The sequence below is a fragment of the Scyliorhinus canicula genome, chromosome 19 (genome assembly GCF_902713615.1).
Source record: "Scyliorhinus canicula chromosome 19, sScyCan1.1, whole genome shotgun sequence".
Taxonomy (NCBI): Eukaryota; Metazoa; Chordata; class Chondrichthyes; order Carcharhiniformes; family Scyliorhinidae; genus Scyliorhinus; species Scyliorhinus canicula.
In genome coordinates this window covers 57,187,835-57,249,431 of record NC_052164.1, presented here as the reverse complement: position 1 = coordinate 57,249,431, position 61,597 = coordinate 57,187,835, and the positions used below count along the sequence as shown (strand labels likewise).

General features: G+C 47.9%; 1 protein-coding gene across 1 annotated transcript; it reads left to right on the top strand.

Annotated features, from left to right (window-relative positions):
* Positions 1–6,067: 6,067 nt before the first annotated feature.
* On the top strand, positions 6,068–56,735 carry LOC119954151 (suppressor of tumorigenicity 14 protein homolog). The gene is made up of 11 exons (XM_038779104.1): positions 6,068–6,158; positions 16,353–16,453; positions 29,723–29,853; positions 31,003–31,107; positions 32,834–32,941; positions 33,306–33,419; positions 34,842–34,967; positions 45,158–45,341; positions 51,123–51,394; positions 52,100–52,236; positions 55,229–56,735. Exons 1-11 carry the CDS (start codon positions 6,072–6,074, stop codon positions 55,388–55,390), a joined length of 1,527 nt encoding a protein of 508 aa, XP_038635032.1. The 5' UTR covers positions 6,068–6,071; the 3' UTR covers positions 55,391–56,735.
* The last annotated feature ends 4,862 nt before the right edge of the window (positions 56,736–61,597 follow it).

Sequence of the window (61,597 nt, the reverse complement as noted above, 5' to 3'; positions counted from 1 at the left end):
CTCCTCCTCTCCTCTCCTCCTCCTCCTCCTCCTCCTCCTCCTCCTCCTCCTCTGTGCTGGAACCACTGCCACTAGTTTCTCCCTCCGCCTCCTGCAGCAGGTCATCTCCCCTCTGCATCGCGATGTTGTGCAGCGCACAGCAGACCACAACAATGCGAGCGACCCTTTCGGCCTGGTACTGCAGGGCCCCTCCGGAGCGGTCCAGGCACCTGAATCTCATCTTCAGGAGGCCAAGGCAGCGCTCCACCACACCCCTGGTTGCTGCATGGGCCTCGTTGTATCGTGTTTCCGCATTGGTCTGAGGCCTCCGTATAGGCGTCATCAGCCAAGACCTCAGCGGATAACCCCTGTCGCCTAGCAACCAGCCCCTCAGCCGGGGGGGGATGTCCCTCAAACATCGCAGGGATGAACGACTGCGCCAGTATGTAGGAGTCATGCACACTCCCTGGGAACCTTGCAGAGACGTTCATGATCCTCATGTGGGGGTCGCATACCACCTGGATATTCATGGAGTATGTCCCCCTTCTGTTTGTGAACACATCCCTGTCCCCTGCAGGCGGGCGCATGGGGACGTGAACACAATCGATTGCCCCCTGCACCCTCGGTATCCCGGCCATGCTGGCAAATCCACGAGCTCGTGAGTTTTGACTTGCTTGGACCTCAGGAAAGGTGATGTAGCGGTCCGCGATGGCATAAAGGGCGTCGGTCACATCCCGGATACACCTGTGGACCGATAACTGGGAGATCCCGGAGAGGTCCCCGCTCGGAGACTGGAAGGAGCCGGTAGCATAGAAGTTAAGAGCGACCGTCACCTTGATGGCAACCGGGATCGCGTGTCCTCCCCCCCGTTCCACGTGGGGCGAGGTGCGACAGGAGTTGGCAGATATGTATCACCGTCTGCCTACTCAGCCGGAGTCTCCTCCTGCAGATGATGTCCGTCATTGTTAGGAAAGAGACCCGGACACGGTACACCCTCGGCTTTGGTCGTCGTCTCTGGCGCCGTGGCTGCACCCTCACTCTCTCCTCTTCCTCTTCCTCTTCCTCCTCCTCCTCCTCCTCCCCATGCTGCTTGACGACTGGCAACTCCTCGGCCCTTCCCTCTGCTGCTGCAGCTGGCCCTGCATCCACTGCGGGTTGTGGTTGTGGATGCTGCTCCATCTCCAAATGCAGTGCAGCGGCCCCAACCACTGCGCAGAACATAGGCGTTCTGTTCACATACATTGTGCTAACCTACAGAAGGGTGGTGGGAGGCAGAGAAACGGGACATGTTAGACGGAGGTTAGTCGACAACTCGGCAGCCGCCAGCCACGGGATACCTGTGTGTCCCGGTGGCCTGATCGCGCTGCTGACACGCGGGCAGCCTAACCCCTGGTCACTTTCTGCATCCAACGGCCAGTAAACTATGTCCTCCTCACGGGTGCGTCAGTGGCCTGTGGCCGTAAGCCACAGGGCAACCAGCGGCCGTGTCCTCGTGACCGGCACACCATGGCATGGTGGCAGACATTTTGTTACGGGGTTGGACGGCTCACTCGCTCACTCTCTCCCTACCCCCCCCCCCACTCCCACTCCCCCCCCCGTCTCCCCCACTGCCCCCTCCGTCTCCCCCACTCCCTCCCCCGTCTCCCCCACTCCCCCCCCCACTCCCCCCTCCGTCTCCCCCACTGCCCCCTCCGTTTCCCCCACTGCCCCCTCCGTTTCCCCCACTGCCCCCTCCGTCTCTCCCACTGCCCCCCCCCCCGTCCCCCCCACTGCCCCCCTCCCCCGTCCCCCCCCCCCCCCACTGCCCCCTCCGTCTCCCCCACTGACCCCGCTCTGGACCCCCCCTCCCGTTCTCAGGGATGCCTTCTCCGTTGTGGCCAGACTCGAGCGGTGCGCTGAGCGGTGCGCTGAGCGGTGCGCTCACCTCCTCCAAGCTGTCGTCAGCCAGCACGACTGGTTGACGAACTTAAATAGCAGGTGTGTTTCACGCCATGCAAACAGGGCGCGATGATGTCGGGACTTCGGCCCATCCGGGACGGTGAATAGCAGGGGGGGCTATTAGTGGCGAATCTGGTCGTGTCGGGGGCGTGAAGGAGGCATTTGTCGGGAATGGCGACTCCGAGATTTTGCGGGGTTCGGAGAATAGCGGGAGGGCGTCGGAACAGCGTCGCCGTAAAAATTTACGACCCCTGCTATTCTCCGCACCGTCGTGAGTGCGGAGAATCGCGCCCTTAATGTTCCAAAGTACTGAATCACATATTTCAATGGCCTCTGATCCTTGATGCCAAATGTTGTTAGAGAGGTCTGTTGATGACCAGTGTTGGTTTGGAGATGAGTGATTGATTGTGAATGGCTTCATCTGTGTGGTCATTCATGAAGGCTGGTTTAGTTCAGTTGGCTGGACAGCTGGTTCGTGATGCAGAGCAAAGCCAGTAGCTTGGGTTCAATTCCCGTGCCAACTGACATTATTCATGAAGGCTCTACTTTCTCAATCTTGCCCCTCACAAAGGGGAAAACAGCCTATGGTCATCTAGGACGCGGCGAATTTACTTTACTTTTACATTCATAAGAACATAAGAACTAGGAGTAGGCCATCTGGCCCCTCGAGCCTGTTCCGCCATTCAATTAGATCATGGCTGATCTTTTGTGGACTCAGCTCCACTTTCCGGCCCGAACACCATAACCCTTAATCCCTTTATTCTTCAAAAAACTATCTATCTTTACCTTAAAAACATTTAATGAAGGAGCTTCAACTGCTTCACTGGACAAGGAATTCCATAGATTCACAACCCTTTGGGTGAAGAAGTTCCTCCTAAACTCAGTCCTAAATCTACTTCCCCTTATTTTGAGGCTATGTCCCCTAGTTCTGCTTTCACCCGCCAGTGGAAACAACCTGCCCGCATCTATCCTATCTATTCCCTTCATAATTTAAAATGTTTCTATAAGATCCCCCCTCATCCTTCTAAACTCCAAAGAGTACAGTCCGAGTACAGTCCCAGTCTACTCAACCTCTCCTCATAATCCAACCCCTTCAGCTCTGGGATTAACCTAGTGAATCTCCTCTGCACACCCTCCAGTGCCAGTATGTCCTTTCTCAAGTAAGGAGACCAAAACTGAACACAATACTCCAGGTGTGGCCTCACTAACACCTTATGCAATTGCAACATAACCTCCCTAGTCTTAAACTCCATCCCTCTAGCAATGAAGGACAAAATTCCATTTGCCTTCTTAATCACCTGTTGCACTTGTAAACCAACCTTCTGTGACTCCTGCACTAGCACACCCGTCTCTCTGAACAGCGGCATGCTTTAATATTTTATCGTTTAAATAATAATCCCGTTTGCTGTTATTTCTACCAAAATGGATAACCTCACATTTGTCAACATTGTATTCCATCTGCCAGACCCTAGCCCATTCACTTAACCTATCCAAATCCCTCTGCAGACTTCCAGTATCCTCTGCACTTTTCGCTTTATCACTCATCTTAGTGTCATCTGCAAACGTGGACACATTGCCCTTGGTCCCCAACTCCAAATCATCTATGTAAATTGTGAACAATTGTGGGCCAACACGGATCCCTGAGGGACACCACTATCTACTGATTGCCAACCAGACAAACCATTAATCCCCACTCTTTGCTTTCTATTAATTAACCAATCTTCTATCCATGTTACTACTTTACCCTTAATGCCATGCATCTTTATCTTATGCAGCAACCTTTTGTGTGGCACCTTGTCAAAGGCTTTCTGGAAATCTAGATATACCACATCCATTGGCTCCCCGTTATCTACTGCACTGGTAATGTCCTCAGAAAATTCCACTAAATTAGTTAGGCACGACCTGCCCTTTATGAACCCATGCTGCGACTGCCCAATGGGACAATTTCTATCCAGATGCCTCGCTATTTCTTTCTTGATGATAGATTCCAGCATCTTCCCTACTACCGAAGTTAAGCTCACTGGCCTATAATTTCCCGCTCTCTGCCTACCTCCTTTTTTAAACAGTGGTGTCACGTTTGCTAATTTCCAATCCACCGGGACCACCCCAGAGTCTAGTGAATTTTGGTAAATCATCATTAGTGCATCTGCAATTTCCCTACCCATCTCTTTTAGCACTCTGGGATGCATTCCATCAGGGCCAGGAGACTTGTCTACCTTTAGCCCCATTAGCTTGCCCATCACTACCTCCTTAGTGATAACAATCCTCTCAAGGTCCTCACCTGTCATAGCCTCATTTCTATTAGTCGCTGGCATGTTATTTGTGTCTTCCACTGTGAAGACCGACCTAAAAAACCTGTTCAGTTCCTCAGTCATTTCCTCATCTCCCATTATTAAAACTCCCTTCTCATCCTCTAAAGGACCAATATTTACCTTAGCCACTCTTTTTTGTTTTATATATTTGTAAAAACTTTTACTGTCTGTTTTTATATTCTGAGCAAGTTTACTCTCATACTCTATCTTACTCTTCTTTATAACTTTTTAGTAGCTTTCTGTTGCCCACTAAAGATTTCCCAGTCCTCTAGTCTCCCACCAATCTTTGCCACTTTATATGCTTTTTCCTTCAATTTGATACTCTCCCTTATTTCCTTAGATATCCACGGTCGATGTTCCTTCTTTCTACTGTCCTTCCTTTTTGTTGGTATAAACCTTTGCTGAGCACTGTGAAAAATTGCTTGAAAGGTTCTCCACTGTTCCTCAACTGTTCCACCATAAAGTCTTTGCTCCCAGTCTACCTTAGCTAGTTCTTCTCTCATCCCATTGTAATCTCCTTTGTTTAAACACAAAACACTAGTATTTGATTTTACTTTCTCACCCTCCATCTGTATTTTAAATTCCACCATATTGTGATCGCTCCTTCCGAGAGGATCCCTAACTATGAGATCATGAATCAATCCTGTCTCATTACACAGGACAAGATCTAGGACCGCTTGTTCCCTCGTAGGTTCCATTACATACTGTTCTAGGAAACTATCGCGGATACATTCTATAAACAAGGTTGCCTTGACCGAACTGGTTAAACCAATCGACATGTAGATTAAAATCACCCATGATAACTGCTGTACCATTTCTACACGCATCAGTTATTTCTTTGTTTATTGCCTGCCCCACCATAATGTTACTATTTGGTGGCCGATAGACTACTCCTATCAGTGACTTTTTCGCCTTACTATTCCTGATTTCCACCCAAATGGATTCAACCTTATCCTCCATAGCACTGATGTCATCCCTTACTATTGCCCGGATGGCATCCTTAAATAACAGAGCAACACCACTTCCCTCACCATCTACTCTGTCCTTCCGAATAGTTTGATATCCTCGGATATTTAACTCCCAGTCGTGACCATCCTTTAACTATGTTTCACTAATGGCCACTAAATCATAGTCATTCACGATGATTTGTGCCATCAACTCATTTACTTTATTCCGAATACTACGAGCATTCAGGTAAAGTACACTTATATTGTGTTTTTTTTACCTCTGTTTTGAATCTTAACATCTCCAGTTTTATTCCTTTTAGTATTACTGGGCCTATTCACTGAGCTCCCCTCAGTCACTGTACCTTGTACTGTCACCCTTTTTGATTTTTGACTATGTCTTCTCTGCCTTGCACTTTTCCCATTACTTCCTTTTGCTTCTATCCCTGTTTTACTACCTTCCAACTTCCTGCATCGGTTCCCATCCCCCTGCCACATTAGTTTAAACCCTCCCCGTGAAGTACTTTCTGGTGAAACTGGCAGGACGTTATTCTTCATTTCCAGTTTCATCCTGCAATTGCGAACATAATCATAGGGTCCCCTTCTCAAAGTGAAGTCCCATCCTTTGAGATGCTGATTCTGGGTTCTGCGGTTGTTTAATTTGTTGTTTTTGATGTGGTATTTTATTAGAAACCAAATGCTGGTTAGTGTCATGTCTCATTTATTTAGAACTGTGATCATTCTCCCTCCTGCTGGATTTTGCAAGAATTATTGGGGCCAGCCCTTCCTTGCAAAGCCCCTTTTGCTTATTCAGTCCCAGGGTATCTGTGTTTTAACAAATGGATAACCGTACCTCATTAACAAGAAAGGTGATTTTTTTTTTCTGATAGAATGCGGCATGGTTCTAAATCAACCTGGGAATTTCTCTTCCCCATACTATCCTGCCTATTATCCACCTCGATCACATTGTACCTGGACCTTGAAGGTAAGAATTATTTATTTACCTTATTTACCTAAAATGTAAAACATTTATTTACCTTGTAACTCTTTCTTATAACCACGTATTCCTGAGTAATAATTATAATAATAATCGCTTATTGTCACAAGTACGCTTCAATGAAGTTACTGTGAAAAGCCCCTAGTCGCCACATTCCAGCACCTGTTCGGGGAGGCCATTACGGGAATTGAACCCGCGCTGCTGGCATTGTTCTGTGCATTTGTCAACCTTGCCGGTCTGTACCAGTGACTCGAATTGGCTGAACATTGGCACCTGTGATGATGGTGACCTCTGCAGGAGACCGAGATGGATCATCCACTCAGCACATTTGGCTGACGATTATGGGCTCCTCCATCATTTGACGATGGGAATATTTGTGGAACCTCTTACTCCAGTGAGTTATTTAATTGTCCACCACCATTCACGACTGGATGTGGTACGTCTTACAGGGCTTATATGTGACCCGTTGGTTGTGGAATCGCTTGGCTCTGTCGATCAAAAGCTGCTTGTGTTGTTTGGCATGCAGGTAGTCTTGCGTCGTATCTTCACCAGGTTGATGCTTCGTTTTTCGGTATGCCTAGTGGTGTTCCTGGCATGTCCTCCTGCACTCTTCATTAAGCCAGGGCTGAGGAACCCAAACTAGTTTGGTGGTAATAGTAGAGTGGGGGATATGCCAAGCCATGCGATTACAGATTGTGGCTGAGGACAATTCTGCTGCTGCCAATGGCCCAAAGTTCCTCAAGGATGCCCAGTCATGCTTTGCTAGATCTGTCTGAAACTATCCTGTTTAGCACGGTGGTAGTGCCACACAATGGCATCCTTAATGTGGACGAGACTTCATCTCCACAAGGATCATGTGGTGGTTACTCCTACCGATACTGTCATGGACAGATGTACCTGCGGCAGGCAGGTTGATGAAGATGAGGTCTGGTATGTTTTTCCCTCTTGCTGGTTCCCTCACGACCTGTCACAGTCCCCGTCTAGATGTTATGTTCTTTAAAGCGTGGTCGGTAATGGGTCAACGAGCCACTCTTGGTGATGGACAATGACGTCGCCCACCCAGAGTATATTCTGTACCCTTGTCACCCTCAGTGCTTCCTGCAAGTGGTGTTCAACATGCTGGAATACTGGTTCATCAGCTGGGGATGGACGACCCATGGTAATCATCAGAAGGTTTCCTTGCCCATGTTTGACCAGAAGCCATGAGACTTCATGGGGATCGGAAATGATGTTGAGGACTCCCGGGGCAACTCCATCCTGACTGTTTACCACTGTGCTGCTATCTCCACTGGATCTGTCCTGCGAACCCATGTTACCAGAGGATTACCCTGGATCTCTGGATCACTGGTCCAGTGACAATACCACTACACCATCGCCTCTCCAGAAATGAAAAGATGTCATGCACACAAGAAAAAGGGGTGATAATGGTGTCAGTAGGGGCTGTAGAAGTGCTAATAGTAGAATAAAGGTAAAATAGCAGAATTTGTTGGTATTCTGGTTCCATTCTTATCTATGTAACTGTAACTAGAGAATCACTTAAAAAAGCTTCTCTTCCCATTCCTGCACAGTTACCTCTGGTATACCACGATAATCTTTTCTTGGTTCTCTCCTATTTCTCATCTGCAGCCTGCCCTTCAGCAATATCATCTGTAGACACATGTATGGTGACGACACCCAGCTCTACCACATCATCACTTCTCTCGACTACTCTACTGTTACCAAATTGTCAGTCTGCTTAGTCTACATCCAGTACTGGATGAGGAGAAATTTCCTCTAATTTAATATTGGGAAGGCTGAAGCGATTGTTTTCAATCCCTGTGCCAAACTCCACTCCCTAGCTGGCTCCAAACTCCATTCCTTCTCCCTGGCAACAGTCTGAGTTAGTTTGTAACTCTAGTCTAACGTTTCATCCTGAGATGAGCTTCTGACCTTACACTTGCATTGTCACTAAGACAACCTATTTCCACTTCTATAACATCACTCGACCTCAATCCTGTATCAGCACATCTGCTGCCGAAATTCTCATCCCTCATCATCCCTCATTACCTCCAATTTGATTATTCAATATACTCCTGGCTGCACTCCCATATTCTTGCCTCTGAAAACTTGAGGTCAACCAAACTCTGCTGCCATTCTTCATTTAGTAGCAAGTCTTATTCACCTATCATAGAAATATAGAAAATAGGAGCAGCCCAATCGGCCCTTTGAGCTTGCTCTGCATTCAATCCTCAACACCATACTCCCGTGCTCTCCCAATACCTTCTGACATATTTGGAGTCTAGAAATCCATTAATTTTCTTCTTAAATATATTTAGCCTCCTGTGGGAGAGAATTCCACAGGTTCAACACCCTCTGAGTGAAGCGGTTTTGCCTCATTTTCATCTTAAATGGTCTACCCGATAATCTTAGCACTCTTTCCCCTTGGTTTCTCAGGCTATTAACATCCTGTTACCCTGGGTTTCTGTGGCTATGACTCATCTTTCATTCTCACTCCACAGTATAAATATTTCCCACCTTCTCTGTCTTTTAGCTTTGACAAAGGGTCATCTGGACTCAAAACATAATGTCTTTTCTCCCTCCAGATGCTGCCAGAGCAGCGAGATTTTCCAGCATTTTCTCTGTTTCCAGATTCCAGCATCTGCAGTAATTTGCTTTTACCCAATAATCTTTTCTAATGCATCCAGCTTGTCCAGTTTAGATATTTCATTGCTATCCACCATCATCCTTCTCCATGAATAGTCTTTGTCCACCCAATCTCTCCATGTACAACAATCTGCCATCTCAGGAATCAGCATAGTGAACCTTTGCTGCACTCCCTCTATGACAAGTATTTCGTTTTTTTAAATTAGGAGATCAAAACTGTACACAATACTCCCAGTCTGGTCTCACCAAGGCCTGTACAGATGCAGTAAGACACCCTTTCTCCTTTCCTCAGATCATCTTGCAATGAAGGCCAACATACCATTGGCATTCTAAGTGTTTGCTGTACCTGCATGCCTGCTTTGTGACTGGTGTACAAGGGCCCTTTGTACATCAACATTTCCCAATCATTAGTTAAATAATACTCTGCCATTCTGCTTCTCTTTCTGAAGTGGATAACTTCACATTTATCCACATTAAACTGCATCTGTCATTTGTATTTGCTCACTCACTCAACTTGCCTAAATCACCTTGATGTCTCTTAACAACCTCCTCACCACTCACCTTCCCACCAAACTTTGTGCAATCAGCAAACTTGGAAATATTACATTTGGTTCCCTCATCCAAATCATTGATGTATAGTGTGAATAGCCTGGACCCAAATACTGACCCTGTAGGACCTCACTAGTCACTGTCTGCCACTCTGAAACAGTCCCATTTATTCCTACTCTGTTTCCTGTCCGCTAACCAATTCTCAATCCTTGCCAGTGTATTAACCCCAATCCCATGCACTTTAATTTTGCACATTAACCTCTTATGTGGGACTTAATCAAAAGTTTTCTGAAAATCCAAATATACCACATCCACTGGTTCACCCTTATCTATTCTACTAGTTACGTCATCCTCAGAAAAATCATGATTTACCTTTCAAAAATCCATGATGACTTTTGTCTAATTAATTTAATATTTTTGGAGTGTCCTATTATCACGTCCTTTATGATGGATGCTAGCACTTTCCCTGCTGCAAATGTTGGTCTAATTGGTCTGCAATTCTCTACTTTTTTTAATAGTGGGGTGACATGTGAACCGTTCCAGTCTGCCGGAACTGTTCCAAAATTCTGTAGATTCTGGAAGGTGACAATGAATGCATCCACTATTTCCATAGCCGCCTACTTTAGTACCATGGGATGTAGATTTCAGGCTCTGAGGATTTATTGGCTTTTAGTTCCATCATTTTCTCCACTTTTTAGTAATATTGATTTCCTTCTTAATACTTTTAAAACATGCCTCTTTGACCAAGCTTTTTGATCATCGGACTAAATATCTCCCTTTGTGGCTGTGTTGTACTTCTTTTATAATAAGGTACAAAGTCCTCCAAGTCTGTACCGGACATGATAACAACCTTTGCCAAAACCCTCAGCCCTTCCAAGTGCTGTATCCCTCTATACCCACCCTATCCATGTAATTGTCAAGATGCATTTTGAAGGCCATTAATGTATCAGCTTCCACAACCTCCCCTGGCAATGTGTTCCAGGCACTCGCCACCCTCTATGTTTAAAAAAAAACAATCTGCCTTGCATATCTCCTCTAAACTTTGTCCCATGGATCTTAAACCTATGCCCCCTGGTGACTGACCCCTGCACCCAGCTGCTCTATCCATGCCCCTGATAATCTTGTAGACCTCTTATCAGGTAGCCCCTTGACCTCTGTTGTTCTAATGAAAACATTCAATCTATTTAACCTCTCCACATAGCTAACACCCTCCAGACCAGGCAACATCCTGGTAAACCTCCTCTGCACCCTCTCCAAAGCCTCCACATCCTTCTGGTAGTGTGGCAACCAGAAATGTGCGCAATATTCCAAGTGCAGCCTTGCCAAATTCTGTACAAATGCAGCATGACTTGCCAGTTTTTGTACTCTATGCCCCATCCAATGAAGACCAGCATTCCATCTGCTTTCTTGACTACCTTGTCCACTTGTGTTGCCACTTTCAAAGATCTGTTGACCTGCACGCCCAGATCTCTGACTTTCTATATTTCTAAGAGTTTTGCCATTTACTGTATACTTCCGCTCTGTTAGACCTACCAAAATGTATTACCTCACATTTGTCTGGATTAAACTCCATTTGCCATTTGTCTGCCCAAGTCTCCAACCTATCTATGTCCTGCTGTATCCTCTGACAATCCTTGGTGTCATCCGTGAACTTACTAATCGGACCAGTTACATTTTCCTCCAAATTGTTTTATGTACACTACAAACAACAGAGGCCCCAGCACAGATCCCTATGGAACGTAGGATAAAAACAAATTACTGCAGATGCTGGAATCTGAAACGAAAGTGAAAATGCTGGAAAATTTCAGCAGGTCTGGCAGCATCTGTAGGGAGAGAAAAGAGCTAATGGGTGAGATTCTCCGCAAATGCAGAGAATCGTAAAGGCTGCCGTGGGACAGGCCGTGACCCACGGCAGCCTTCACGCCCACTTCCGGGGCCGATTCTCCCCCCCCGGGCGGGGCTAGGAGCGCGGCCCCGTGCATCACGGCGGCGCGGCCTTGACAACGGTCGTCAAGGCCACACGTCAAGCGTCACGCCGGCTGACACGGCCGATGCACAGTTGCCGTCTTTTCCCTCGGTCGCCTCGCAAGACGTGGCAGCTTGATCTTGCGGGGCGACGAAGGGAAAAGAGCGCGTCCGTTACGGACACACAGCCCGCGATCGGTGGGCACCGTGGTACTGCCGTGCCAATCGGGCCCCCAGATGCCCCAAACGGGCATCTAGCGCCCGTTTCACAACGGCAGTGAGCAGGTGTGTTTTCTGCCGTGTTGAAACGGGCGTGAAGGCCCGGCCGCTCGGCCCATCGGCCTCGGGGAATCGCCGCTCGCCGTTTTTTACGCTCGCCGTGACGTGGGTCGGGTGGGGGGTGGGGGGGGGGGGAAGAATAGCGGGAGGGCGTGAAAAATGTCGGGAGGCCCTCCCGCTATTCTACCACCCGGCGTGGGGGGCGGAGAATCGCGCCCAATGTTTCGAGTCCAATGACTCAGCTTTGACAAAGCGTCATCGGACTTTAAACGTTGGCCGTTTTCTCTCCCCACTGATGCTGCCGGACCCGCTGAGATTTTCCAGCGTTTTCTCTTTCGTCCCTATGGAACATCGCTAATCATAACCTTCAGAAAAACACCCTTCTACTACTGCCCTCTGCCTCTGTGACCAGGTCAGTGCTGTATCCATCTTACCACCTCACCTCTGATTCAGTGTGTCTTCATCTTTTATACTGGTCTGCCATGTGGCACCTTGTCAAAGGCATTACAGAAGTCCATATAAACAACATCCACCACTCTCCCCTGCCTCAATCCGTATCGTCAATAATTCCCTGGACTCGGCCTGCCTCCGAAGCTTATCTGCTAACATTCAACTTGCCTTCTCTCCGTATTCGTACTGCAACCACCCCTTGCCCTGTGCAGCTGACCTACTACTCTCCCCCGCGTCAATCTATCAAATTGCCCCTGCAACATTTTCCTCCTCGCCAATCCCTCCGTGGTAGGCGCCCTCAAGTACTCCCTATTTACCTCCACTGTCTCATTCAATAACTGCTTGTTGTACTCCCTCTTTTTGCTATTTGCATGTGCCTTGAACGAGATAATCTCCACTTGGACCACAGCTTTTAGTGCTTCCCAAAATGTGGCTGCCAACACCCCCATGTTTTGGTTCAGTTCTACATAATACTTGATCACCGCCCGCACTTTATCACAAAACTCTCTATCTGTCAATAACCCCGAATCGAGCCTCCACCCAGCCTCCGCTGCACTCCCAATCGAAGCCGAATCTCCAGCCAGTGGTGCACGTGGTCCAAGATAACTATCCCCACGTACTCTGCCCCCTCCACCCCAATCAAAACCTCCCAGTTCACCACGAAAATGTTTGATTCTTGAATACACCCTAGAAACATGTAAGAAAAGGAGTACTCCCTTCCCCCTGGGTTCTTAAAGCGCCCCGGGTCCACCAATCCCTTTTTTTCCATAAACCCTCCCAGCTTCTTTGCCATTTGTATCCTACCCTTTGATCTGGAGCTCGATTGACCTGGGGCTTGATCTGTCTGCTCTCGGCTCTCGAACACAATTGAACTCTCCTCCCATGATCAACTGGTGCGTGTCCAGAATTGCTGGCAGCAGCCCCCTCGTAAAACCTACATCATCCCCGTTCGGTGCATACACATTCACCAGTGCCACTGGCGTCCCTTCCAATATCCCGCTCACCACAGCATATCTCCCACCCGGATTCCTCACTTCCTTCATGCTCACAAACATTGCTTACCATAATGCAATGCGACTTTGAATCAAACCCCAAGTGAAATACCTGACCCGCTCCTCCCTTTCTCACCCTGACCCGGTCCTTTCACACGAAGGTGCGTCTTCTGCAGAAAGACCGTCTCCGCCTTTAAATTCCTGAGGTGCGCAAAAACCCAAGATCTTTTGACCGGTCCATTGAGCCCTCACATGTTCCACTTTATCAGCCTTTCTGTGGGGGGTTGGGGGGGGGGGGGGGCTTGTGCCTCCATTCCCCTCTACCATCTGCCATCCTCCCATTTTGGCTCTACCCCCCTGTTCCTGGCCCTTCCAAGATGGGCCCTTTTTCTGCCTCTGACCATGCTTCACCTCCAACCCTGCCACGTCACATCCCACTCTTTCGCTCCCCGCTTCCCTCCCCCAGGGCCACCTCTCTTGGTCTTCTCCCCACCTTATTTCCGTTAACCAGCAATACCTGCCAGCGTAGCAACTCCTGCCCAAAGGCTCCTCCTACTAACCCCCCCCAACCCGTTTCCCACCCTTACATCTTTGTTCTATGAAAAAAGCTCCCTGCAGACCTCCACCTCCCCCACCCAAACAAAGACACATCTCAAACTACAGGCCACCTCCCCCAAAGACAAACAAAAAGAAAAACACAGTCACATGCAGCGGGGGGGAGGGGGGGGGGGGGCGCACACACACACACACACGAGTCATCCCCTTACAAACCTTTCACCCCTGTTACCCAATGTCGACCCAACAACATAAAGAAACCCTTCACATTGGAGGAAAAGAAATCCCCCCCCCCCCCGTCCTAACCCGTATGCTTCATTACTCCAGAGTGGCAGCACCTCCATCTCACAAAAATGTATATTTCCCCCCCAGTTCTTTGATAAACTCATTGGCCACTTCTGGGGTCTCAAAATCGTAATCCCGGCCTCCATAATTAACCCATAGTTTCGCTGGGCACAGCACCCCAAACCTGATCTGCTGTTGATATGCCTTGATCCTGTTGAACCTCTGACGCCGATTTTCCAGTTTTGCTCCAATTTCCTGGTATTTTCAGACCTTGTTCTCCCATCATTCGCAGTTCCCTGACCTCCGCAGAATCTTTCTCCATGAACTTGTGGAATCTTATGATCACCATTCGCGGTGGCTCCCCAGCTCATGGCTTCTGCCTAAGTGACCTGTGCACTCTGCCGCCTCTGGGACCTTGTCCAGCACCCCCTCCATGACCAGCCCGCCAGCATCCTCAAATCTTACCTCGTGGCACTCCTTCAGGCAAGCCGATGATGTGCAGCTTCTGCCTTCTTGATCTGTTTCCCTGCTCCTCCACCTTTGCTCTCAATGTTTTGCAAAAGTCTCTTAAGAGCTCCACCTCCACCTCCAGTGCCACCACTCTTATCGCTGTGTTTCAACATCATCCTCTCCATCTCTCTGATCTGCGACCCCTGTGTCTCCAGATGTTGTTTCCACCCTCTCCATCGAGCCCTTCAGGGGTGCCACAGCCTCTTTGATGGCCTTTGATCTAACCTCGTGCATCTGTTTCCTCTGCTGGTGGAACTCTTTCCGGGTGAAGGCCATCAACTATTCCATCTGGGACTTTCCAACTTGCATTGACCCTTCCCCCTCTGCCATCTTTCCAGTAGCTACTGTGACACAGGTCTCTTCCAACTCCTTGGCCGGATCTTTCACCTTCTGGTGGGTCTGGTAACCAGCAGACATGCCACTCCCGGAGGGAACTTCTCCTCCGACCTTCAACTGCACTTTTCTGTCGAAGTTACATCCGATTTCGGTTAAAAAGAGCTCTTTCCTACTCCTTCAAGCAGGAGCCGCTCTGTGTGCGGCTGCCACTGGAAGTCGGGCTCGCACTTTTCCTGGGTGTGAACCTGGTCACATCATTGGAGGGGGCAGGGAATATCAGATTGCAAAATCTCGCTGGTACAAATCCTGTTTTCAGCCTCATGAGATTTAGTGGCCATTACAGGATTTTCTAGCATGGCTGTTAAATTGTGGCCTTTGCCATGGCCCCTTTAGTTTTGTCATCCTTGTTGGAGGTGCTACATAAATTGAGGTTGTTGTTGTAAAAAATCTCCCCCCCCCCCCCCCCCCCCCCCCCCCCACTAACATTAAACTGACAGGCCTGAAGTTACTGAGCTTATCCCTTTGCTTTTTTAAAAAATAAAGCGTGTGCAACCTTTAATTCACCTTTTCTGGCTCCAGTCCCATGTTATTTTTATTCTTTAACGAGTTATGGGCATTGCTGGCATTTGTTGTTCACAGATAATTGTCCTTGAGAAGGTATTGGTGATGCACCTTCCTAAACTACTGCATTTCACCTCTACTTCTACAGTGCTGTTAGGGAGGGAGTTCCGGTATTTTGACCCATCGATGTTGAAGGAGCAGCATTGAAGTTCTAGGTCAGGATTGTGAGTGGCTCGGAAGGGAACTTACAGGTGGTGGTGTTCCCATGCATCTGCGGTCCTTCACCTTCTCAGTGGTAGAGGTCGGGTGTTTGAAAGGTGCTCACTGAGGAGTCTTGCAGAGTTGCTGCAATGCATCTTGTAGATGGTACACACTGTTAAGGGAGTGGATGGGGTGCCAATCAAACATGTTTCTTTCTCCTTCGATGGTTGTTGAGGTTCGTGAATATTGTTGGTGCTGCACTCATCCAGGCAATTGGAGAATGTTGCCCTGACTTGTGCCTTGTAGAAGCAAAACAGGAGTCAGGAGGAGAGTTACTCACTGCAGAATAATAATCTTTATTGGTGTCACAAGTAGGCTTACATTAATACGATAATGAAGTTGCTGCGAAAATCCCCTACACTCCAGCGCCTGTTTGGGTACACAGAGGGAGAATTCAGAATGTTCAATTCGCCTAACAAGCACGTCTTTCGGAACTTGTGGGAGGAAACTGGAGCGCCCGGAGGAAACCCACGCAGACACTGAAGGACGTGCAGACTCCGCACAGACAATGACCCAAGCCGGGAATCGAATTGAAGCAACAGTGCTAACCATTGTGCTACTGTGCCGCCCAGCCTCTGACTTATTCTTGGTTGGTCCAGTTCAGTTTCTGGTCAGTGGAACCACCAGGGTGTTGATAGTTGGGGACGAGGCAATGGTAATTCCATTGAATATCTTGGAGAGATGGTTAGACTTGCATCTTCTCTAGGGTTGTGTGAAATGATGTTGGCTAATTCTGGAGTTATCTGTACACTCTCCTTTGGGAAGACATATTAAGTGTGGATCCTTTTCTCCTCAGGTGCCTGCCCCTTTCCAAGTAAAAGTGGTGTTCAGAGTCTTCCTTCTTCAAGACCCGCAAAACAGAGTCTGCAAGGACTATGTGGAAGTAAATAATAAGATGTGAGTTGTTCAAACTGAGCACATTTCTGATTTTCAATTCTCTATGGAAGATATGGGCGTGTGGAGCAGATGACTTGGTACTGAGGAAATGAGGGTAGGGGTGTGGGGAGTACAAAACTGGGCATGAGGAAAGATGGGTTGCTGTTAAGGTGAAGCAGGAGAACTGGTTGCTGTTCCTGCACCTTCAATTGCTGGATGGGGAGAAAAGCGTTGTCTTTTTACACTTGCAAGCTTGTTACTTAGAGACATACATATGCATCTCCACATCTGATCATATCCACAGTCTTCCAGATGGCACAGGTGACTGCTCACTTAATAGCCACCACTGGAATAAAATTCAACACCTAGTAATTAAAATATAATTAACAGTTAGTTGCTAAGTGAGGGGTTGGGGAAGTGTCGAGTTGTATGGGAGGGGCGGAATGTAGAGGATGCTATGAGTGAGGCTGAGCTAACCTTGTTTAGGGGTCTTGGTAGTTTCTTCTATCAATGGTTCTAACAGATGCACCATGACTCAGGCTGTTTCCCATAATACCGCTCTCTGATGCCAAAGGACTGAAACCTTTGTGTATATGCAGTTACTTCTGTCTGCAGTTCAGCAAAAAACACATGCGTTCAGAGCTAACTACCTCAGCTTTCAGTTGCAAGGAACAATTGAAGGTAGATGATGTGATCAGGAAGGTGTGTGCCAGCAGTATCCAAGGTAAAGAGATTGGAGGTGGGGATGGTAGGGGACAGTGTCCACAGTTGCATAGATGGTCTTTGGTAGATCAGTTCACTGCTGCCATCCAAATTATATGGGATCAGATACCAGAGATTAATATATTTTATTCAATACCAACGAAGTACAAGCAAGTTATTTGAATTTGACAGTCAGGAAAGAATGATCAAAATGGTTGGGTAACTTTGATGAAACACAGCTTCCTGATATTCCCAATTTACACCCAGCCACAACCAGGTAAATCCCAGGACCCTTCTCCTGAGTCTTCAGGTATTGGAACAAGTCAGGAAATACATGGACCAAGTGTTATTGAAAGACACATATCATTGATACGATGTGATTTGATCCCTGGTCAGGATCTGGTCCAGCTTCCTTTGAGGCACTGCAAAGAGTTAGCACCTGCCACGCCAGCTGTCAATGTTTTTTTGAAATAATATTTTATTGAGATATTTGAATTTTTTAAAATAACAGTAACATAAACAATGACATCAACATGGTAAAATAAACATCCCCCCCCCCCCCCCCAGCCCAATCTTCACACACTTCAACCATACAACAGCAATCTGCCCCCCCCCCCCCCCCCCCCCCCCCCCCGGGAATACTGCATCTGCTGACATTTTAATTTTCCCCGATAAAGTGGACGAACGGCTGCCACCTCCAGTGAACCCTAACATTGACCCTCTTAAGGCGGACTTTATTTTCTCGAGATGAAGAAACCCAGCCATGTCACTAACCCAGGTCTCTACATTCGAGGGCTTCGATCCCTCCACATTAACAAGATCCGTCTCCGGGCTACCAGGGAGGCAAAGGCCAAGTCGTCGGCCTCTTTCACCCCTGAACTCCCGGATCTTCCGACACTCCAAAGATCGCTACCTCTGGACTCAGCACCACCCGTGTTTTTAGCACCGTGGACATTGCCTGAGCAAAATCCTGCCAAAACCCCCTCTAGTAATGAAGAGGGATAGGTGTGTGCAACAAGGCAAGGTTTATAATTGGGGGAAGGGTAAATACGATGCTGTCAGACAAGAACTGAAGTGCATAAACTGGGAACATAGGCTGTCAGGGAAGGACACAATTGAAAGGTGGAACTTGTTCAAGGAACAGAACAGATTGGGCAGCACAATTGCTTCACAGCTCCAGGGTCCCAGGTTCGATTCCGGCTTGGGTCACTGTCTGTGTGGAGTCTGCACGTTCTCCCCGTATGTGCGTGGGTTTCCTCCGGATGCTCCGGTTTCCTCCCACATTCCAAAGATCTGCAGGTTAGGTGGACTGGCCATGATAAATTGCCCTTACTGTCCAAAATTGCCCTCAGTGTTGGATGGGGTTACTGGGTTAAGGGGATAGGGTGAAAGTGTGGGATTGGGTAGGGTGCTCTTTCCAAGAGCCGGAGCAGACTTGGTGGGCCGAATGGCCTCCTTCTGCACTGTAAAATCTATGATACTACATGTCCTTGATATGTATGTCCCTGTCAGGCAGAGAAGAGATGGTCGAGTGAGGGAACCATGGTTGACAAGAGAGGTTGAATGTCTTGTTAAGAGGGAGAAGGATACTTATGTAAGGCTGAGGAAACAAGGTTCAGACAGGGTGTTGGGGGGGATACAAGATAGCCGGGAGGGAACTGGAGAAAGGGATTAGGAGAGCTAAGACAGGGCATGAAAAATCTTTGGCAGGTAGGATCAAGGAAAACCTCAGGCCTTTTACACATATGTGAGAAATATGAGAAGGACTAGAGCGAGGGTGGGTCCGATCAAGGACAGTAGTGGGAGATTGTGTATTGAGTCTGAAGAGATAGGAGGTCTTGAACGAGTACTTTTCTTTAGTATTTATGAATGAGAGGGGCCATATTGTTGGAGAGGACAGTGTGAAACAGACTGGTAAGCTCGAGGAGATACTTGTTAGGAAGGAAGATGTGTTGGGCATTTTGAAAAACTTGAGGATAGACAAGTCCCCCAGGCCTGACAGGATAGAACATAGAACATAGAACGATACAGCGCAGTACAGGCCCTTCGGCCCTCGATGTTGCACCGACATGGAGAAAAAAAAACTAAAGGCCATCTAACCTACACTATGCCCTTATCATCCATATGCTTATCCAATAAATTTTTAAATGCCCTCAATGTTGGCGAGTTCACTACTGTTGCAGGTAGGGCATTCCACGGCCTCACCACTCTTTGCGTAAAAAACCCACCTCTGACCTCTGTCCTATATCTATTACCCCTCAATTTAAGGCTATGTCCCCTCGTGCTAGCCACCTCCATCCGCGGGAGAAGGCTCTCGCTGTCCACCCTATCTAACCCTCTGATCATTTTGTATGCCTCTATTAAGTCACCTCTTAACCTTCTTCTCTCTAACGAAAACAACCTCAAGTCCATCAGCCTTTCCTCATAAGATTTTCCCTCCATACCAGGCAACATCCTGGTAAATCTCCTCTGCACCCTTTCCAAAGCTTCCAAGGATTCTATGGGAAGCAAGAGATGAAATTACAGAGCCGTTGGCAATGATCTTTTCGTCCTCACTGTCAACAGGGGTGGTACCAGGGGATTGAAGAGTGGCGAATGTCATGTCCCTGTTCAAAAAAGGGAATAGGGATAACCCTGGGAATTGCAGGCCAGTTAGTCTTTCTTCGGTGGTTGGCAAAGTAATGGAAAGGGTACTGAGGGATAGGATTTCTGAGCATCTGGAAAGACACTGCTTGATTAGGGATAGTCAGCACGGATTTGTGAGGGGTAGGTCTTGCCTCACAAGTCTTATTGAATTCTTTGAGGAGGTGACCAAGCACGTGGATGATGGTAAAGCAGTGGATGTAGTGTACATGGATTTTAGTAAGGCATTTGATAAGGTTCCCCATGGTAGGCTTATGCAGAAAGTAAGGAGGCATGGGATAGTGGGAAATTTGGCCAGTTGGATAACAAACTGGCTAACCGATAGAAGTCAGAGAGTGGTGGTGGATAGCAAATATTCAGCCTGGAGCCCAGTTACCAGTGGTGTACCGCAGGGATCAGTTCTGGGTCCTCTGCTGTTTGTGATTTTCATTAATGACTTGGATGAGGGAGTTGAAGGGTGGGTCAGTAAATTTGCAGATGATACGAAGATTCGTGGAGTTGTGGATAGTGAGGAGGGCTGTTGTCGGCTGCAAGGATACATAGATGGGATGCAGAGCTGGGCTGAGAAGTGGCAGATGGAGTTTAACCCTGAAAAGTGTGAGGTTGTCCATTTTGGAAGGACAAATATGAATGCGGAATACAGGGTTAACGGTAGGATTCTTGGCAATGTGGAGGAGCAGAGAGATCTTGGGGTCTATGTTCATAGATCTTTGAAAATTGCCACTCAAGTGGATAGAGCTGTGCAGAAGGCCTATGGTGTGCTAGCGTTTATTAGCAGAGGGATTGAATTTAAGAGCCGTGAGGTGATGATGCAGCTGTACAAAACCTTGGTAAGGCCACATTTGGAGTACTGTGTGCAGTTCTGGTCGCCTCATTTTAGGAAGGATGTGGAAGTTTTGGAAAAGGTGCAAAGGGGATTTGCCAGGATGTTGCCTGGAATGGAGAGTAGGTCTTACAAGGAAAGGTTGAGAGTGCTCTGCCTTTTGTCATTAGAACGGAGAAGGATGAGGGGCGACTTGATGGAGGTTTATGAGATGATCAAGGGAATAGATAGAGTAGACAGTCAGAGACTTTTTCTTCGGGTGGAACAAACCATTACAAGGGGACATAAATTTAAGGTGAATGGTCGAAGATATAGGGGGTTGTCAGAGATAGGTTCTTTACCCAGAGAGTAGTGGGGGCATGGAATGCACTGTCTGTGGAAGTAGTTGAGTCAGAAACATTAGGGACCTTCAAGCGGCTATTGGATAGGTACATGGATTACGATAGAATGCTGGGGTGTAGATTGATTTGTTCTTAATCTGGGACAAAAGTTCGGCATAACATCGTGGGCCAAAGGGCCTGTTCTGTGCTGCTGTATTTTCTATGTTCTAAGCTTCGGGCATGCCCAAAACATGTGGACGTGATTTGCTGGGCTTTCCGCGCACCTCGCACACCTATCCTCTACTCCGAAGAACTTACTCATCCTAGCCGCTGTCATGTATGCCCGGTGGGCTACCTTAAATTGTATCAGGCTAAGCCTGGCACATGATGAGGAGGTATTCACCCTGCTTAGGGCATCCACCTATAGACCCGCCTCTATCTCTCCTCCTAGCTCATCCTCCCACTTGCCCTAAAGCTCCTCCACTGGGGTTTCCTCCGCCTCCGAAAGCTCCTGGTAAATATCTGATACTTTCCCCTCTCCCACCCAGGTACTGGAAACTGCTCTATCCTGTATCCCCCGTGGCGGCAGCAGCGGAAAGGCCGGCACCTGTTTTCTCAGGAAGTCTCGCACCTGCAAATACCGAAAACCATTCCCTGCTGGCAATTCACATTTATCCTCCAAAGCTTTCAAGCGGGGAAAGCTCCCGCCTATAAATAGATCCCCCATCCTTCTAATTCCTGCCCTCTGCCAACTCCGGAACCCGCCATCTAGCCTACCCGGTACAAACCTGTGGTTATTATAAATCGGGGTCCAAATCAATGCTCCCTCCACTCTCTTACGTCTCGTCCATTGCCCCCAGATTCTCAGAGCCTCCACCACCACTGGACTTGTGGAGTATCGGGCTGGCGAGAACGGAAGAGGTGCCGTTACCAGTACTCCCAAACTGGTGTCTTTGCATGACGCCGATCCATCCGCTCCCATGTTGACCCCTCCCTCACTACCCACTTCCTAATCATAGCTATGTTAGCCGCCCAGTAGTAATTGCAGAAGTTCGGCAACGCCAACCCACCCTCCCCCCCCGATTGCGCTCCAACAACACTTTCTTCACTTACGGGGTTTTACCCGCCCACACAGCCCGAAATAATCTTATTCACCCGCTTGAAAAAGGCCTTCGGGATGAAAATGGGGAGGCACTTAAAGACAAACAGAAATCTGGGGAGGACCGTCATTTTAACGGTCTGTACGCTCCCCGCCAGTGATAGCGGGAGCATGTCCCATCTTTTAAAGTCCCCTTCCATATATGTTTAACTTGTGCAGTGCCTCCCATTCCCAGGCCACCTGGATTCCCAGATATCGAAAGCTCTTCCCTACCATTCTAAGCGGCAGCTCTCCCAGTCTCTTCTGTCCTCTTGCCTGGATCGCAAATATCTCGCTTTTCCCCATGTTCAATTTATACCCCGGAAAATTGCCAAATTCCCCCAAGATTCGCATTACTTCCCCCATCCCGTCCAGCGGTTCCAAAATGTACACGAGCAGGTCATCTGCGTAGAGCGAGACCCGGTGCTCCACAACCCCTCGAACCAGCCCTTTCCAGTTCCTAGAGACTCTTAAAGTCATGGCCAATGGCTCTATGGCCAGAGCAAACAGTAACAGGGAGAGGGGGCACCCTTGCCTCGTCCCTCGATGTAGTTTAAAATACCCCGACCTCAGCCAGTTCGTATGCACACTCGCTACTGGTGCCTGATAGAGCAACCGTACCCAGTCAATGAAGCCCTTACCAACTCCAAACCTTCCCAGCGCCTCCCACAGGTAATTCCATTCCACCCGATCAAAAGCCTTCTCCTCCTCCTCCTTCTGAGGGCATCATAATAACATTGAGAAGCCTTCTAACATTGGCCTTGAGTTGCCTGCTCTTAAATCCTGTCTGGTCTTCTCCTATCACCCTGGGACACAGTCCTCTATCCTTGTGGCCAGTATCTTAGCCAGCAGTTTGGCAGCCACATTCAGTAGAGAAATGGGCCTGTATGACTCGCATTGCTCCGGATCCTTCTCCCGTTTCAGGATCAATGAAATCGTTGGGGGGAGGACTCCCTTCACTCTTGCTTCGTTAAATGTCCTCGCCAGCAGTGGGCTCAATATCTGAAAACGTCGTATAGAATTCCACCGGGTTGCCTTCAGGCCCCGGGGCCTTGCCCGACTGCATGCCCTCCAGTCTCTTGATTATTTCCTCAATCTCAATTGGGGCTCCCAGACCTTCCACCAGGTCCTCCTCCAGCCTCGGGAACCTCAACTGATCCAAAAACTGCCTCATCCCCTCCACCCCAGCCGGGGAGTTCCGACTCGGTATTCACCAAGGAGAGGGACATGATGGATGTTGAGGCTAGGGATGGATGTTTAAATACTCTAGGTCATGTCGTCATAAGGAAGGGGGAGGTTTTGGGTATTCTAAAAGGCATTAAGGTGGACAAGTCCCCAGGATCGGATGGGATCTATCCCAGGTTACTGAGGCAAGCGAGGGACGAAATAGCTGATATCTTTACAGCATCCTTGAGCACGGGTGAGGTCCCGGAGGACTGGAGAATTGCTAATGTTGTCCCTTTGTTTAAGAAGGGTAGCAGGGATAATCCAGGGAATTATAGACCTGTGAGCTTGACGTGATAGGCAGCATGGTTTTGTGCAGGGAAGGTCATGTCTTACAAACCTAATAGAATTCTTTGAGGAAGTGACAAAGTTAGTTGATGAGGGAAGGGCTGTAGATGTCATATACATGGACTTCAGTAAAGTATTTGATAAAGTTTCCCATGGCAGGTTGATGGAAAAAGTGAAGTCGTATGGGGTTCAGGGTGTACTAGCTAGATGGATAAAGAACTGGTTGGGCAACAGGAGACAGAGAATAGTGGTGGAAGGGAGTGTCTCAAAATGGAGAAAGGTGACTAGTGGTGTTCCACAGGGATCCGTGCTCGGACCACTGTTGTTTGTGATATACATAAATGATCTGGACGAAAGTATAAGTGGTCTGATGAGCAAGTTTGCAGATGATACTAAGATTGGTGGAGTTGCAGATAGCGAGGCGGACTGTCGGAGAATACAGCAAAATATAGATAGATTGGAGAGTTGGGCAGAGAAATGGCAGATGGAGTTCAATCCAGGCAAATGCGAGGTGATGCATTTTGGAAGATCTAACTCAAGAGCAGACTATATGGTCAATGGAAGAGTCCTGGGGAAAATTGATCTACAGAGAGATCTGGGAGTTCAGGTCCATTGTACCCTGAAGGTGGCAACGCAGGTCGATAGAGTGGTCAAGAAGGCATACAGCATGCTTGCCTTCATCGGACGGGGTATTGAGTACAAGAGTCGGCAGGTCATGTTACAGTTGTATCGGACTTTGGTTAGGCCACATTTGGAATACTGCGTGCAGTTCTGGTCGCCACATTACCAGAAAGATGTGGATGCTTTAGAGAGGGTGCAGAGGAGGTTCACCAGGATGTTACTTGGTATGGAGGGTGCTAGCTATGAAGAAAGGTCGAGTAGATTAGGATTGTTTTCATTGTAAAAACGGAGGTTGAGGGGAGACCTGATTGAGGTCTACAAAATTGAGAGGTATGGACAGGGTGGATAGCAACAAGCTTTTTCCAAGAGTGGGGGTGTCAATTACAAGGGGTCACGATTTCAAGGTGAGAGGGGAAAAGTTTAAGGGAGATTGTGCGTGGAACGTTTTTTACGCAGAGGGTGGTGGGCGCCTGGAATGCTTTGCCAGAGGAGGTGGTAGAGGCGGGTACAATAGCACCATTTAAGATGCATCTGGACAGATATATGAACGGGTGGGGAACAGAGCGAAGTAGACCTTGGTAAATAGGCAACAGGTTTAGATAAAGGATCTGGATCGGCGCAGGCTGGGAGGGCCGAAGGGCCTGTTCCTGTGCTGTAATTTTCTTTGTTGTTCTTGTTGTTAATTTACAATAGAAGTCCTTAAACACCTCGTTTACCCCCGCTGGGTCCAGGACAGTATTACTGTCTCTGCTCTTTAGTTTACCTATCTCCCTAGCTGCCTCTCTTTTCCTGAACTGGGGCGCCAACATTCTGCTTGCCTTTTCCTCGTACTCCTAGATCACCCCCCTTGCCTTCCTCAACTGTTCCACTGCTTTCCCTGTGGTCAACAGCCCAAACTCCGCCTATAGCCTCCACCGCTCCCTCAGTCGCCCCGCGTCCGGAGCCTCCGAGTATCCCCTGTCCACCTGGAGTATCTCCTCAACTAACCTGTCCCTTTCAGCCCATTCCACCTTTTCTCTGTGGGCCTGTATCGCGATTAATTCCCCTCTGACTACTGTCTTCAAAACTTCCCAGACCGCCGCTGCAGAGACCTCCCCACTATCATTTGTTTCCAGGTAGTTCTGGATGGACTTGTTAACCCGCCCACAGATTGCTTCGTCCGCTAGCAACCAAACATCCAGTCTCCACAGCGGGCGTTGCCCTCTCTCCACACTAACCCATAGATCCACCCAGTGCGGGGCATGATCCGACACTGCGATTGCCGAGTACTCAGTATCCACCACCTTCGGTATTAACGCTCTGCTCAGAACAAAAAAGTCGATGCGAGAGTATACCTTGTAGAGATGTGAAAAAAAGAAAAACTCCTTCGTCCTCGGCCATGCAAACCTCCATGGGTCTACTCTCCCCATCTGTCCCATAAACCCCTTCAATTCCTTTGCCACAGCCGGCCTCTTCCCTGTCCTGGATTTTGACTGGTCCAATTCCGGATCAATTACTATATTGAAGTCCTCTCCCATGATCAGGTTATGTGATGCTTAAGTCTGGGATCTTGCCTAACACCAGCCTCATAAATTCCACGTCGTCCCAATTTGGAGCATACAAGTACCACTTGCACCACCTCCAGCTTCCCACTCACCATTATGTACCTACTCCCCTTGTCTGACACGATTCTCCCTGGCTTGAATGCCACTCGTTTGCTGATCAAGACCGCTACCCCCCTGGTCTTTGAGTCCAGTCCTGAGTGGAACACTTGGCTAACCCATCCCTTCCTCAATCTCGTCTGGTCTGTGACCTTTAGATGTGTCTCTTGTAGCATTGCCACGTCCGCCTTCAGCCACCTCAAATGCACGGACACGCGAGCCCTCTTGACCGGCCTAGTCAGTCCTCTCACATTCCATGTGATCAGCTTGGACGGGGGGTTTCCAACCCCCCCCCCCCCCCCCCCCCCCCCCCCTCTACTAGCCATCACCCTTTTTAGGCCACCCTCGAGCTTGCGCCCTCCGCTTCCTCGAGTCCCCACTCGGGCTGTCACCGTTCCCGACCTCCCGTTTGTCCCCTAGTTCCTCCCCTGTCAGCAAAGCAGCTTCCCCCCCCTCCACTCCCTCTCCCCATAGCAACAATATTCAAAACCCAATCCCCCAAGTCAAGCTCCAGCTTAACACCTGCTCACCCCCCACTGCGCTTCCGAGAGTCAGCTGACCTGTGCTGACTTGGTAGCTCCCGCCCCGGCACAAAGCAGTCTGTCTCCCTGTTGTTCTCTCCCCTCTCCCCCCACATGAATAAACATTTTAAAAGCATCACATTCCCCAGTAAACAGACATCAGAAAAAACAGTGAAGAAACAGTCACTTTAGAAAAATAGCCGAACCAAATTCAAAGCCCATCCCCCCTTCTAACCAGCACTCTGCAAGACAAAGCAACCTTTAACCATCCACACAGCCCATTATTTTACATAGCACTACTTAAATTTATACAATAAAGCACCACAAATCGCCGTCGCAGTGTCTTTTAATTCGCCTCCAGGTTCCTTTCTTTAATAAAGCTCCATACTTCGTCTGGTGTTTCAAAGTAGAAGTCTCGTTCCTCATGTGTGACCCACAGACGGGCTGGATACAGCATTCCGATCTTCACCGCCTTCTTAAAGAGGGTCGTTTTTGCCCGATTGAACTCAGCTCGACTCTTGGCCAAATCCGCTCCCAGGTCCTGATAGATGAGGAACTCACAGTTTTCCCACTTGCTGCTCCGTTCTTTCTTGGCCCACCAAGAAAATGTGTTCCTTGTCCATGAAACGGTGAATACGTACAACCATGGCCCTCGGCGGCTCATTCGCTCTGGGTTTCCTCACGAGGGCTCTGTGCGTTCTGTCCAATTCCAGGCCCCGAGGGACTGCCCCAGCCCCCATCAACTTCTCCAACATGTCCGTCACAAGCCCTCGCATCCGATCCCTCGCTGCCTTCAGGGAGGTCAACAATTCTGAGATTCTGCCTCCTGGGCCTATTCTCCAGGTCCTCCAGCTTCTCCTGCATTCTTTTCTGGTGGTCGTTCATCATCCCCACTTTGTTTTCCAGCACGGTTATATACTCCATGTGCTCGGACTTTTGTTCCACCTCCTGGACCGCTCTCCTGTGGGTTTCCTGATTCTGAACCACTTGATCAATCGAAGCCTTAATTGGGTCCAGCGTGTCCTTTTTCAGCTTGGCGAAGCAATCCTCGAAAAACTTCACCAGCTGCTCCGTCGACCACTGTGCCATCTCCCCGTGGCCCTGCTGCTCTGCCATGCTGCTCTGTGTTACCAGCTCTACTTGCGTCTCCCTTATAGAACTTTGTTGTCTCACACGGCCACTTCTGGTCCAATTCTGCATACACCGGAGGGCGATTTCTCCTTACTGTCTCGCTCTTCACTGATTTTTCCCATAAAATCTGGAAAACACAGGGGAAAAAAGTCCAAAAGTCCGTAACAGGCAGGAGCTATCAAATGTGTGACCTACTCCTAGGCGGAAGTCACCAGCTGCCAATGTTATTCGACAGGCTCGCTGCTCTCTGGGTAGAAAAAGCCATTCAGCCAACATGCTGTTCGTTCCTACTCTCACACAGTTTAAACTCATGTACCCTAGTGCTTCCCACACTCTTAAACTGGAATAATTTATTAATAGGACACTAACCAACCATTTGAATAACCTACTTAAAATCATGTTCAAATCTGCGCATCTCTGACCGAAACAGATAAGAACATAAGAACTAGGAGCAGGAGTAGGCTATTTGGCCCCTCGAGCCTGCTCCGCCATTCAGTGAGATCATGGCTCATCTTTTGTGGACTCAAGTCCTTCATCTGATCTTTTTTTGAAAAATACTATATTGAGGCATTTATATATTAACACGACAAATATAATCACAAATTAAACTTTTGCTGCTATATATTTTGGAGGAATTTGGCCGGTTCTCGGGGTATAAATTGAACATGGGGAAAACAAGGTCTTTCCGATCCAGGCGAGGGGTAGGAGCAGATGCTGAGTGAGTTGCCGTTTAGGGTAATGGGAGGGAATTTTCGGTAATTGGACATCCAGGTGGCGCTGGGGTGTTAGCAGTTGCACAAACTGAATTTGCCTCGGTTGGTGGACCAGATGAAAGGGGACTTTAGGAGGTGGGATGTACTGCCAGTGTCATTGGCGGGACGGGTGCAATCGGTGAAAATGACAGCCTTTCCTGTTTGTGTTCCAGAATCTCCCGATTTTTATTCCTAAAGCTTTTTAAAAAATTTATAAGGAACTGATGGACTGGGAGGGAGCCCCGATAGGGGGAGTGAAGCGAAAGTGGGAGAAAAGGTTGGGTAGGAAGCTGGAGGCTGGGTTGTGGGAAGATGCCCTGAGGAGAGTGAATGCATTGTTGTCATGCGCTAGGCCTAGCCTTATCCAGTTGAAGGTGGTCCACAGGGCACATATGACTGTGGTCAGCTTGACCAGGTTTTTTGAAGAGGGGGAGGATAGGTGTGTGTGGTGATCGGTTGGGCCAGTGAATCATGTCCATATGTTTTTGGCATGTCTGAAGCTTGGAGAATTCTGGCAGGTGTTTGCCAACTTTCTGTCGTAGGTCCTGAAGGTGAAGGTGGCCCCAAGTCACCAAGGTGGTGATCTTTGGTGTGTCAGAAGACCCGGGAGTCCAGGGAGTGAGAGAGGCTGATGGCTTGGCCTTTGCCTGCCTGGTAGCCCCGAGACGGATATTGTTAGAATGGAGGGACTCTGGGGGGGGCCCCGAAACCTGGGGTGTGGGTGAGTGACCTGGCAGAGTTTCTCAGGCTAGAAAAAAAAAACTTTGCCTTGAGATGGTCTGGGGAGGTGTTTGCCCGGAGGTGGCAGACTTTGAGAAAAGTTAAGATGTCAGTGGGGTGGGTTTAACATAGGAAGGCAGGGGTGTGGGGGACTGGTTGATGGGTTATTTTGTTGAGTTGGCCCTGTTGGCTTAATTTGATTTGTGATTGTGTTTGTTGTGTTAAGATACAATGCCTTAAAATATTTGTCAAAAAAAATAAATGCATCTTCCGTAGTCAACAAGTCCTGAGATGAGACTTGAACTCAAGAGCTTCAGGGTCAGAGGTAGGAATGGACTTTTTATACCTGGAAAAGGTCAGGTACACCATGAGGAGGTCGGTGGAGGAGTTCCACCTGAGGTGGTAACCATTTATTTCAAAGAGTTAATTACCACCAGCTGTTGGGGGGGATGGGGGTGAGGTCAGGTTTATTTGTGGGATAAGTGGGGGATATGTGGGGTGGGTTTGACTGTACCCTCTTGTATGTTTGTCTATATTACTGTATCTCTGATCCCTTGTAGGATGACGATTGTTAAATGTCAAAGGCGGGAATGCTACCCACTGAATCACAAGACCTCTCATTTGGTCACCTGCCATCCTGACCGGATGTCAAATTTTGTTTAAAAATAGTTACCTCAGAAGCACATAGGAAAATAACCCAATCATCAAGGTGCAATGCAAATACAAATTGTTGTTCGATTACACGCTAACCTACCTGTGTGTTTCAGGATCTGTGGGAATAGGCCAATGCTGGTTCAGCTTAGTGGTGGAAATGAGATGACGATCAAGTTCCATTCTGACACAGCAGAATCCGATCGGGGATTTTTTGCTACTTTTGAAGCTTATGATGCAAGTAAACGTAAGTTGCAGAGGGGTGACTAAGGAAGGGAAACGGAGAGAACTGGGGGGTGATATGGAATTGATATTGGTATAGCAGCCTGTACTCACGTTTGTGTGTGTTGTGTGTCTCTGTCTGTCTCTATGTCTGCATCTGTATGTCTGTGTGTGTCTGTATGTTTGCGTGTCTGTTGTGTGCTGCACCTTGCACACATCTCAGTCTCTCTTTTGCGCATACAAAATCCCTGTCTCCCCTGCATGTGTGTTTCCTGTGTTTACGTGCAGGGCGACACAAGTGTCTTGCGGGTGCCAAGAAACCTGTGTGTCTGTTCCTCCCCTGCATTCTGCCTGTCTCACATTCTCCCTCACATGCCAGATGACCCCCTTCCATGTGGGCCCCCACATTTGTCCGTTTAGCGCACTAGGGGCATCTTGCACATCTCACTTGCGCATGGCCATCTGCATTTTTCCCTTTTATCTGTGGATCCCCGACTTGTGCATCTCTCCCTCACCTGTGCACAAGAAGCCCCTCTGTCTCCCTCGCCTCTCCTTTCTTTGACTCTAGTAAGTTACAACACGATTATTTTTAATTTTGAGGATTGGCATCTTTGATCTTGATTTTACAAAAAATAAATTTAGAGTACCAATTAATTTCTTTTCCAATTAAGGGGCAATTTAGCGTGCCCAAGTCATCTGCCCTGTACATCTTTGGGTTGTGGGGTGATACCCATGCAGATACTGGGAGAATGTGCAAATTCCACATGAGACAGTGACCCGGGGCCAGGATCAAACCCAGGTCCTCAGCGCCCTAGGCAGTATTGCTAACTACTATGCCACTGTGCTGCCCTCTTCGATCTTGATGCTGTATTCAACCCAAGCATTTCCTCCCTCTTATTTTACGGATATCTATCACTCCCTAAGTGGTGACCGTGTCTTCAGATGCTGAGGTCCCAATCTCTGGAATTCCCGCTTTATACCTCTCAGCCTCTCAACCAGACTTTCCCCTTCAAGACATTCCTTAAAACTTGGGTTTTGGTTATTTAATAATATTTTGTCAGATGGTGCTCTTGTGAAGTGTTTCGGACATTTCACTATATTTTTAAAAAACAGGATAAATGCAGGCTGTTATTGAAATGTGAGAGCTGATGGGATCATGTCTATGTTTCACCAGCTTGTCCCGATGAGTTTGCCTGCGTCATTGGCCATTGTATTGGGAAGGACCTGGTGTGTGACGGTTGGAATGACTGTGGAGACAACAGTGATGAAATAAACTGCGGTGAGTGTCCACAGCACCTGGGTGTCCATATGGAGTGGCTATGGGGTGCTGTGTAAATATAGGTGTTGGGGTAGAGATGGTGTGATGTCATTATGAAAAATATTCTGCCTGTGGCTGGAGGAAAACACTGGGACCGATTCAGCACCTTCCAAAATGTGTGTGCAGACAGAGAAGAGTGAACCAGAAACCATCACTTGTAAAATCTATAAAAACAGAAATTTGGGATGGGATTTGATGTATCCAATGATCCAATCCAGGTTGAAATGGAGGATGAGCTGAGAAATGTTAACGTGTAAAATGCTGCTTGTATTTCAGAGTTTAGTGACTAGACAGTGAAATGATGAAAACGGAGTTTAGGGTAAATGCAGATCCCCACTACAGGCAGAGAAGATTGCTTCATTCAATGACAGGAAAGGATAGTGAATTTCTTAAACATCTGTGGTCCTCCCTCTCTGTGCTTACCCCACATTGTTCTCACCCCGCCACTCCGCTCCCACCCTGCCCCTCTGCTCAGCAATGGACTTCTTTAGCAGAACATTGTGGGACCGTTTGTACCAAGAGCCAGTAATTTAACTTCACAGATTTTATATTTTTTTAATGGATTCCAGTTTTAATTCAAATAGACTGATATGAGTGCCCTTGTACTTACTGTGTGATGGTGTGGTTGTAGCATCATTTTGATCGTCTGCACTCTCCCCGTCAGGGTGAGTGGGAGTGTGTTCCATCTCTGCAGGTCCTTTTTTACTTCCTCTGTCAGACTGGTCAAGTTCCATTTATGGACCCCGACCCAGTCATGGGCGATTTGGATCCCCAGGTAGTGGAATTTGTGGCGGGCCTGTTTAAACAGCAGCCCCACCAGTTCTTCCCCTCCCCCTTATGGGTTCACCTGGAAAATCTCGCTTTTGTTCATGTCACGTTTGTAGCCCGAGGAGACTCCAACTCTTTCGGGTGAGCAATGATTCCTCCCATGCTGCCTTGTGGGTTCGAGATGTGGAGGAGCAGGCCATCTGCATAGAGGAGATTATGCTCTCTGCCTCCTCTATGGATTCCCTTCCAGTTGTTTGCTGTCTGAGCACAATTGCTAATGGTTCGATCGCTAAGGCGAACAGAAGTGGGGATAATGGGCATCCCTGTCTGGTGTCCCTGTGCAGCTGGAAGTACTTAGAGCTGGTGGTATTTGTCCGCACGCTCGCCATGATGTGCGACTTCAGCACATCGTCGTCACCGGAAGTCCTTTTTGCCGATAGACGTGACACTAAACTAAATAATAGTGGCTTTATTAAGCATAGGTGTAAAAATGACAGGCCAAAGATCAATCAATTACTTCATTATGCTCGGAAAAATAAATGTCTCAGAATAGCTTCACTCAGAGTTGCCAATCTTACCATTGACAATGACTTATTCAATTGAACGATGAACAAACTTGAGGGGCACAATAGCTCCTCTCAAAGAAGGGTTGGAGAGTAACAGTGAGTGAAGATACTGAACTTGGAGAGAAGGGGAGGGATGGAGGGTGCGGGGTGATGTATCCCTCTGCTCGCTGCCCATTACAGTTGATAGAAATTCCTAAACTTGAAACTCTACCCAAGGCCAACAGAATCTTTGTTCTCAGGAACACAAGAGTTCCTGGGCTGAAGGAGGAGTGATGGTGGGATTGGAGACTTATTGGTAGCATTGGAGACTCACGATGCCGTGTTACTGATTTTTTTTTCTGTCTCCCTCACAGATTGTAAAGAAGACCAGTTCCAGTGTGGTACGGGTCTGTGTAAATCCAACTTCTGGAAGTGTGATGGTGTCAACGACTGTGGTGATAACAGCGATGAGGCAAATTGCCGTAAGTACCTTGTCTTTCTGGTTCCTCAATCACCATTATATCGACAATGGCATTCTTATCTATTATTGTCCCATTCCCCACTCTCTACCACTCCCACTCTCATTTTCTTGCTACTTCGCCACTCTGTCTCTCATTATCCCTCTCTCTCTCTCTCTCTCTCACGTCCACTCTCCCGCCTGCCCTGACCTCCCCCCATCCACCTGCTGCACTCTAATGCTAACACCCACCCTCGCATGCATACTCACATGTCTTCCCCACCTCTCTCACTGTTGCTTCCAGACTCCTGTCTCCACGAGGCTATCTGTGTAATCTGGAAAGTAAGAATAACTTGATTGTTACATTGGTCGCATTTTGTATTTTTCAGAGTGTGATTCTGAGGAGATGAAATGTGCGAATGGCAAGTGTGTCCCTGAGGAGCAGAAATGCAATCTGGTAGACGAGTGTGGAGATGGAACTGACGAGAAAGACTGCAAAAGCGGTGAGCAGTGGGATCTTACACTTAGAAATCATTCTGTATCTATTACTGTATCTGTCCTGGCAGTGTTTGATGGAGACAATATAGAAGGAGCTTTACTCTGTATCGAACCCTGTGCTGGGGCTGGGGGTATAGGCTGGACCCAAAGAAAAGGCATCAGCTCACCGGAAGAGCCCCTCTACAACTAATACTGACAGAGTAATAATGGTAAAAGCCAGTTAAAGTTCTGCCATTGAGTTAACTATAAAGGATATAACAGCAGAGCATTTAGAACTACATAATTGAGCAGAGTCAGCATGGCTTCATGAAGGGTAAATCATGCCTGGTAAATTTATTAAAATTCTTTCCGGTGGTAACTCACAAGGGGCCCATTTAAGATAGATGGGGAGGAATCTCTTCAGCCAGTGAGTAGTGAATCTGTGGAATACTTTACCATAGAGAGCTGTAGAGGCTGGGGTGTTAAATTTGTTCAAGATGTGGATATGCCGGTGTTGGACTGGGGTGAGCACAGTAAGAAGTCTTACAACACCAGGTTAAAGTCCAACAGGTTTGTTTCAAACACTAGCTTTCAGAGCACTGCTCCTTCACCTGCTGGACTTTAACCTGGTGTTGTAAAATTTGTTCAAGGCTGAGATAGACAGATTTGTAATCAGTAAGAGAATAGAGAGTTATGGGGATAAGGCAGGAAAGTGGAGTTGAGGATCATCACATCAGAGCAGTCATGATCTCATTGAATGGTGGAGCAGATTCGATGGGCTGAATGGCCTCCTGCTCTGCAGAAGTGTTTGGGGATATCAATGAAACCCTGTAATGAAACCCTGCAATTCAGCCCTGTCATGATATACAAACATGCACATAATGAGATACAGACAGGCAGCCAATGAATACAGAGAACAGGACATAACCAATCAGCAGGCAGAACAGTTGGAGGTGGTTTCCCACTATAAAAGGCACGAGGTACTCACACTCCACCTCTTTCCACTGGTGACATTTACAGTGTGAGTCAGGGTGTACATATCATATAACTTCTACAGCACGTGGCAAAAAGCTAGTCTGGTTCAGTCAGACAGATTAATCATACTAGGTTAGCAGAGACTCGAACTCAGAGGATTGAGCTAACGGTGTGACGGGTTCAATAAATCATATTGAACTAACTTCAAGGTGTGGAGTATCTCTCAGGTAAAGCTGCATCCAGTTGCAGCCCATGTTATCTTACTCTGCTTAACACGACAGACCCTATGATAACGAACGATATGCCTGATCTGTTTCCAGATTATGGGATGCTGGATAAGGGGTCTGGTATCTGTACTGAGTGTTGTTTTATTCCTTTATGTTTTAATTGAAGCCGTTGATCAGGAAACATTTGAACTGTGAGGTGGACTTACCGGCTGACTGTTGGATTGAATGTTTGCTTCCTCTGTATAGGAAGCCATTCGGTCCCCTGCACTACTTATACCTACAAATGTAAGAATGATCTCTGCATTCAAAAGAAGAATCCAGAATGTGATGGAACAAAGGATTGTGCAGATGGTTCAGATGAACAGAATTGCAGTAAGTGTTCTTTGTGTTGCATCCAACCACTCAGTTTTCTGTGTTGCTTATTATTGTTGGCTGAACTAAATCCCTTCCACCTTTCCCAGATTGGGGGCGATGTTATCCATTAGCTGATGAGAAAGGAGCAGAAGTTGGCCATTTAGCTTTCTCTGCCTTTCAATAAGATCTTGATTGGCCGAACCTTGGCTTGGGAAGATGGTGTGTTGTGGTAATGTCATTGGGCGAGTAATCCAGAGGCCCAGGCTAATGTGCTGGAGACATGGGCTCAAGTCCCACCACAGCAACCTCCTGGGATTTAAATTTCATCAACAAAGTCTGGAAATTAAAAGTTAGAAATCATTATCGATCAGCATAAATATATTCAATGATCCTGCTCTCTGGGAAAGAAGGGAGTCTGAGAGGAGAAACATATCCATCTGAAATAGGTGACCCTGATCTTTAAACTATTCCCCCAGTTCTGGATTCTTCTATGAGGCAAACATCCCCTCAGCGTCTACTCTGTTAGCAACCCCCGCCCTCCCAGCCAAACCCCTCCAGTATGTTATGTATTCCAATTGTTTCACCTCTCATTCTCTATATACCCCATTAACATTTCAATGAAGGTCAACATTCTGTTTGCCTGCGTCCTTATACCTACATACTGACTTCTTAAGATTCAAGTAGAAGCACATCCAGATCTCTCTGTCCTGAAACACTCCAGAATCCGTCTCCACTTTCTGCTTTACTGTTCTTCCCACCAAGTTGGGCATTTACCCACATTATGCCCCATTCCCCTCCGCCTCACTTAACCTGTCTATATCCCTTTACAGGCTCTTTGTACCCCTCACAACCCCTACCTATCTTCATATCATCAGTAAATCTGGGTACAATATACATGGGCCCTTCATTGATATAGATTGGTTTGCATATTTAATTCCCTAGTCTCATCCTCCAAGAGGCCAATGCTCATTTTAGCTACTCAATATTTTTTTATATACTTACCGAGGTTCTTGCTGTATGTTTTCATAGTTCTTGCTTTTTTGTCACATTCTAATCTCTTGCTTTTTTTTGATGGTCTTTTGCAGGTTTCTAAAATGTTCCTAATCTTTGCAGCATTTTTCCCAATTTGATACCTTCTATAATTAGCTACACGTGTATATTATTCTCAAAGTTTTTCATTCTCAGTGGAATATGCGTTTGTTGAGTTATGAAATGCTTCCTCAAATGTTTCTCCCTCATCTTGGGCGCGATTCTCCCAAAGGGAGACAAAGTGCCGACGCCGGAGTGAAACCCGGAGTGTTTCACTCCGGCGTCGGAGGCCGCTCCTCGACCCCTATTCTCCCATCCCCAGGGGGCTAGGAGTGGCGGCGTGTCAATCTCGTGTGTCGGGCCTTGGCGCCTGCGTCAAAGAGGCGCCGCCGGCTGCATCATTCAGGCTGCGCGGTTGCTGTCCTCCCCTCCGCCGCCCCGCAAGACATGGAGGATTGATCTTGCGGGGCGGCGGAGGGAAAAGAGTGCGTCTTTCAGAGATGCTGGCCTGACGATCGGTGAGCACCGATTGCGGGCCAGACCCGTCCTGAGCACCCCCCCAGTGCTCGATCTTCCCACCGCCCCCCACAGGCCCCACACGCAGCAGTCGCGCACTATTTACGCCGGCAGCGACCAGGTGTGGTTGGCGCCGGCGTGAACCGGTCGTATTAGACAGGCCGCTCGACCGGAGCGGCGATTCTCCGAGCGGCCTGTCGCAAAACCGACACGCCATTTGGGGGGGGTGGGAGAATCGCGTGCAGGTGGCAGGGCGGTGTGGCGTGAATCGCCCGGCACTCCCGCAATTCTCCCATCCGGCGTGGGGGGTCAGAGAATCGCACCCCTTACCTTTTAATAATAAATGATTTAAGATTGTTTTAAAAAAACAAGGAAATATGTCACTGGTGAGTAGTTTTAGTATCCCCAAGAGTAGCTACACTGTAGGACACTGTAGGATAAATCAAAAATAATATGTGCTGCTAGTATATCCCATTTCCTCAGGCCAATTCTGCCTACTCTGTCTTCATGTCATTACAGTTTCTTTATTTACGTTTAAGACTCTAGTTTCAGACCTAAATGTCTCAATCCCAAATTGAATATGAAATTCCATCATGTTATGTTCACTCTTGCCTGACGAATGAAGTCTGATTAATCCTGTCTCATTTCACATTACCATTTCTAAAATAGCCTGCTCTCTGGTTCTAGAACATACTGTACTAGTATGGGGCAGCAGGGTAGCATGGTGGTTAGCATAAATGCTTCACAGCTCCAGGGTCCCAGGTTCGATTCCCGGCTGGGTCACTGTCTGTGTGGAGTCTGCACGTCCTCCCCCTGTGTGCGTGGGTTTCCTCCGGGTGCTCCGGTTTCCTCCCACAGTCCAAAGATGTGCGGGTTAGAACATAGAACATAGCACAGAACAGGCCCTTCGGCCCTCGATGTTGTGCCGAGCAATGATCACCCTACTTAACCCACGTAACCGGTATACCCGTAACCCAACAATCCCCCCATTAACCTTACACTACGGGCAATTTAGCCTGGCCAATCCACCTAACCCGCACATCTTTGGACTGTGGGAGGAAACCGGAGCACCCGGAGGAAACCCACGCGCACACGGGGAGGACGTGCAGACTCCGCACAGACAGTGACCCAGCCGGGAATCGAACCTGGGACCCTGGAGCTGTGAAGCATTGATGCTAACCACCATGCTACCGTTAGGTGGATTGGCCATGCTAAATTGCCCGTAGTGTCCTAATAAAAGTAAGGTTAAGGGGGGGTTGTTGGGTTACGGGTATAGGGTGGATACGTGGGTTTGAGTAGGGTGATCATGGCTCGGCACAACATTGAGGGCCGAAGGGCCTGTTCTGTGCTGTACTGTTCTATGTTCTATGTACTGAATATAAACCATAAAATCATCATCCAGACTACCTTTGCTGATTTTAAGCTGTACAATCTAAAGACTAAAATTGCAGTGCCTTTCCTGGAAATACATATTATTTTTGGGTGATATGTTGCCCTACAGTGTAGTTACTCTTGGGGATGCTAAAACTACTCTCCAGTGACTTCTTTCTTTGGCTTTTTGTTTATCTTCACCCAAACTGATTCTCTAACATGCACATCTGAGCCTGTTCTTATGTTCTTATGTTCTTAAGATCATTTCTCACTGTTATTGATCTTGTGATTTTTTAACAGAGTGACATCTCCTTTTCCGTTCTTTCTATCCTTCTGAATTGTGAAATAATCTTGAATATTCAGTTCCCAGTCTTGATCATTTGTAAGCTGATCTCGAATGACTATCATATAATAAAGCTATATCAGACTCATTCATTTCAGTTTGTGCTATCAATTCATCTGCCTTTACTAGAAAGCTTTTTTAACAATGAATACAACTGAAACTACACTAATGTTGCACTTAAGTTAAATGATAAATGCAAACTTGTGTAGATTCTAAAAAGAGATCAACCCTGAAAATGCCCTCATTGCCAAATTCCATGACTTAAACATTCTGTCCGTACACAACTCTGCTGGTTGGGCAGGAGTGCGAGCATGATCCCTCACCACTAGGGTTTTGGGGAAGGTGTAGGGTTTTCAACTTTCTCCATTGTGTGAGAGGATGAGGAGCTGGATGGGGTACAGTGTGTAAGGGTGGAGAATTAGCTGTGTGCGTGCACGGCTGTGTGCGCGCGCGCCCGCGATCGTGTGCGTGTGAGACTGTGACTGCGAGTGTGCGTCAGACTGTGAGTGGGATTCTCCGTAGCCCAACGCCAAAATCGGGATCGGTGATGGCTTCTGACGCCGGATTCGGGGCAAGTGCCGATTGTATGCCTGTTGCCGATGGTCTGCCCCTTCCAACTCGGCGTCATCAGGAGGTGCGCCGCGCGCATTTGCAAGAGCGCTGGTACGTCATCAGTTTGCCCACCCATGTTGCTCCGCCCTCGATGGACTGAGTTCCCGACATGGGCTACGTGTGGTCCCTGCGGTCGGGAACCCGGCGTGCCCAGGCGCCACCACAGTCTTCCTTGATTCGTGCGCTGGCTGGGTGGCTGCTGTTATGGCTAGGTTGGGGGGGAGGGGAGGGGAGAACAGGGAAGCCAGAGGTTATGTAGGGTATAGGGTCAGGGTGAGTAGGATAGGGTTCCAGCACAGCCGTCCCCAGGTTTTCCGGTGCAGCTCGTCAGCCCTGCGCATGCGCGGCCTGGGTCCTGCCGATTTTCCGGCTGATCTCCGAGCGATTGCGCCAATGTTCCCCCTCGTGAATCACTCTAAACCTATGCCACTGGTGACTGACCCCTCCACCCTGGTAAAGAGTGCCTGTCCATCCACTCTATCCATGCCTCTCATAATTTTGTGGACCTCTTACTGGTCACCCCTCAACATCCGTTGTTCTAATGAAAACAATCCAAGTCTATTCAGCCTCTCCACATAGCTAACTCCCTCCAGACCTGGCAACATCCTGGTAAACTTCCTCTGCACCCTCTCCAAAGCCTCCACATATTTCTGGAAGTGTGGCCTTACCAAGATTCTATACAACTGTAACATGACTTGCCATAATCGATGCCCCGGCCAATGAAGGCAAGCATTCTGTATGTTATCTTGACGTTATCCACTTGTGTTGCCACCATCAAAGATCTGTGGACCTGCACACTCAGATCTCTCTGACTTTCTATATTCCTAAAAGTTTTACCATTTACTGTATAATTTCCCCTCTATGTTAGACCTACCAAAATACAGTACCTCACATTTGTCCGGATTATACACCATTTGCCATTTCTCTGCCCAAGTTTCCAACCTATCTGTGTCCTTTTGTGTCCTCTAACAACCTCAACACTATCTGCCACTTCACCAAACTTGGTGTCAACCGCGAACTTACTAATCAAACCAGCTACATTTTCCTCCAAATTGTTTATTCCTGTGGAACCATCCAGTGAGTAAGTCAGGGCCACTGGATGGTAGTCATTGAGGCACGTTGCCTGGTTTTTCTTTGGTGCTCTTGATGGTGGTCTTCTTGAAGCAGGTGGAGACCTCAGAGCGGAGTAGGGACATGTTAAAGATGTTCGCAAACACATCTGCCAGCTGGTCCGTGCAGGCTCTGAGTGCATGACCAGGGATCCCGTCTGGATGCCTTACGAGGTCGACCTTCTTTCAGTGGTCCAATCCTTTCTCTGGCCACCCCCGTGCTTTTTACATATGAATAAAAAGCTTTGGGATTCACCTTGATCTTACTTGCCAAGGAATTTTCATGACCCCTTCTAGCCCTCCTAATTTCCTGCTTAAGTACCTCCCTACTTTTGTTTTTATTCCTCCAGGGTTTCGACTGATCCCTTCTAGGCCGTACAAACGTCTCCTTTTTCTTTTTGATTAGATTCACAATATCCCTCGTTATCCTAAGCTTCCCATACTTACCATTCATTCTTTCAGGAATGTAACTCTTCTGAGTCTTAATCAACCATCTCTTGAAAGACTCGCCCAGTGCCAAAGAAGAACCAGGCAACGTGCTTCAATGACTACCGTCCAGTGGCCCTGACTTACTCACTGGATGGTTCCACAGGGATAAACAATTTGGAGGAAAATGTAGCTGGTTTGATTAGTAAGTTCACGGATGACACCAGTTTGGTGAAGTGGCAGCTAGTGTTGAGGTTTGTTAGAGGACACAGAAGGACACAGATAGGTTGGAGACCTGGGCAGAGAAATGGCAAATAGACTATAATCCGGACAAATCATCGTTGGAGGTAAATACCCTCCAACAGCCACACCCAATCCAAATTATTCAATTCCTGTCTAATGTTATCGTAATTTGTGGTTGTCCAGTTTTGCACCTTAACCCGAGGGTTACCCTCATCTCTATCCAAAAGTACCCTAAAACTTACAGAATTGTGGTCACTACTCCCAAAATGTTCTATTAAAACCTCAACCACCTGTCCAGGCTCATTCCCCAATACCGGATGCAGTACTGCCCCTTCCCTAGTTCGACTATCTACACATTGCATCAAGAAGCCTTCCTGGATGCACTTTACAAACTCTGCCCCATTCAAACCCCGGCACTAAATGAGTCCAGTCAATCTAGGGGAAATGAAAATCCCCTACAACAACAACCCTGTACTTTTGCACCTATCTAAAATCTCTCTACCTTTCTGCTCCTCCATTTCTCGCTGGCAGTTGGGGGATCTGTAATAAGCCCCCACATTGCGATTTCCCATTTCCTGTTCCTGAGCCCTACCCAGATTGCCTCATTGTATGAGCCCTCTGAGGTGTCCTCCTGCAGTATGGCTATAATATTTTCCTTAACCAGTAATGCTACTCCCCCACCCCTTTTACATCCCCCTCTATCTCTCCTGAAACATCTATATCCTCCAACATTCAACTGCCAGTCCTGCCCTTCCTTTAATCATGTCTCTGTGATAGCCACAACATCGTAATTCCAAGTACTAATCAGTGCTCTATGTTCATCTGCCTTACCAGCTAGACTTCTGACTTTGAAACAAATACACTTCTAACCACTGCATTTGAGGAGAAAGGGCGATGTTGTTGTTCTCTTAATTTTGTTCTCTATTTCCCTTTCAATTATTACACCTTCTGAGCTAATGCTCAGATGGGGAGTTCCCATCTCCCTGCCGTACTCGGTACCACTCCTGAGTGACTCTAGTGTGGGTGAACAATGGTGGGCAATTAGGGTATGGAGTGGATAATGAGGGTGGGGGGTTGGATGGGGTACAGTGTGGGTGAATGAGTTTGGGGATTGGAAGGTGTACAGTGTGGGTGAATGAGGGTGGAGTACAGTGTGGGTGAATGAGAGTGGGGGGTTGGATGGGGTACAGTGTGGGTGAATGAGGGTGGGGGCCTGGATGCGGTACAGTGTGGGTTAATGAGGGTGAGGGGCTGGATGGGGTACAGTGTGGGTGAAGGAAGGTAGGGGGCTGGGTGGGGTACAGTGTGGGTGAATGAGGGTGGGGGGTTGGCTGGGGTACAGTGTGGGTTAATGAGGGTGGAGTACAGTGTGGGTGAATGAGGGAGGGAGATTGGATGGGGTACAGTTTGGGTGAATGGGGGTGGGGGGCTGGGTGGGGTATAGTGTGGGTGAATGGGGGTGGGGGGCTGGGTAGGGTACAGTGTGGGTGAATGAGGGTGGGGGGGCTGGATGGGGTACAGTGGATGAATGAGGGTGGGGGGATGGATGGGGTACCGTGTGGGTATATGAGGGTGGGGGTTGGATGGGGTACAGTGTGGCAGTGTGGGTTCATTGGGGTGGGGGTTGGATGGGGTACAGTGTGGGTGAATGACGGTGGGAGATTGGATGGGGTACAGTGTGGGTGAATGAGGGTGGGGTACAGTGTGGGTGAATTAGGGTAGGGGTTGGATGGGGTACAGTGGGTGAATGAGGGTGGGAGATTGGATGGGGTACAGTGTGGATGAATGAGGGTGCGGTACAGTGTGGGTGAATTAGGGTGGGGGTTGGATGTGGTACAGTGTGGGTGAATGAGGATGGGGTTTTGGATGGTGTACAGTGTGGGTGAATGAGGGTGGGAGATTGGATGGAGTACAGTGTGGGTGAATGGGGGTGGGAGGCTGGGTGGGGTATAGTGTGGGTGAATGGGGGTGGGGGGCTGGGTGGGGTACAGTGTGATTGAATGGGGGGTGGGGGCTGGGTGGGGTACAGTGTGGGTGAATGAGGGTGGGGGGGCTGGATGGGGTACAGTGGATGAATGAGGGTGGGGGGATGGATGGGGTACCGTGTGGGTGTATGAGGGTGGGGGTTGGATTGGGTACAGTGTGGCAGTGTGGTTTAATTGGGGTGGGGGGGCTGGGTGGGGTACAGTGTGGGTGAATGTGGGTGGGGGGATGGATGGGGTACAGTGTGGGTGAATGAGGGTGGGGGCTAGATGCGGTACAGTGTGGGTGAATGAGGGTGAGGGGCTGGATGGGGTACAGTGTGGGTGAAGGAAGGTGGGGGGCTGGGTGGGGTACAGTGTGGGTGAATGAGGGTGGGGGGTTGGATGGGGTACAGTGTGGGTGAATGAGGGTGGAGTACAGTGTGGGTGAATGAGGGTGGGAGATTGGATGGGGTACAGTGTGGGTGAATGGGGTGGGGGGCTGGGTGGGGTATAGTGTGGGTGAATGGGGGTGGGGGCTGGGTGGAGTACAGTGTGGGTGAATGAGGGTGGGGGGGCTAGATGGGGTACAGTGGATGAATGAGGGTGAGGGGATGGATGAGGTGCCGTGTGGGTGTATGAGGGTGGGGGTTGGATGGGGTACAGTGTGGCAGTGTGGGTTAATTGGGGTGGGGGTTGGATGGGGTACAGTGTGGGTGAATGAGGGTGGGAGATTGGATGGGGTACAGTGTGGATGAATGAGGGTGGGGTACAGTGTGGGTGAATTAGGGTGGGGGTTTGATGTGGTACAGTGTGGGTGAATGACGGTGGGAGATTGGATGGGGTACAGTGTGGGTGAATGAGGGTGGGGTACAGTGTGGGTGAATTACGGTAGGGGTTGAATGGGGTACAGTGTGGGTGAATGAGGGTGGGGTACAGTGTGGGTCAATTAGGGTGGGGGTTGGATGGGGTACAGTGTGGGTGAATGAGGTTGGGGGGATGGATGGGGTACAGTGTGGGTGAATGACAGGGGGGTACAGTGTGGGTGAATTACGGTGGGTGATTGGATGAGGTACAGTGTGGGTGAATGAGGATGGGGGTTTGGATGGTGTACAGTGTGGGTGAATGAGGGTGGGAGATTGGATGGGGTACAGTGTGGGTGAATGAGGATGGGGGTTTGGATGGTGTACAGTGTGGGTGAATGAAGGTGGGAGATTGGATGGGGTACAGTGTGAGTGAATGGGGTGGGGGGCTGGGTGGGGTATAGTGTGGGTGAATGGGGGTGGGGGGCTGTGTGGGTGAATGGGGTGGGGGCTGGGTGGGGTACAGTGTGGGTGAATGAGGGTGGGGGGCTGGATGGGGTACAGTGGATGAATGAGGGTGGGGGGATGGATGGGGTACCGTGTGGGTGCATGAGGGTGGGGGTTGGATGTGGTACAGTGTGGCAGTGTGGGTTAATTGGGGTGGGGGGGCTGGGTGGGGTACAGTGTGGGTGAATGAGGGTGGGATATTGGATGGGGTACAGTGTGGGTGAATGAGGGTGGGAGATTGGATGGGGTACAGTGCGGGTGAATGAGGGTGGGGGCTGGATGGGGTACAGTGTGGGTGAATGAGGGTGGGGTACAGTATGGGTGAATTAGGGTGGGGGTTGGATGGGGTACAGTGTGGGTGAATGAGGGTGGGATATTGATGTTGTACAGTGTGGGTGAATGAGGGTGCGGGGATGGATGGGGTACAGTGTGGGTGAATGAGGGTGCGGGGATGGATGGGGTACAGTGTGGGTGAATGACGGTGGGAGATTGGATGGGGTACAGTATGGGTGAATGAGGGTGGGGTAGAGTGTGGGTGAATTAGGGTGGGGGTTTGGATGGTGTACCGTGTCGGTGAATGAGGGTGGGGGTTTGGATGGTGTAGAGTGTGGGTGAATGAGGGTGGAGGTTGGATGGTGCACAGTGTGGGTGAATGAGGGTGGAGGTTGGATGGGGTACAGTGTGGGTGAATGAGGGTGGAGGTTGGATGGGGTACAGTGTGGGTGAATGAGGGTGGGAGATTGGATGGGGTACAGTGTGGGTGAATGAGGGTGGAGGTTGGATGGTGTACAGTGGGTGAATGAGGATAGGGGTTTGGATGGTGTACAGTGTGGGTGAATGAGGGTGGGAGATTGGATGGGGTACAGTGTGGGTGAATGAGGGTGGGAGATTGGATGGGGTACAGTATGGGTAAATGAGGGTGGGGGTTGGATGGGGTACAGTGTGGGTGAACAAGGATGGGGGGGCAATTGGTTGGGGTATAGGGTGTGAGAGAAAGGGTGGCTTGATATTAATGAACATTGCCTAACAGGAGCAGGAATAGGTCTAACATTAGGGTTAAGCTGACCCTAACCCCTCTACCTTGGGCATGACTTTGAGCCATTTTCACATTGCCTGGAAGGACCTGATCCTTGATCGCCATATCGGCCCTCTACCATTCCGATCCTTGTCCAGCGTTCTTGGAATCATGACGGGATTGGGGAAGGGGCTTGTGGTCTGGTCCAGTAATGAGCTAGGGAAGATCTAGATATGCTGTGACCTCTAACTTGGATTCCTGATTTATCTGCAGGTTGTGGGTCTCGGCCATATAAACACTCTCGAATTGTGGGAGGCGTGGATGCGGAGGTCGGTGAATGGCCTTGGCAGGTCAGCCTTCATGTGAAGGGGTATGGAAACACATGTGGAGCCTCTGTGATTTCCGACCGCTGGCTTGTATCAGCCGCGCACTGTTTCCAGAATACTGCAAAAATCAAGTGAGTGCTCAACTGACATTCATAAACTCTGAGGTTCTACCCCAGCATTGAGTTCTGCATTTCTAATTCTGCCTTTTGCCTTCCTGGATGTGGAGCTAGGAGGGAGTGCGGTGGAACATGGGAGGACACGGGATTGAGGGGTGGGTGTTAGGATGACAGAAGATCAGGGGAGGGTGAGGGAGATGGTAGAGGTACAAAGAGAGACAGATGAAAGAAAAGGGGGATAGTTTGGAAGAGGTGGAGAGCCGCTCTCTGCTCTCTTCCCCTCAACATCACTGCCACCCCACCCACCACTTCCCGGATTTCCCTTCTGCAGTCAATGGTCAGTCCTCTTTTTACCGAGAGCGTCTGCCCACTCTCCCCCCACCTAACCCCACAGTAAATCTGAAATTCCCCATCCCTGGAACAATTTCATCAATAATGTCTGCACCCTCTCCAAAACTTCCACCTCCTTCCTTTGGCACAGTGCCAAGAATTGGACATCATATTTTAGTTGAGGCCAAAGCAGTGTTGGTTCATCAAAGCCTCCTTGATGTTGTACTCTATGCCTCTATTTATAAAGCTAAAGATTCTGGCCTGGATTCTCTACCTCCCACCGCTGATAGCAGGGTTTCCTATGTGGCGGAGAATTTAAATATCAGGATCATATCAGGCTTCGGCGGCTACTGATCCAATCGAGATGTTCCGACCCACCGCTGGTGATGGGATCGGGTTTTGTGCCCGCGTGCCAGTGGTAGGATGTAAACGAATGCAAATGGTTTTACTGACCCATTTAGTGGGACCGACACCCTATTCCCTGGCCCTCTTGGTTATCTGGTCCCCTGGGCCGGGAATTGCTACAGTTATCTCGCGGTGGGCCAAGCTGCAGCCTCTATTCATTCATCTGCCTTCATGCAAACATCATCCACATCAAACAGCAGTGAGTGTATTGCAATCACACGCTTGAGTGATTGGAATGCACTTACCTCTCTTTTATTTATTTATTTATTTTTTTGTTCATTTAATGGATCAATGAAGATTTACTTTATTCTGCAGCATTGTTGGATAATCCACTGATTAACATATTTAGACATTTAACTGGCAGAATCACATGCCTAAATCTATAATCAAGGGATCCTGCATGTAACAAACAAAATAAAACAAATGTGAGACTCTCACTCTATAAAATCTGAAAAAGCACTGGTAATAGGTTCAATTCCACAATTAACAAAATGTGCAAAAGATCAGTCTGGTTTAATGCAGCAATGAAATGAGATTTGTAAATTGTGTTTCTCAAACAAGATGACTCATTCTTCATTTCACGATTACCAGGTTTCATGTGTATATGTTCCTTCTGTCAGTTCTCCTTTCTTGAACAGGCACTCGGCTACATGCTGCTTGGTACTTTCTGCTGTCTTTTCTTAGAAGGAATGCCAGTTTGACGGAATTCTTCCCTCTTCTTCAGATATTCCTGTTTACATTCTTCATATAATGCTGAATCTTTATAATAATAAGGAAGACATTCCTTCAGTGCAGCGTTTTCTTTTCTGCATTTTACAACCATTAAAAAGTCCTCTTCCTGGCAGCATTTGGTAAAGGCATTTTGGGGATGAGGATATCTTTCTCCACATGTCAAAGTAGATTCACCTCTTGACTGGCGGGTTCCATCTTTACTTCCGTGCCGCCACTTACCTCTCTTTGATGTGGTTGATGTTCGTAAACATTGTGGTTTCAGCACTTGGGGTCAGTCATCCATAAAGGAAGATGGCTGAATCAAGGCGACAGTGCTTTGTGGAAGCTGTCAATCACAGTCCACTATGAGAAATTAATGAATGGCTTGCACCTACAGAATCTAGGAGGTTTAAACACAGGTCACAGCTATTCTCTTTCCATGATGTGGAGATGCCGGCGTTGGACTGGGGTGAGCACAGTAAGAAGTCTTACAACACCAGGTTAAAGTCCAACAGGTTTGTTTCAAACACTAGCTTTCGGAGCACTGCTCCTTCCTCAGGTGAATGAAGAGGTAGGTTCCAGAAACATATATATAGACAAAGTCAAAGATGCAAGACAATGCTTTGAATGCGAGCATTTGCAGGTAAATAAGTCTTTACAGATCCAGAGATAGGGGTAACCCCAGGTTAAAGAGGTGTGAATTGTCTCAAGCCAGGACAGTCAGTAGGATTTCGCAAGCCCAGACCAGATGGTGGGGGATGAATGTAATGTGACATGAATCCAAGGCCCCGGTTGAGGCCGTACTCATGTGTGCGGAATTTGGTTATAAGTTTCTACTCGACGATTTTATGTTGTCGCGCGTCCTGAAGGCCGCCTTGGAGAACGCTTACCCACATCATGGCTTACCCGGAGATCAGAGGCTGAATGCCCTTGACTGCTGAAGTGTTCCCCGACTTTAAGGGAACATTCCTGCCTGGCGGCAACCTCTAGCTTCCAGACAGGGGTCCTTTTTCTGGGGGGGATCTGTGGGTAGTCCTTCTAGTTATGGGGTCTCTCTTATGGGGGGAGGGTCATCAGTTAGGGGGTCTCGGGGGGGGTTCATTAATTGAAAAATAGAAGCAGGGGACTTCCGGTGATGTCCATGTGCTGAACAGTCGCATGTCAGGTGGCTCTCCTCCCGTGGATCCGTAAAATAGTAACTATTAACAAAGACTCATCAGAAAACTCGGCAATTAATTCCCTAACCTTAGTAAGATGGGGGAAGGAAGAGAGGGAAGAAAATGCCCGGAAAAAGTCAGTCTAGGGGCCGAACAGAGACCAGAAGTGGAAGGGGCCAGGAACGGCAGCATTTGGACGAGCTGACCAGCGCACGAGGCACCGGACCGAGAGTTTCGCTGGAACGAGAAGGGCAGGGCAGCCACGAACAAACCCCTCCCGCACAGGGGGAGAGCTGGAAGGCATCCTTCTCGGAGGCACTGAGGGACCACCAGCTGGAGATAAAAGCGGACATTCAGGCTGCAGCGAAGGACGGGATGGCTGATACTCTGGCACCGATACAGCTCGCCCTGAGCAGAGCGGAGAAGAGACTGGAAGCCCAAGAGGCGGCCATCAAGGACATGGAAAAAAGCCGCTACCACCAGACGATCGGATTGTGGTACTGGAGAAAGAGGTGGCGAGGTTGGTCGCGACGCAGGGCAGCCTGAAGGGTAAAGTCGAGGACTAGGGGAACTGCTCAAGGAGGCAAAACCTGTAGATTGTGGGCCTACTGGAGGTAATCGAGGGCAGGGACCCCACAAACTATGTGGCCCAGGTGCTGGGCAACCATGTGGGAAGAGAGACTTTCCCCAACCCACCAGAAATAGACAGGACACATTGGTTGTTGGGTCCAAAATCCAAAGCCGGGGAACAACCGAGGGTAATAATAGCCAAACTGCACCGGTACCAGGACCGAGAAAGAATCCTGCGCTGGGCCAGGCAGTCCAAGGACTGCAGTTGGGAAGAACACAGAATCTTTACATACCTATAGAAACGTTTACAGTCAGTTTTTATGTTCCCCGCTAGTTTACTTTCAAATTGCATTTTCCCCTTCCTAATCAATCTCTTGGTCTGCCTTTGCTGAATTTTAAACTGCTCCCAATCCTCCCATTACTTTTTCTTGCTAATTTGTATGTCTCTTCTTTGGATCTAATACTATCTCTTTGTAAGCCATGGTTTGGCCACAGTTCCCTTTCTACTCTTGCGCCAAATAGAAATAAACAACTTTTGGAGTTCACCTATTCGCTCTTTGAATACCTACCATTTCATATCCGCTGTCCTTCCTTTCAGCAATGTTTCTCAGTCCACCATGGTGAGCTCATACCTCATACTCTCATAGTTATCTTTATTGAGGCCAACTAATTTATTTGGAATCACTAGCTTTCAGAGTGTAGCTCCTTCATCAGGTGAGTGACTAACCTGATGAAGGAGCTAGGCTCTGAAAGTTTGTGATTCCAAATAAACCTGTTGGACTTCAACCTGGTGTTGTAAGACTTCTTACTGTATCTTTATTGAGGTTCAGGACCCTGGTCTCTGAATCAATTCTCTCACTATTTACCTTGATAAACAATTCTACCATATTCTGGCCATCCCCAAAGGTTCTTTCACAACTAGATTGGCAACTAATCCTTTCTCATTGCACAACACCCAGTCCAGGATGGCCTGTTCCCTTGTTAGTTCCTCAATATAGTGGTCTAGAAAACCATCCCGTATACACTCCAGAAATTCCTCCTCTATTGTACTGTGACTAATTTGAGTCCCCCAATCTATATGCAGATTAAAGTTACCGATAATCGCAGATGTTCCTTTATCACATGCATCTCTGATTTCCCGTCTAATGCTATTCCCAGCATTAGCATTGCATTTTGGTGGTCTGTATACCACCCCTGCAAATGTTTTTTGTTTCTTAACTCGACCCAGACATATTCCACACCACCTGTACTAATATCTTTCCTCAATATTGTATCAATATTTTCTTTAATCAACAATGCAACTCCACCATCTTTTCCTTTCTGTCTATCCTTCCTAAAAACTGAATAGCCCTCAATGTTTAGTTCCTATCCTTGGTCACCTTGGAGCCATATCTCCATCTCCCAACCATGTCATATCCCTTTACATCTATCTACACAACTAATTCATCCATTTTATTTTGAATGCTCTGCATTCAGTTAGGACGCCTCTTTGGGGCATTCTCCCTATTAAGGGCAAACCTTCCTGCAGTCTGAAAAACAAACATTCTTTTTGTTTCCTGTCACTCAGCTAATTTTGTGTCTATGTTGCTACCGTCCCTTTCATTCTGTGAGCTATAATTTTTCCTCAGAAGTCTGCTGTGTGGAAATTTATCAAATACTCTTTGGAGTTCCATGTCAGCACATCAGTAGCATTTCCCTGTCTCCAAGTCAGTCCAACACGATTTTCCCTGAATCAATCCATGCTGACTTTCCTTAATTAACCTGCCATTGCACAAATAACTTCATTTTGGCCTCAAATATTGTTTCTAAAAGCTTCCCCACTTCCGATGTTAAACTAACTGGCCTGTAGTTGCTGGCTTGTCTTCATGCCCTATTTTCAATGTTTGTTTCCTTTTTGTAACTTTTTAAATCTCCAGTCTGGCACCACCCATGAGTCTAATAAGAAAGACTGGAAAAGTATCTGGCCTCTCTGCAAATTCCACACTCACTTCCTTCCATATTCTTGAATGCGTCCCATATGGTCCTGGGCCTATCCACTTTAAATATAGACAGCCCGCTCAACCCTTTATCAATTTTACACCTATCCGGAGTCTGGATTACTTTCTTTTTCATGGCATGCGTAACATTTTCTTCCTTTGCAAAGTATTCATTAAATACCTCAGCCATGTACTCTACCTCCATGTGCCCCTTTTGATCCCTAAATGGCCCTACTCCAGTTCTTACTCCTTTTGACTATTTATGTTCTAGAAGGAGAAATGATTGCAAGTATATAGGGAAAGAGTGAGTGATTGGGACTGACTGAATTGTTTTTCCAAACAGCAAACACAGAATCAACGTGTCAAATTTCCATTATGATGTGCATTTCAGAACAAAAATCCACAATTAAAAGCACCCCTCGCTGCTGCTATTTTCTGTACCTTTAATGGGAAATAGAACCTTTGGTTTTGTATCTAATGTGATTATATCTATTGTAGCAACCCCGATTGCTGATCTCTCGATTGTATTTCAAATATCTCTACCTGTTGCTATTCGACTCTGCATTACCCTGTTACCATCCTGCCCCACTCCATCACTGGCACCATCCCTCTCTCATCTGTCTCTATTCATTTTTTATTTCTTGTAGATATTCTGATCCTACCATGTGGACTGCATACCTTGGGCTTCATCGTCAGTTGGAGTTGAATGATCATGTGATGCAGAAGAGCATCAAACAGATCATTGTTAATGAAAATTACAATCCACAGACATTTAATAATGACATTGCCCTGTTGGAGTTATCTAGTCCTGTAACCTTCAGCAGTGTAATTCAGCCCATCTGCCTCCCAGATGCAACACACAACTTCCCTGTGGGAAAAAGTATCTGGGTCACAGGCTGGGGGAAACTGAGGGAAGATGGTGAGTGAAGCACCTGGCTTGGAATATTTGATTCCGATGCCATTTTCTTTCATTTGTGCTGTTTGATCCAACCTGGTGTAAACAAACTGTCTAATTAAGTGTGGTGATCTGCATTATTTACTAGAAACATTGATAATAACAGTCCCTCCTGTACCTCAGGCGCACATTGTGCTGGAGTTCTCAACTCTAAAAGGGTTGGAATGTCAATGAAAATTAAGATGTGGAGATGCCGGCGTTGGACTAGGATGAGCACAGTAAGAAGTCTTACAACACCAGTTTAAAGTCCAACAGGTTTGTTTCAAACACTAGCTTTCGGAGCATTGCTCCTTCACCTGAAGAAGGAGCAGTGCTCCGAAAGCTAGTGTTTGAAACAAACCTGTTGGACTTTAAACTGGTGTTGTAAGACTTCTTACAATGAAAATTAAAACAATCAGAGTTGGTAGGGTGGGGAAGGCTGAAAGAGTGTTTATGCTGCCGACAGTTTAGATGGTGGGAGGTCTTCCCCTTCCCAGAGGTTTACAGCTCTTTGCAGTAAGTTATTGGCTCTCACAGTGGGTGGTAAGCATTTATAAAGGGAGCTGGGTGAGTTCCTGCAACAGTCAATATCACTGGGTTCATCTTTGGTGCTGGAATCCCATTCTCAAGTGGCTTATGATTATTGGTAAACTACGTGGAGAGAATAATGTTCTCCTTTTCCTCCTATAGGTCCTGAGGCCAAAGTGTTGCAGAAGGCGGAGTTACGAATCATAAAGAGACAGATCTGCAATTCATTGCTGAGCAGTGTTGTCACCTCCCGCATGATATGTGCTGGATTCCTGAGTGGAGGCATCGATGCTTGTCAGGTAAGGTGACAATGTTCAGACAACCCTTTCATATACAGAAGGTGATGGGAGGTTAGGGGGAACCAGTTCTTTAGTCTTCCAGATAGAACTTGTACTAACACTGACTTTCTGTGATGATCCCAAGGGTTGATTGAATTCTTTGAGGAAGTGACAAGAAGGGTGGATGAAGGTTGTGCAGTGGATGTGGTGTATATGGATTTTAACAAAGCGTTTAACAAGGTCCCACATGGCAGACTGGTCAAAAAAAATAAAAGCCCATGGGATGCAAGACTAACTGGATAGAAGGTTTGCTTAGTAACAAGAAACAAAGGGTAATGGTAAAATGATATAGATGGGGTGGTGGAGTGGGCGATAAAGTGGCAGATGGAATTTAACACCGCGAAGTGTGAGGTCATGCATTAGGGAGTCAAACAATTAGAGGGAGTACGCAATGAACGGGAATATACTAAGAGGAGTAATGACGTAAAATCTTGGCATACAAGTGCACAGGTCCCTAAAGGCAGCAGTTCCAGTAGACAAGATTGTAAAGAAAGCATATAATAATCTTCATTAGTGTCACAAGTTGGCTTACATTAACAATGCAATGAAGTTGCTGTGAAAATCCCTAGTCGCCACACTCTGGTGCTTGTTTGGGTACACTAAGGGAGAATTCAGAACGTCCAATGCACCTAATAAGCACTTATTTTGGGACTTGTGGGAGGAAACTGGAGCGCCCGGAGGAAACCCACGCAGACACAGGGAGAACGTGCTGACTCCGCACAGAGAATGACCCAAGCAGAGAATCGAACCCAGGTCCCTGGCACTATGAAGCAACAGTGCTAACCACTGTGATACCGTGCCATCTGATGTATGGAGTGCTCCCTTTAATTGGCAGAGGTATCGAATATAATAGTAAGAATATAATGTTGGAATTGTATAAAACAATTGGCCACAACTGGCAGTTCAGGTCCCCACATCATTACAGCAATAATTTTTCAAATAGAATCTCAAAAGCAAAATCTTGCAGCTCCTGGAAATCTGAAATAAAAACAAAATGTTGGAAATATTCAGCCGGTCGGGAGAAATAAAATTACTGTTTCAGGAATGCACCTATTAAGCATTTATTTTGGGACTTGTGGGAGGAAACTGGAGCGCCCGGAGGAAACCCACGCAGACACAGGGAGAACGTGCTGACTCCGCACAGAGAATGACCCGTGGGCAGCACGGTAGCATAGTGGTTAGCATCAATGCTTCACAGCTCCAGGGTCCAAGGTTCGGTTCCCGGCTGGGTCACTGTCTGTGCGGAGTCGGCACGTCCTCCCCGTGTGTGCGTGGGTTTCCTCCGGGTGCTCCGGTTTCCTCCCACAGTCCAAAGATGTGCGGGTTAGGTGGATTGGCCATGCTAAATTGCCTGTAGTGTCCTAAAAAGTAAGGTTAAGGGGGAGTTGTTGAGTTACGGGTATAGGGTGGATACGTGAGTTTGAGTAGGGTGATCATTGCACAACATCGAGGGCCGAAGGGCCTGTTCTGTGCTGTACTGTTCTATGTTCTATGTTCTAATACGTAGAAAACATTTTAGAAAATAGAAGCAGGAGGAGGCCATTTGGCCCTTTGACCTGCTCCGCCATTCATTATAATCATGGCTGATCATCAAGTTCAATACCCTGGCCCTGCCTTCCCCCAGCTCCCTTGATCCCTTTAACACCAAGAGCTATATCTAATTCCTTCCTGAAATTATGCAATGTTTTGGCCTCAGCTACTTTCTGTAGTACTGAATTGCGTAGATATACCACTCTGGGTTAAGAAAATCTCTTGTTCGGGATTCTGTAACCGGAAATTCTCACACTGACTTGTTTCCGTCATGTGTAATTAATCCACGCAGCAGAGATGACGGTGCTGGTGAGTCACTGCAGAGTCTTCAAGTGGTCCAGAGGCATTGGGGATATGCAAATGGGCGGGGGGGGGAACGGTGGGAAAGAGAGCAGGGGATCAGCATGTGGGGAGGGGTCTGAAGGGGATGAGAGGCCTTGGGGGTCTCTGAATGGCTTGGGGTACTGGGAATCGGCGAATAAGGGAGGGGTTCTGAGAGTGGCGAGGGATTTGCAAATGGCGTGGGGTCTACAAATGGAAGTGGGGTTGGGGATCAGCGGATGGAGGAGGGGGTCTGAGACTGGCAGAAAGACATTGGGGCTCTGTGAATGGGGGAGGGGCTGTCGATCAGTAAGTGAGGGAAGGGGTCCAAGACTGGGTGAGCGACATAGTGAGTCTGTGAATGGGAAAGGGGTTTTGGAAGGTCTGAGTCGGAGAGGAAGTTTGGGGATCTCTGAATGGGGGAACGTCTGTAAGTGGGGGTGGGGATTTGGTGATCTCTGGATGGGCGGGGGTCTGAGTGGGGGAGTGCGTGGGGGGGTCTCAGGATGTGGGGGGTCTCAGGATGTGGGGGGTCTGTGAGTGGGACGGGGTTCTCTGAATGAGGGCTTCTGAGTGGACGAGGGAGTTTGGGGGTCTCTTGGGGGGGGGGGTCTGAGAGTGGGAGAGAGGGTCTCTGGATGGTGGGGTAGGTCTGAGAGTGGGTATCTGGATGAAGGGGTCTGAGTGGGGGAGAGTTTGGAGACCTCTGGACTGGGGGGAGATCTGTGAGTGGGGTCTCTGACTGTGGGAGTCTGAGTGCGAGGGGGTTTCTGGATAGGGGTCTGAGTGGGGGAAGGGGGTCTTTAGTTTCGGGGTGGGGGTCTGTGAGTGGGGTTCACATGCTCTGCCGCATGGAATCAGTTACTGTTGGGCTCACTCAGAAAGCAGCTGCTCTGTCGGAGGAGGGAACCTCGATGCTGGGTCCATCTGACCTGTTTTCAAACTGAGCAAAATTAGCCTCTGGAAATGGAGAGTTGAAAAGCAAATGCTGTTCAATACAAACTACAGCAGTGAATTTGTTTGATTTGAGCTCTAGCAACCAAACCATCATTTGGCTGCTGTTTATTGGTCCATGATGCTAATAATTACTTTGCATTTTCAGGGTGACTCTGGGGGCCCCATGTCCAGTGTGGAGAAAAATGGTCGAGTGTTCCTGGCCGGAATTGTCAGCTGGGGAGATGGGTGTGCGAGAAGAAATAAACCAGGGGTCTACACCAAGGCTTCAAAGTTCCGGCAGTGGATCGCGCAGCATTCTGGAATTTAGTGTGTGCTGAGGGTTACCCTGCCACATGGCTTATTCTTTTCAGATTCTTACTCCGCCCTGGGTTTAACCCCTGAATTGATCCATCACAGAGAACTGAAATCCGGAGCACACTTTCACTTTTACTTGTAAGATATGATGTCCCAATTTGTAGATAATGTATAACATTTCATGAAGGCATTCCATGTACTCTGTGGGTCGTTTGGCTACTTACCACGTTACTGAACCAATAAGTACTCAGTGTAATGGCCATGTAAGTAATAAGTACATTCACCTGGGATATTCCAGAGGGTTCTACCTCCCTCCCCTTCTGCACATGTCAATAGTACAATGGATGGATGGATTGCATGGGGATTGTGGGGGGGAGAAGGGGCAGCAAGGGAGAGTGGTAACTGGGCTGTGCTGGGGGAGGGGGGTAGGTTGATGGTGTAGGCTGGGGGGGCTGGGATGAACTGTGCTGGGAGGGGAGAGGGTACACAATGTGCCTTGTAATCTATCAGTTCCCTTTGTAAAATAATAACAGGCCCTCTGATGTTCTAATGTTTTTCCACTTGTTTGTAAGATGTATTTACTTTGATTATCTGCATTACATTTATTCATAAATCTGTTGGGAGCCAGAATTATCTTTTCGGGATTAAATGCAAAGCCCATTTAAGGGACACTGGGACCTCCTAGTAAACCCTGAAGAATTTTACTGAATAACAGTTGACTGCGAGCTCTGATGAAGGGGTTTCTAAATCTCTTTTGCTATATTGGCTGGGGTGACAAATGCACGAGTGAGTGACTTCACTTATTGTTGTTACTCTCTAAGAATCACTCATCCTGTTCAAACATTCAGCTGCAACTTGCTTCTCTGACCTTTGTCTTCAGCCAGAAAGTAGATGAAGTAAAAAAAATCCGGAACAAATACAGTCGATCAGTTTAACAAGGGTTTCCAGTGTGCAAATTCAAGTGTTCAGATACCCAAAGCAGCATTGGTAATGACTGTGGACTTGTTGTCAAAGCATCTTCCTCAATCTAGATAGGTGAACCAAAGCTGGCCATTGAGAGTGAATCTGATTTTACCATTAAGGTGAGGTGTAATGGAGACACTTGGTTTTAAGCAGTCTTGGCTCAGTGTGCTTTTTGACTAATGCTGGGCAATGTTTTTGGGTCTGTGTGAAAGATGCGAGTCAGAAAAATGAAAGTGCCTCTTGATGTAATATGCCTGTTGTTTTAAATCCTACTCTCTGGTTTTACACTAAAGGGAGAGTAGGAATATTTTTATGGCTACAGGTTCTTGCTCAGCAATATTTTTATATTCAAATTTTCTATAGGAAATAAACGATACTTGAGTGTCTTATTTGGTGTTTGGGATTTGTCCCATTGTCATGTCTGATCATTTCCATTCATACAACATTCTTTACCTTGATATTTTTAGGGTTAACATCACTAAGCTGTAATCAAAGCTTTTGATCCTTTAGGCATGTTTGCACCTTCACCCATCCACAGTCTCAATAAATGGAAGCACAGTGACCTAGTAATGGAGTTCTACTGTAGGTTTAGGTTGCATGACCAACAGGAGCTTGACAATGGCATTAATAATGTAGTGCATTGATCAATTAATGAATGCACTTATAGTAGGTCATAACATCAGAATTAGCAGGAGTAGACAAAGTTGACCCATCAAGCCTGCTCATTACTCTTAATTTGCCTTCTTTAGCAAGTATTAGGACTGAGCTTAAGAGGAACTTCTTCACCCAAAGGGTTGTGGATCTATGGAATTACTTGCCCAGTGAAGCAGTTGAGGCTCCTTCATTAAATGTTTTTAAGATAAAGATAGATAGTTTTTTGAAGAATAAAGGGATTAAGGGTTATTGTGTTTGGGCCGGAAAGTGGAGCTGAGTCCACAAAAGATGAGCCATGATCTCATTGAATGGCGGAGCAGGCTCGAGGGGCCAGATGGCCTACTCCTGCTCCTAGTTCTTATGTTCATGCTGATCTTTTTTTTATCATGGGTAGGACTCTCTTCCACAGGGTGAAAAAGGCAGACTATTTGGCAGTGATTATCTCTGTATATTCCCTGCACTTGGTAGATCTGATGTTATGTTAGAGGCAGGTCGGACAGTGCACGGAATGGGGGTTGGATGTAGGGCTTTTATTGGGTTTTGCGGGAAGGTCTCTAGAGCTATAAGGGAATATGTAGAGTTTAATGGGAACGGGACCATCTCGTCCTTTACTCTGGGGAGGCATTGAAGGCGGTGATTAGAGGGGAGATCATATCATGCGCGGTGCACCTGGATTGCGGGGGGGGGGGGGGGGGGGGGGGGTGCGCAGATGGGGGGTGGTGGATGAGCTCCTGGAAGTGGACAGTGGGTATGCGAGCGACCCAACTCCAGAACTATTGGCATGCAGGAGAAAGTTGTGAATGCAGTTTGACCTACTGTCTGGACAGGGCAGTGCGTTAGCTGAGGCTGTTGAAGGGTGGTATGAGTATGGGGAGAAGGCCATGCGTCTTTTGCCACACCAGCTAAGGTGGGAGGCAGGTGCTAGGGAGATTATTCAGGTTAGAGATTCGGAGGGGAGGCTGTTTTCCACTCCACATAAGTTGAATGGGGTATTTTGAGGCTTTTGTGACCGGCTGTACAGGTCAGAGCCATCGGGGATGAGCGGAAACTGGCAGAGTTTTTAGAGAATCTGTGGTTTCCCAAGGTGGGGGAAGAATTGCGAGTGGAGCTGGAGAACTGCTGGGAATGGAGGAGGTTTAAACAGACCTAGGAAAGATGCAGACAGGGAAGGCAGGGGCCAGGTGGGTTCCCGGCAGAATTCTGCAAAACGTTTGCAGATCTGTTGGTTCCGTTACTGATGGGGATATATAATGATTTCCTGAAGTGGGGTTTTCTGCCTGAGAGGTTGGGGCAGGCGGCAATCTCCCTTCTCTTGAAAACGGATAACGATCCTACGCAGTGCGGGTCTTATTGCCCAATCTCACTGCTCAAAGCTTTTGGCCAATATCCTGGTGGTGCGGTTGGAATATGTCTCCTGGAGAGAGATTGGGAGGACCAGACGGGATTTGTGAAAGGCCGCAAGTTATCATCCAATGTGAGGAGTCTGTTCAATGTGGTTCTCACTCCAGTGGCTGATCTGGAACCGGAGATAATCGTGTCGCTGGACGCAGAAAAATCCTTCAACATTTAAGTGGAGGTACCTCTTTGCTGTCTTGGAGAAGATTGGTTTGGACCCTGGTTTTGTGTCATGGGTGTGGTTGTTGTATATGGGGGTGGAGAATAGGGTGCCCTCATATGCGGATGACCTACTATACATAAGGGATTCAGCGCCATTTATGGGGGACATAAAGGGTATATTGAAGAGCTTTATCTCCTACTCAGGATATAAGTTAAATTGAAGGAAGTGAGTATTTTCTGATCGACCCTTCTGGAAGGGGTAGTCAGTTTGGGGGATTTGCTTTATGTCTGGCAGAGACTAGCATTCCATATTTAGGGGTCCAGGTGGCCCGGGATTGGGCTCAGCTCAGTAAATTGAATGACACCAACCTAGTGGGGAGGGTTGCGGACCTGCAAAGATGGGGCAGCCTTCCACTGTCTTTGGCGGGCCGGGTGCAATCCGTCAAGATGAACGTCTTGCCAAGATTTGTATTTCAGCGTCTTCTGGTATTCATACCCAAGTCTCTTTTTCAGGACAGTAAGAAGTCTTACAAAACCAGGTTAAAGCTGAACCTGTTTGTTTCGAATCACTAGCTTTCGGAGCACAGCTCGTTCCTCGGGTGAATGAAGAGGTGAGTTCCAAAAACATATATATAGGCAAAGTCAAAGATGCAATATGATACTTTGAATGTGAGTCTTTGCAGGTAATTAAGTCTTTACAGATCCAGAGAAAGGGGTATACCTTCTCCCTGGCTCTGTAAAGACTTAATTACCTGCAAAGACCCTCATTCAAAGTACATCTTGCATCTTTGACTTTGTCTATATATATGTTTCTGGAACTCACCTCTTCATTCACCTGAGGAAGGAGCTGTGCTCCGAAAGCTAGTTATTCGAAACAAACCTGTTGGACTTTAACCTCGTGTTGTAAGACTTCTTACTGTGCCCACCGCAGTCCAACGCCGGCATCGCCACATCTTTTTCAGGGGATTGAGCGTTTTTTACCAGGTTGCAGAGGTAGGGAAAACCCCAAGGATCCGGAGGGGGATCCTGCAGAGGAATAGACAGTCTTGCGCTGCAGATTTTGATGCTTTGACTACTGGGCTGCCAATGTGTTGAAGGTGTTGGGAGTGGTGTGGAGACACGGTCTACCTGGGTGCGGATAGAATCTGGGTCATGCAGAGGGCCCAGTTTGAGGCGCTGGCAATGGCGTCTTTGCCTTTTGTTCTAACAAAGTACTCTTGAAACCCGGTGGTTGTCTCCACTTTAAAAATATGGGGGCAACCCCGGCAGCATTTCAAGTTGGGGGTCAGCAATCCATGTGGATTCCTATTTGTATGAACCATTTGTTCGAATCGGCGCAATTGGATGCCACATTTGAGGGGTGGAAGGGTAAGGGGCTGGTGAAAGTGAGGGATTTATTTTTGGAGAGGCGGTTTGCCAGCCTGGAGGAGCTGAAAGAGAAAGTCCGGCTCTTGAGCTCGGACACATTTAGGTAGCTCCTGGTTCAAAATTTTGTTTGACGTTTCTGACATTTTGGTGGTGCTGCCTCAATCTTATTGGACGGATTCTTTCCTGTTCGGGGTCAGAAGAGGGTAGTATGTCTGGAATCTATGGATGGGTTTTGGGGAAAGAGTTGGTCTCAGTGGAGGGGGCTAAATGGGAGGAGCTGGGACCCATGCTGGACTAGGTGTGGAGTGAGTCCCTCTCCAGGATGAATGCCATGACATCCTGTGCGTGGTTGAGCCTGATCCAGCTTAAAATAGTGTTAGAACAGAGAACATAGAACAGTACAGCACAGAACCTTCGGCCCTCGATGTTGTGCCGAACAATGATCACCCCACTTAAACCCACGTAACCTGTATACCCATAACCCAACAATCCCCCTATTAACCTTACACTACGGGCAATTTAGCATGGCCAATCCACCTAACCCGCACATCTTTGGACTGTGGGAGGAAACCGGAGCACCCGGAGGAAACCCACGCACACACAGGGAGGACGTGCAGACTCCACACAGACAGTGACCCAGCCGGGAATCGAACCTGGGACCCTGGAGCTGTGAAGCATTGATGCTAACCACCATGCTACCGTGAGGCCCCTAATGGGTATAACTCACCAAGGCCAGAATGAATCATTCCTTTGAGGGAGTTGAGGATGAGTGCGAAAGCTGTCCGAGAGTGCCTGCAGACCACATGACAATGTTACGATCCTCCCAAGCTTGTAGGTTTCTGTGTCTCTTTTTCTTCAGCGCCATATTGGCAATCCTGAATGTTGAGCTGGAGCCCTGTCCTTTAACGGCTATATTTGGGGTATCGTACCTACTGGAGTTGTGGACTGATGCCTGGAGTGGATGCCCAGGCTGTCGGCTTGCTGGTTGCTTGGAGGCGAATTCTCCTGAGCTGCAGACTGGTGATGTACCTAGCGCCTTGGCGTGGCTAGGTGACTTAATGTAGTTTTTGCCCCTCGAGAGGTAAAATATACTGTGAGGGGGTCAATTGAAGGGTTCTACAGTAGATGAATTTGAATTCAAATTTGATGCAACCATTCATATTGTACTTTAAAGAATTGGTCGCTGTTAGCTGTTGGGGGGGGTAGAGGGAGTAATGGCGGGTTTACTGGATTATTATTTTTATATTTGGTTTACTGTTGTTTGTAAGTTTTGTACTACTTGTATTCTTTGGGTATAAAATGATAAAAATCTAATAAAAATATATTTTTAAAAATAACACCATGCTTATTCTTGCTGATTGCCTTGAGGCCCTCGAAGTGCCCAGCTATAACCTCGTTGATGATCAATTCTAACACCTTCCCCATGACCGACATCAAGTTCACTAGCCTATAGTATCCTGGTTTCTGCCCCCCCTCTCCTTTCTGAACACATGGGTCATATTTGCTACTTGATGGGATCTTTCCAGAATCTAGTGAATTTAGGAAAATTAACACCAAAACACCTACTGCCTCATTAGCCACCTCTTATGAAGTCCAATTTGACGCAGAAACCTGTCAACCCACAGCCCCCTCAGTTTGCACAGTACTGCTTCCCTGGTGACTATAATTTCACCAAGTT

What these genes read in the sequence shown, in the direction of transcription:
- LOC119954151 (XM_038779104.1), top strand. Translation starts at nt 6,072, where the DNA reads ATGGTTCTAAATCAACCTGGGAATTTCTCTTCCCCATACTATCCTGCC. An exon ending in TTCAGATGAACAGAATTGCA is followed by an intron (nt 34,968 to 45,157) that starts GTAAGTGTTCTT and finishes ATTTATCTGCAG; the next exon opens with GTTGTGGGTCTCGGCCATAT. An exon ending in CAGAATACTGCAAAAATCAA is followed by an intron (nt 45,342 to 51,122) that starts GTGAGTGCTCAA and finishes TATTTCTTGTAG; the next exon opens with ATATTCTGATCCTACCATGT.